Below are 57,005 nucleotides of genomic sequence, written 5' to 3' on the forward strand. Positions count from 1 at the left end.
CAAAAAACATGTTTAACATTTTCTGAACCATGATAAATTTTACCATCTGCCTTCTTGCCCTAATATGCTCCCTGCCTCTTGAGAAAAATGCAAAACCATGAATGAAGATTTGAGCCACTCTCGGACTGCCAGAGTTCAAGGCATCTATCAGCTACACCATGTACCAAAACACAACACACATGGACTACTTGCAGGCATACACTCAGTAGTCAATGCTTCTCCTGGACTATTTATAATTCCATGTCTTGCAGAGAGAAAACAACATAGAGATTAATGCAGGGTCAGGTTCTGCCACAGAAATTAATTGTCACGCCTCTAGTTTGTTCCTAAGTTAAGGTGCTGCTTGATTCAGACTGAATAACAAATAATGTACAGAAAGTTGCATGCTACTTATAAAAAGCTCGTGAGCCGAAGAAGCAGCTAAATTCACAACAAATCTCAAGCGCTGTTAGTTACTCATTCAGTTTACTTTCTCTGTGTGACAGTCATTGCAAGAGTTTCACTGGCAGTTAAATGTTCTCCTCAAACAGCTACTTGCTGAAAAATCAACACTGCACGCTCAGTTAAGATGGCTGGTACGTGTTCAGAGACTCCTGTCCGACTGCAGTCCTACGTAGACTTCAATTGGCTAACTGGCCTCGGTGAGTGCTATGCATAGGAGCTATTAAAGCTCTAATATTTATACCATCACTACCTACACTTGATTAATTCTTTCTTTGTGCTATGTTTTTACTTAAATGACCAGTCAAAAAATCAGATTTTTGCAGTTTATTTTGTTCACACTGAGGATGGTGTCTGCTGTTCTGTTGGTGCAGTCTGCTTCTTTGCCAAGACACTACAAAGTCCTTTTTTGTGAACACAGCAGAAATCAAATGAGAGAGTGTCCAAGGCCCCTTCACACTCAGTCCCAAACGCTTTTTCTCCTTACTGAGACCATCACATCTGCCCCTGTGTCCAGTAGCCTGCTTCTGCCCAGGGTGTGTGAACCCCAAAAGCACTGGACATACAGCCACTATATAGCACGTGCATCACGTGCGGGATGAACAGGGCCTGCTGCCCCGAGGCTGCACAATCAGTCAGATACATCTGTGGTGCTGTAGATGTGAGGTGGGTATCAAGGATTTCTGTGTGTAAAGCAGCCCAGGTGGAGTTACTCTTGCAGGAGCTCTGGGCAAAGCAAAGGCATTGAATCTGCTCCTCCTGAGCCCTGGGAAAGTGCCTCAAACATTAGCCCTTCTTTGCTGAGGATAATGAATTGCACTTTTATACTTCCCGCTTACTCACTGTTGGCCATTATGTAAACTATTGGTGACACTAGCAACAGGATAAAAAACAAAACCTGAAAAAACTGTCACTTAAAGCTGCCACAGCCACAGCCGTGGCTCTGAATACCCTCAGGTCACTTCAGCCTGCAGGGAAAGGATGTACAGTGATGGCTTACAGCAACATGAACCAGACAGCTGGAGCAGATCCTCCCCACACTTTTCATTACTTCTCACTGGGACCACAAAGATTGCTTCCCCATTTCTTTTTTTGCAAGCAGCTAAGAACTGTTGTATCCACGCATCACTTTTCCCTTGCCAGGCTGCTAATTGCAACTTCATCAGCCACTTCCCAAGAATCCACATGGTGGATCCATGCAATAGAAAAGCAAGGGTGTTGACAGATGAAGCCTGGCAAGTTTCCCAGAGCCGTTTCAGGATTTCTGACCTCAGCTGCTTGCTCCGTCAGAGATAACCATCCCATGGCAGAGTCAGCAAAAGAAATGTGTCCGAGCCTCAGCTTCTTCAGTCAGTGTCAATGCAGCATTGCAGGGCTCAAAGAGCTGTCAGGCCTTGAACGGGCAGACCTTAGAGACCTCCCCACAGCAAGTTTTGTTGCGATTCCTTTGCCACCTCCCTACAGAAACTGCTTTTAGTTCATTGTCTACTTGTTTGCTATTAAAATTGCCATTTTCTCACTGGATTACAAATTGCTGCTTCTTATATATGCTGTTTCCTCATGCACAAACAAACTGTATATATTGACCAACTTTTCAGTATACCCTTTCTGTTCTTGCTACTAGGCTCTCTGCCAAATAATTGCTGAACACGTGATAAAATGTAAGAGGGAAATGCAGGTGAATTCCACATTCACCTACCCTCAACAATGATGCTGTTATGAGCAATATACCATTGTCAGACATAAAAGAAGTGCTGGGCTTAACATGCGTTTGAATTAAACCTCCAGGCTTGTGTAAAAAGGCTACTAATCCCTTTTGCAATTTAAGTTCCCTGAGTCTCCCCCCACGCCCACTCTTTAACCTGTTGCTGGGGTAGTCCTAATACAAATACTAATACAAATACTGTAACAACCACACATGAATGTCTATACATCCCAACATATCAAAGTGAACCACTCTTTATCTCAGAGAGCAACAATTGGCCTCTTAAACAGAAGCCAAGAGGCTTAAACGACTAGATGTAATGTTTTGGTAATTGCCAGCTTTCTCAGCCGCATTAGGTCAAGGGAAACATTTGTGACTTGCTTCAAGAAATCCCCAGCAATCAAAGCTACTGACTGGCAGTACTTGAGAGGCTGCAGTGGAGACGGTTCTAGCAAATGACTCCTACTAATGAGGAAACGCTTGCATAAGAGAGCTGGGAAGCAGCTTTTCCAGAACACTTTCAGCCAGCCTGCTTTCTTGCCAAACATCAAAGGATTGTAGAGCTTCTTTTTAGAAAGCAGAGGAAGTTTTCCACGGAAATCTACTGAGCAGATTTGGAATTCACTAATTTAACTCAGTTAACTACTGAGTGGTGTAGTCGTCTTCTTGAACAACCTCACCCCTTCCTTCTTCCCTTTTGTTCACATAAAGCAAGCGAAGTCAGGCGAAGCAGCCAGGACCTGTGTTGTGATTCATAATTGTGGGACTGAGAATCTATTTTCATTGACTGGACAACAGACAGAAATGGTGACTCTGCAGCTGACTCCCAGGACAGTATGTAAGATATGCATGGCATGCTGTAAGCTTTGTAGTCTCGTTTGGCAGAGGAAAATTCCCTAGATAAGGACAACGGTAGGGAAGGGAAGGAGGAACCAACTGAAAAATCTTACAGCAGCAGAATTCCTCAGAGAAGGCTGAGAGGTTTGGATTAGGATCTTCTGTTTTATGGATAAGAATAATTCTCTTAAGCTAAAACAAGAGAAAGAGCAAACATTTAAACATCTGAACTTGAATAATTGTTCCTGAAGTAAACCCTCACAAGCACAAACGCAAACAACCTTACTTCACCCCCGTCTTTCCGGATCGAGGCATGTCTTGAGGCAGATCTTCTAACACTTACAGGAATAGTGACAGATAAAGAAAGGGGAGAAACTTTAACTCTTATCTGAAAGGCTTAGTTGATTTGGCAAAGATTTTTCCCATCCTGAAAGGTCAGAACAGGCCTTGTTCTCTTTTTAAAAATCAAAATGGTATTATTACTTAAGAAATATCTAAATCCCCAATGATTTACAGGTATTTTACACTATCCATCTCATGTCTAAATTGAATAAACTTTAGTAATGAGAGACACATCAACTGAAGGAAGGAATTTGTCAGTTTTCACTTTCTCTGCCAGTTTTTTACCTCCGCCACACATCAAAATGTCACTGTCCTTTTGGATCTCTAAAATTTACGGGAAAACTTACCCAGAAAATTAAACTTTATTTCAGGAGTTCATTAATTAAAAAAAAAATCAAATGTGGGCTCAATGCCCTTTGTGTAAACTAGTGTAACACACGAATTCTCTAATTCGTCACTTCATTAATCCACAAGTTCTCTAGCTCACGAGCTCTCTAGCTTGCACACCTACAGGCAAAGCAGCCGCCACCCTTCCTCCTCCCTCGTGGTGCGGGCATCCCACTGCTACACCAGGGAACACAGGGACTTCAGTGGTTCGGCTGCTGACAGAGCTGTCCCAGAGGCATTTTGGGTAAACTGGCGTGTTTCTACCTTCCAGCTTGGGAGGCTGGTCTATACATTTCCATAGGTTAGTGGATTCTGAAGAAAACAACAGACGGTTCCTCTGCAGGAGACGGGAGCTGCAGGGCACAGCTGGCTGCAGGTGACAATGGCTGCAGAGTGGCCCTTATCTCTTCTTCCCACTGTGTCCTGCCTGCGCGTTGCTCTTGCTGTGCCCCGATGGCTGCTCCAGCACACGTCAGGCTGTGGCACGAGCTGTGTGTTTGGCTAAAACTGGAGCTGAGTGAACAGTCACACTCACCCCTCGGTATAGACCAAACACGCAGCAAACCCACTACCACAACAAGTATTGCTACTCCTCTTGCCTTCGTGAGGGCAGGCGGAAGATCTGGGCACTCGCTAAGCCCAAATCAGGTAACAACTGGTGATGCATGCTTTCAACACAGCGAGATACGTGATAGACATGGATATAAAAACATATTAATAGCAAAACTAATAAAATACAGCACAATAATACAATGATCATAGGATGTAACATAAGATGCAATATGCCGCTTGCAGATGGCACATATCTCATAATAACATCATACCAATGACGTCCAGCAGTTTGTTCTATTTCTGTCTCGGTCCTGACAATCTGGCCAGTATCATGTTTGATAGCAATGGTCACCTGTTTTTGACAATAGCCTTTTCATATTTGGTGATTACAGTTTCCAGTTCCTCAATTTGAGAATACACTCTGCCCACATATTGGTCCTAAGGGACTAGTTGGGTCCAGGCTGTAGGCCAGTATTCCACCAGCATCAATAGGAGGTTAGCTTTCTGGCCTCTGTAAAGTTGTCCACAGGTCTCTAGTGACCTTACGGTGCACTAGCACTCTCAGGCAGGAGCAATAATTTTATACCAGTCATCCCATAACAAAGTTCAGAGCAGGCTGCATGTACTCTCTAGATGGACACTTTCTATGGTATGCAGATTGAACAGCTTTTGTGTATTCATCCAGGACGTCAGCAGTTCCTAGGGAGGGAGAAAAAAGAATTGGGTCTTGGATCACATCCAAACCAAAGCAATGATTAATTTCCTTCCCACAGTATCTACAATTTCCCATATTCCTTTCCCTTAAAAGTGCTGTAAAGTAACCCAATGTCTTCCAAGTGATGAATTCTCACCTGATCTCCTGGATACCACACTCACATGTTCAAAGTATCATGCTGCTGTTAGTTCAGCATGGGATTCTTCAAAACCTTCATATAATGGACTACCAGTAGGAGCCTGCTGAGATTGAGATTTCAGTGCTTGAACATTTTGCCATAAGTTTCTTTCAGAGTCAGCATTACTGTTTCTACATTTGAGTTGTTATTTAAGCAATCCATTCCATTTTTCTACTATATCGTTACTCTGAGGTCAATAGAGTAAGTGGAAAGTCCACTTAACTCCATGCTTGAGACACCATTCCTGTAGTATTTTATTTTTAAAATGTCACCCATTATCTGTCTGTAACTATTGCAGCATTTGCTGCATAGCAAACTCTTGAGTTTAATCCTGCCACAGGATTAAATCCAATCCGGATGTGGTGTGTGTAGGGTAACTATCACCCAATCTGTTATTTCAACACCAATCATAATGAATTTCCGCCCTTCAGAGGTACATGTCATGAGTTCGATATAGTCTACTTGCCAAGTACCCCAAAGGACTTTTCCTTCCCTAAGGTTTGCTGTTGACTTTGGACAACATAATCCTTTATTTCATTACAAAATCCACAGGTGATCACACTCACCCCTGTGAGTGAACTGCTGAACTGCTTCATGGCAAGTAAAGTCCTTAGGAGTGTAGGAGTACCAACAACCCTTCCTACAGAAGTACTTAGCATCTCCAGAGAGAACTGCAAAGCTGCTCTAGCAGGTAATATCTGGGCAGGGAAATCTGGACTTTAGTCTACCCTAAGGCTGTAGATTTCACTACATTCTCCTTTTTCCTTAAGCTTTCATCTGTCATCAAATATTCCATTCAAGTCAAAGCACTTTCCTTCTTTCACGTGTGTATAAACCTAAGTGAATCTTTTCATGCGCAAGTGATGGCAGAGTATTATTTTGTGGAACCACGTTTTTCAGGTTAGACTTGAATTCACATTCCACAGACTAGCCAGAAACAGGCAAAACACATTAGTAAGATATGAAATCAAAAGTCTCATCACTGCTGGCTATTAAATAGATAGGGCAATGTTCTGTAAATGAAGTACTAACCTGGTAAGTCTAGTAAGCCACCTTCTCTCTTCATTATATTTTGCTAGCATCAACACATTCATCCTTAAACATGTAACTTTTTGTCACTAACACTGCTGCACAGTATTTTCTGAACCCAGTCAAAAGACATGACTGGAGACCTAGCAGGAGAATTTATCATTTGTGGACACTTCAGCTCCAGCAGGAACATTGCCCCTCCATTCTCCTGCCACGTCCTAAAGCAGGCTTATGTTTGGCAGCCAAATGCCCAGAGTACCACAGGGTGCCTTTATCAGCAGATCTGAAGGACCACTCTCAGTCACAGCTGACCGCAGTGGCAGCAGAAAGTTATCATTCCAAGACTAAAGGCATCACTTCTGGAAAATCTCTGAGTTTTTTGGATTTTTTTCCAGAGTCTTTGAATCAACATTTAACTCTTCTCAGCACTTCAGTGAAAAATATGGAGATGTTTTCTTCTCATTGGATGAGTCACTCCACAGCTCTAATAGGTATATCCTTGAGGTCCCATACCTGCTCATTAGCAGTTACATAGCCTATTAGCAAGCAGGTGAGCATCATATTTCAAAGCTAGGAAATGAAAAGTCCTGTCACTGTAGGACTGCTATTAGAATACTTTCTGCAGAAGCATTCGTTTAGATTAATTTTTAATACTTAAAAAAAACTGTCCAAACTGCATTGTGTCAAATGGCCTTGCCAGAACTGTTGCAAAGACTTTCTGGCTCTATATGAAGTTAATGGGTTTGTATCAACTTTCACCCCATGGAATTTGTCCAACAGTTGTAAAACAATAGAAAAAGGAGTGCTTTCTTCAGTTTTGAGCAGACTAAGACAAATAAAACCAGACGCAGGAGCCAATTCTGAGAACCTCTAACATGCATGTTCAAATGCACCAGCTTCATATTATCACTGGACTTTTCGGCACTCTGAATGTTGTAATGCTTTAAGCTGTGGCTGCTTAACACCTCTTAACACAAGGTACTGCCTGCAAGGAGAAATAACTTGTGCCGATTTTCCTCAGGTGGGAGGTGTTTGGGGTTTTTTGTGTGTTTGTATTTTATAAAATTTAGAAAATGTTCAGGTAACCTTTTATCTTGATGGATGAGATCCACATCTGTACGTAAGGGAAAGGTAAAGATCTAATAAGGGTCTTTTGCGCAGAAGTGTCTTCCACCCTAATAAACTCAACATATTCATGCTGTAAGGGTGGTTGCAACCCTGATCCAAACAGGGGGAGTGAAGGGGACACATGCAGCAAGGTGATTATATCAGGCTGTGTAGAAGCTTGAACTGCATCAGCTAGTGCTAAAAAGAAGCTCCAGCCCCACTGCTATGTCTGCCGCCAAAGCTTTTATATATACATACTCATACACAAACACAATTTCTTTATTCAGCTATTTTCTTATTTCTATTCTTCTTCTAAACAAATATTTCTAGCACATGCTGATTAAAAGAACAATCATTTTTAGCCATACAGGTCATATGCAAAAGCTGTATGCACACCAATTTAGTTCATCAGTTTTAAATAAAATAAATAATAATAAAAAAGACATTTAAATAGAATAGCTGGGGCTTATCTTGAAAAGAAAAACTGAGAGAATGTATAACGGCATGTGGCTGGTATGGGGGTGGTAACTGAAGACAGAAGCAGAAGCAAGAAAAAATGTTTAAAATTAATATTAAGCCTGTAAAAAAGAATGGCAAAGCTACATTTAAAATAAATATTCATGGCCATGCCATTGCAGGATATATTCACACTAGTGTTCCAGGCAACAACAACAACAACAACAACCCACAAACAAAAATTAAAGAAAATGTGCTTCCTGTTCAATTAAATTATTCCTTAAAAATTAAAGACTTGTTTTCTGCTTTCACCAGAACAGTAGCTTTATGCCAAATGCCAACACAGGAGTCACTTTGACCTATAAAATACCTTTATTGCAGCAGCCACTGTACAATTTAATGAACTTGTTCACTTTTGCAAGACAGGCTTTGGACAGTTTTCTATTATCTCTTGCTCTTCCACAGCATAAGCACACAAGCTGGTACAAAATGTTAATCACAGTTTTTAATTTGGATTGTTATTAGTTTCTTTAATATTCAAAGCAGCCCTATGAGAGAGCGAAACAATAGCTCCAAGGCAACAGAAGCTGTTCACTTCCCTTCCACTGAATAACATTTCCCAGCCTTGCTTTCAGGCTGATGCTGAATTATGGGCAGAGGTGCTCATAGCTCTTGCTAGATCCAGATGATTCTCCATTTCCATACCGACGGATAAGACAGCCTCCTCTTCCTCTTTCAGTGCGAAGAGGGAGTAGGGGAGAAGGAGAGAGGTGTTAATGAGCGCAGACCAGAGCTGGTGGCTGCAGAAGCAGCCCAGGCGCACCTCCAGCATGCTGACGGGGCCTGCAGCACAGGAGCTCTCTGACTTGGGCGGCAGGACGCTCACCATTGCAGCCAAGCTAGTCAGCTCCCCAGAGGGCTTGGCATCAAGCTGTGGGAGTGCTCGAGCCATCACGGGCAGTTTTTGCCACAATTAGCACACAAACCAAGCACCTTTCTGTGGACAAGGGAACCTTGACCATGCACTGCTGCATGCTTCCTCAGTGACTCAGCCTCACTGCTACAGCTTTTTCTCACAATTCTGCTTGTGTCAATCACTCTCCAAGTTAATTAGTCTGGTTTCAATTAGTAGGATAATTAACACCTCATTGTAAGTAAGAAAATAGTTCTCTTCATTTCAGTCCTGTATGACTAAATCTGAACTTTGCCTCCAGCTCAACAGCAACTCCTGAATAACTTGACCTGATAGTGAATCTGTAGTAAGTGATGACTAGGCATCAGAATCCCAACAAATTATAATGTTACAAAGGCTTTCAGCTCTGTCTATTCCAAGCACCACAGGATTTTTCAGGGTGCTCAATCCATTTTTATCTCAAAGCATGCAGTGTGGCATTACAGAGAGCTGTACATAGACAACTATGCAGGGAAAAACTCTGCCTGTTGCAGCAGAAGAAACAGACATGATCGCTATGTGAACTACCGTCTTCATTTAGGTTTCTTCTCACAAGGAGTGTAAAAAGGTGCTGGTTCAGCCCATGGGCAATTGTGCAACAAAACCTACTTCAAAACTTTAGCCTGTAAATGGAGCTGAGTGAGTCTAAGTCACTTGACTGGCAGAAAACCCCTCTGTGTTGAGGGAGATTTTTACGCAGTAGGTCTTGTAGTAAGGGGAGGTGGGGAGGTGCTAATATGTGGAGAGATCTTCAGGAAACAGGAGACCTTCAGAGGGGGAGTTTCTTAGGAAAAGTAAAGGAAACAGAGCTTGTCTTTAGGAGAGATTCTTGTTCAGGTATTCATATTCTTGTTCAGACTTTCCTATGAAAATGCTAAGGGAGTATTTAGGTCTCTTGTATTTCATTTAATGACAGCAAATGATATCCCAGGAGGCAAGACCTATTTAATATATAACTAGCAATCACTAGTATTCCTAATTATATAACGGACCAATTTCCACATAGTTTAAACAGACTCCTTTCAGCTTTGGTATTTTAACTCAATCGATTTTCAGGAAAGAGGTTTTCAGTACAACTAAACTCTGATCTTGATAGTGACCGTGATGTACAGCGCCACTCAAATGTGTGCTTATTTTTGTGTTCCTTCATTTAGACCACAATAAGCTTACAGGGTGCTTAGAAGCTGAGTAAATATTTCTGTTCCTCAAAGCAAAGATTTCTGCAGATTTGGGGAAAATGCCTGCACCACACTGCTCAAAAGGTGATATGTGCTTGGGTTATTAAAGACTGAATCGTCAGGCTGTAGCAGAAAGGGGCACATTAAAAATGAGTGACAACCCTTCCCTATTTGAGTATATAACTATACATGCAGCCTTAATATTTTTCTAGCACTGCTTGGAATTTTTGCATAAAATTTCTTGCAGCAGGGACTTTTGGTTGCTTGACAGATTCAGACTGACAGTCTACAGGTGAAAGGCTTTCTGCCATGTTACTAGTCTTTTGAGTCATTCAGGAGCATAGTGACAAGTGCATATTATGTGTAGGCACTTATCTTATCAAGGGCCAAGCTGTAAAAATCCCTCTAAAAATCGGCTTCATTGACTTAAGCAAGTTTGTGTCATGCTTAAGGATGTGTAGAATTTGGTTCCAAGTACAGAGCTTCCTTTCTCATTTGATTGCTCATTTATTCAGCAAGATAATAGCCTGTCAATCGTCAACAAGGATAAGCTCTCCTAGCTCTGTAATTCAGAGAGCAGTGGTTGATTTCACAAAGTGAGGCACTAACTTGCAGCTAACCTCCTCCTTTTATTCTGGGCTTGATACCAACTTTGGAAGAGTTATTAAGAATTTAAAGCCTAAACAGAACATCTTCTTTCTTGAATATTTTAGTATTTATCTTACCTGTTTAAATAGTCAAATATTACTCCTTTTTTTTTTTTTTTCCCCAAAAGAAATGAATAGAGTAAAAACAATATAAAGCATGCAGGCAACATTGTGCCATTTGCTTTCATGCGCATCAAGATCTCCTGAAGGGAATAATGCTCTCTTGACAACTCAAAAAAGTGTACGCCGTAGGATATGGTAAGTTTCATTATTTAGCATATATGAGTTTATAAAGCATATATATCTGGCTTGTGTGAAAAACCCTGCTGCTCTGTAGTAACTAGAATGCACCCCCACTAACAGGGCAAAAACCTCACTCAATGGGGAGGCCTTCACTTCAACTCCAAGTGTGCAAATTGCTTCACAGTTTTAAGGGAAGGAGGGAAATGGGAATACTTACAACTTCATGTAAGGGGATTTAAGATCAAGAACTTGGAAAATGTGGTAGCCTAGCAAGATGAGAGTCACCTTGGGGTTTTAACCCTTTGATATTTATTTCCTCTTTGTAGAAAAACTTATCACGTGTAGAAAAACTTATCATGCGTAGAAAGTTGAGGCGACCATGCAACTGACAGATTCTGTGTTACTGTGCACATGATGAGACACTTACCATAGCGAGTTTAGGGAAATCACTTTAATTTATAAGACCAGACTACTTCAGACCCAATCCGTGGTGAAGGCTCACAGCCCTGCAGAGAAGAAGGTGCTGGGTGTTGGCTAGCAGTTGCCACCCTGCTCCACTGAGGAGTGACACTGTTGTTCTTGAGTCTACAGGGGTTCTTGTGAGTGACCTGTGAGAAACTGGAAAACCACCCAGTCCTGCCAAGAGACAGCAGACTGAAAGGTTTCCACCTGGCTACAGTAAACATTAGGGCAATGCGCCTCAAAATATATTGCTTTTTTTCTTCGTTTCTCAATCTTCAGATAGAACATACAAATAGGTCAGTGATTTGGTAAAGAGTTTGCATCAATGTTCTTCTTGTGTTAGGACCTTTTTGATAACACAACTACGTACTTCATTGTGGTCAAAACTAAGGTCGTTTAGTTTGCCTACCATCTTATATTTCACAGAACTGTGGTCAACGTGATGTTCCTTGGAAACCTGTGAGACCATTGCAAAAAAAGGCTGAATTTGATGTCAAATCCATGTAACATCAATTTAAACATTCAAACAATTCTTATGGTCAAGACCCATCACAGCTAGGCATCTGGTTCTATTTTCAGCATGGTGTTCCAGCAAAATCCTTGTGCATAGATTCTGGTATATACTTTACTATGTCATGCTATATGCTTTTCAGGCCATTAATGCTTTGAAAGATGAATTACAGTGGAAATTGCTTTGGAAAATAAGAATTACTTCTGTTTGTCTGCCACCCTCAGCAGAAAGCTGTCTTGCACTGCACCGAACCAGTCCCCTCATTGTGTAGGATTTATAGGTTGCTCTTTGGAGATGTCAGACAGTCTCACTGCAGAATTAAGGGATTCTGGGTCACTCTCTTGAGGCTAGATGATTAGTAGGTGCTTTGGATCTGGCCATGATTCACATTTCAAAGAACCCTTTAAATATTATTTTACTAATTTCATAAATATTTATACAGTATGCAGCAGGGAAGCAACAGTTCTGATTACAAGCTACTTACAGAAGGCAGCATGCAATTCAACTATTAAAAAAGCAGCTAATTATAATAGTAATTGCTGAATACCTTGAGCTTATGGTGAATTTTAGCTCTTCTCACAGAATCATGGTGTCTTAGTCATCCTTGTTGTATTGACAGATCATTTGGAGAATGTCTCCTCTTTCAAATAAACCTAATATTAGTACCTGACTCACTGATATTGCAATGTTTTGTCTATAAATATTTCCAACCTCTTGGATTTGATTGTATATTTTATGTAACTTTTTACCCCACCTATACTTTCTTCCTTATTTTCTTCCACATTTTCAAAACTGAAATTATATTTACCATATTATTGCATATTTTCTCCCCAGAACACAGTGATTTTGGAGTGAAGAAGTGGACTATCACAAGGATTGGCTGTAGCTATCAATGGAGCAGCAGTAAAACAGGGACAAGCTGTGTTTCCCCTCCCATCACAGCAGTGACAGTGACTGTGGACTTTGCAGAGCATTGCCCCTCCAGCAAGGCCAGAAGAAGGCATTCTCTCCTGTGTGGCTCCCTGTCCCACTCACAGACATCCAGGCTCAGCATCTTGAATCAAGCAACATTTGTATAAAACATTTGCAGTAGAACCAATACCAGCCTGGAAGGAAATATAGTTTCTTTATTATATCATGGACTTCTCATCTACACTTAAATAAAATTATTTGCATTATGACTGTGCTAAGATTAGGATATATGAAAATATATATTGCTGAGTGTGTCCCTCTCTCAGCTTCAGTAAGATTTGGAGACACTAAACACCTCTGGTAGAGCTTATCAGAAGTTGGCCAGTCAGGTCCAGGATGTTACTAAAATACGCTTTAACTCTTGGTCAGCCCTGAAGCGGCCAGGCAGTTGGACCAGATGATTGTTGTAGGTCCCTTCCAACTGAACTATTCTATTCTATTCTATTCTATTCTATTCTATTCTATTCTATTCTATTCTATTCTATTCTATTCTATTCTATTCTATTCTATTCTATTCTATTCTAAATTTTGTTTACCGTGGCCATATACTCCTAAAGGTGCATAAGCAGGAGGTGTACTGGTACTGGTCTGTTTATTTGTTTTATTTGTTATATCATTTGCTTTTTATAAAACCAAAAGTACTAAAAGTAAATTATAATTTACAAAGTTAAAATACATGGTTTGATCTGCTCCCCTGACATCTTGCTTCCTGTTGTACTGTTTGTAAAGTCTTAATGTTGCCCTTTACATATCAGTTCCAGAAGAAGGCATATAAAGTCATATAGAACTGGGCTGTGCCCCTGTATCCTATAGGAGAACTCAAATTGTCAAGTAGATACTAATATGAGTACAACTATCAGCTTGACTCCTGGCTTATCAGCAGAATCACAGTTTTGTGGCAAAACAGTCTTTCATTGAATAATGACAATTTGTCAAACACAAAAAGTAGAAAAATATTTCTTATTTGCTGAAGCATCTCAAAATTAAGTGAGTTGAAGCCTACTATTTTTATTTGTTCAAAATAAATACACAACATTCTGAAGTTATAAAAATTATTTATTTCACACAACCATTTCTTTTTCCTTATTACTCATCTGAGAATACTTTTTCTTTGTTTTAATATTTTGTATTGTCCTAGATAAGCAATTACTTCAGATTTTTTATTTTAGGAATGCCTTTCCTCCGTAATTAGAATATTAAAATCACCAAAACTGTTACAGGTTAGAGAAACTGTATATCTAGCAATCAAAGTCTCTGGAAGGTAGCTGGGGGAATCAGAAGGGCATATTACTGGTGACAGTCTGTTTTTCTGACAGTCATATGTGAAATTTTCATTAATGACATTCATTGTTCTATGTTATATCTATTCTATTAATGCATCTTTAATGATTTAAAGATATAAAGAAAATTCCACTGCATGCAATGTCCACTGACATAGGACAGATTCCTTCAGTGTGATATATGATTATAAAAGATAACTACCAGTCTGTTCAGCTGATATTCAGATTTGAAATAAAGTCAAGTTGTTCTAAAACAGGGTCAAATTAATTTAGGGTCGAAGTGAACAACAGCTCACTCCTGTATGCATTATGTTTTGTTTGATAATTTCCTCCTTTATGCATCTCAAGTGAAGGGCAGGTTTTTTTATTCTATTGCTTTCAAAGGACTAATGCTAACATTTTGCTTTTCTCTATCTTTACTTATGGTAGGGTTGTGGGTTTTTTTTTAAAATTTGCATTACTGAAATTGTTAATCTACACTACTATATTAAAAGACAAAAATTATGGATAATACAGTGAAAAGTTTAAATCAAATCCAGCTGAACAGAATGTATATAAGAATTAATCCACCTTCATGATCAGTATAGAGGTACTTCTTCAGGAGAGATGCCAGACCTCTTGGAGAACAAAAAACACAGTGGATATGCCCAATTAGCAGAAGTTACGATTTAAGAAAAAATTATCGTCTACTCTGTAGTGCTTAAAGGTTTTGTGCAGGGCAGGAAAATGGAGAGACGGGGACCTTAACACTCAGAATGAGTGACCGTTCCCTCCTCTGAGTGAAGAACCAGGTTTGTTATTAAAAGTTTTGCTTTCATTGCTTTCTGACTGACTGATGTAATGTGAGTAAGAAATTATGTTGGTAAGAAATCTAAATTTAAAAACACAACACCTGTAGTTAAGACAGCTGTTTAGGCTAAAGCACAAGGAAAAAAAAAAAAGCTTTTTTTTCTTTTTTCAGACAGAAGGTTTGGGAAGCTGTTATAAATTACCTGGCCAAATACAGGTATGTGTGTATATATATATGTATATATATTCGAGACGTATGTGTGTATATATAGAGAGATATATATAAGGTCTCTCTTTGCCAGAAGTAAAATGTGTCTTGAAGAAAAGAGGTTATGGACATACCCATCTACAGCAGCCATGCAGCAAGGCCCCTGTGCCTGGGATCCACAAGACAAGTACGCTTGCACAGTGACTATTTTCCAGGATTTTCAAAGTCCAGTCATTTCCAACGCCAGCAAGGAGAATTTCTAAATTTCCTTTCTCCTGTCCTCTCTCCCCTGAGCTCTGCAGGCGTGAGCTGCCCTCCCTTCCCTCCTTCCCCATGTCTTCCCGTTAGAAATGTCACTATCCCCATCTGCTGACCCTGAATTCCCTGTGCTGGCAGGAACGCACAGGCAGAAAGAAGCAGCTGAAGTCATTCAGCATTATGTGCTACGCTGACACTTAAAAGGCAATTACTAGCATTTTCCACTGAGAAAAAATTGTGCAAAAGGGATTAATGCTGCTATGTTTCTCTTTTGATGCCTATAACACAGATCAGGATATATCTCTGGCATCATCAAGTCCAACTCCTTCTTGCTTCAGGCACCATGTAGTTTATTTGTTCAGTATGGGTATGTGTGCTTTTGACCAGCTAAGCTAACTGGTGATTGAGGGATTGCTTATGCCTTCAAGTACATCCCTGGAAACAAGATATGCTATTGTAATACCTAAATTACGTGGAATTTCGTTTGTGTGTCTATCTCAAATGATGTTACAATTTCAGCCAGCAAACGTACATGTTATTGCGGTCAGCAGGACTTCTCTCATTTGAAATTATGCACACTTTACTGTTTTCATCAAATGAAACTGTAATAACACAGCTCAAAAAGTGTGTGCTCTTATTGGAAAACACATTTTACAGGAACTGCTTCTTCTGATAATTACATATTTGGCGACAGAGGGTGAGGGGGTGAAGAAAAGCTATTTTCCCATCTGCAGCAAATCCTGACAGCCACTTAAAAACAACAGTAATGAGGGAGGGAAAACAAGATATTTGTGAAGGCTTTAGATATTAGTTTCAGATAAGCATGTCACACACGAGGCCTTCCTTGATTTATTTCGGTTTGCAGGGGAAGGGGCTGCGCACAGCTCACTGGAACTCCTGGCAAAATACAGGTATCTCAGGGTGCGTAGGTCTCACTTTTAATATTTTAAGCAAGAAATAATTAGTGAATGGTTTACTTCACAGCATTCACATCATTCAAATTCTGGACAGAGCCAGGAAATGAAGAAGTGAAACATGGATCAAAGTTTACTGGCCCAATAGATTGAAGAAAAAGGAAAGATTCAGGTCAGTCTTTGCTGAGTCCAAGTAATTCACCTCATCCTAAGTAGGTGTCTGTTTGCTGTAGAGCCCTGCGTATGGGCTCAGGAAAGTTTGGAAAGGAACAAAGTCAAATGATAACTGCTGTCAACTTTGGACAACAGTAGAAGAAAGGAAAGCCTTGTAACAGCTCTAGGAACAAGACACGCAGAGCAGAGCTCTGCCTTCAGCTGTGCCCTTCACCCTACGGTATCACAGCAATTTCAGGGTAAGCTGTTTGCCTGACCTTACACCTTACAAAAACATGTCTCCCCTTGTCCATGAGGGAACGTGGCGTGGCAGTCACCAGCGCTGCAATAAGTTGAAACCTTCAGTCATGCTCAGGAGAGAGCTTGAGGCCTTTGAAAGGTCTTTGCTTTATAAAGTTGTGGCTCTTGCGTTCTGTCTCGCAATCCTATCTGCTGGCATGTGTAATCATAACCCTTCAGCTGAAGACCTACACTATAAAAGTCTGCAATGCCAGCTACTGAATACATATGTTTATCTGTAAATGTCCCTATTTAGATACAGAAGTTCTATTTCTACCTTTACATATACTGTAAATCTTCTGTATCATCTATAAGGCATTACAACGTGTACTTATGAAAAATAATGCATGCGAACGTCCTTGATTTCCAGGAGCTGTCAGTCCCTCCTATCTGTGGTACTTGCTGCTTAATAAACGAAACACGTCTTCTAACACCCTAATAATTCAGGGCAGCAAAAAACTCAGAACACTTTGTCACTAAAAACTGTTTTGAGGCTTCACCTGGTGGTTGCTGGAAAATGTGAAATGGGTACACAGGGACATCACACAGTAAGACTGTTCCCTAGACCAGTAATACTATTTGAAATGAACAAAACAGAATAAGAAAAGTAGGAATTGGTTATCAGGCTCTCTGGCTGCTTTTTGACTGGTATTTTAGACAAAGAGGAAGCTGGTTGCAACTCTAGTAACTTGGTTACAGCGGCAGGAGCCACTGTGATACTCCATCAGGGACCGTTTCTGCAGTGGTCTGTGGGCTGAATGCAAGACAGATGCTTTGCCATTGCCACTTGGATGTAATCATGGCTTCATGTCTCCACCATAATGCAGTCCTACTTCTTATATTTTTATTGCCTTCTGATGATTTTGCTTTAGGTTGCTGAACTAGCACTATTGAAACCAATTTTTAAATGGAGTATCTACATACTTGGGTGTGGGGGTTTTGTTGAGATTGGTTTTTTTTCTGATACCCAGTATGAAAAATGTCTTTGCATTTAAAGTGAGATTAAAAGCTTCACTTCTGCTTATTTTCATGCTTGGTATTTAGCAGCCTGGAAGAGGGTTGATTTGTTCTGGTTTTTCATTTTTTTCAGGCATTTGGAAGTCATCTGCTAGACACAGCATGACCTCACAGCCAGTGCACCACACACCTTCAACACCAGCCCGTTCATTAGAGAAAAGTGTCTGAACTCACTAACCAACCACTGGTTGGGGGCTGAGCATGAAAAGAGGACATGGCATCTTAACATCAAGGAGGATACCCACCTGAAGACAGGAAACTTTTGTACAGTGCGCTGGTCAGCTGTCTTTGACCATACAGGGGCACGAAATTGCCATGAAGCCTGCAAGGATGCCACCGCTCTTCCTAAGGACCAAATCTTATACTCCATCAAGATTTTACCAAAAGTCTTGGATGTAGAGGTGCAGCAGAGAGGGAAGGTGGGCACCAAGCATCAGGCTGCCCAAGAGGCAGAAGTCACAGAACAAGCTTTAGATGTGCTTTTGGTAACTGAGAAAAAGATCAATCTGTTGGGCAGTGACTGTCGTCCTTCTGAAGGAGACGGCTAGTGTAGTCTGCCCCTCGGACACTGAGCAAGAGCTAAAAACATGCTACAGGGTTGTGGTTACAGCCCTGGAGGGCTAAATTCAGCCATACCAGATCAGTGTAACTGGAAACATGTTCCACTTTGGACGTTATTCATATCAGCTAGTACCACATGTCAAATCATTACTCCTCTGCTTCAGCTCGGTGCAAACAGAGCAAAACACTAGGAAACCTTTAAAGATCATCAGAAAATAACAGGAGAATAAAAAACATGTCTCAAATTGATTGTACAAACAAGTTTTATTATGAAAAGAAACAAACAAACAAACAAACAAACAAACAAATCCACCACAGGGTTCCAAGATTCAAATGTTGTTATATGTTGAGTATTGGAGAACTTCTGATTCTTGCACTTCAAAACTTCTTGTATTAGTTCAGCACAGTCTGAAGAACTCAACTTTTTTGTAACTCAAAGCACAGCACTGAAATATAGTCCTCAGCCTGAGCCTCCAGTCAGGGTTATTCTGTGGATTAATCAGGATGCCTGATTCACAGAGATTTTGTGCACATTGACTGAGCATCTGATTACAGCAGTGCTATAAATGGATAAGACCATCCCTCATGTAGCTTTCCAGACAGTACATGGTGTATTCTACCTCAGGAAAATTAGTGTGTTTATTATTTCACAGCTTGGATTCCAGTTGCTTGTAGAAGCGACCTCCATATTCTGGAGTTATTTGAAATGTTTGTTGCATTCAGAAACTGTCTTGTTTTACTATCATGGTGAAATTCAAGCACATGATCATATTACTCTCAGGAATATCAGAGAATACATGTAAAATAATGTTATAATTGCCCTAAAACAAGCAAGAAGGAAAAAAAGAAAATTAGTGCATAATGTTGCATGCTTTTGTCCAAGTAGCTGCTTGGAATCGTTCTGGTGATTTCTGTTAGGACTGAAAAAGAAAGATCCCATCAGGGACTGTTATCATGGATATATTCAGATATATGTGTACATAAAAAATAGTGCTCAACTTTCTTCTCATGACCAGGGTACTAAGGAACAGCAGCAGGCTGTGGTCCATCTTTCACTTGTCAGGGTCCCCTCTCAAACCAGAATCCTGTGCTCCTGAGGGCGCCTGCTCCCCCTTCCAGAGCCCTTCTCTTGAGTAATATCTCTGACTCCACAAACGGGAATTAACTCAGTTGATACACCAGGCTGCGTTCTGCAGCAATGGGCTTTTTTGTCCCCACTGTGAGGCAGTAACCTTATTAGCCCTTATAGCTTACATGTAGCAAGGATTCAGTCCTATCAACACTTCTATATTCTGCCACCTTCATGCCCCATATGCAGACCGTAGGTAGCTGCAGTAACAGCCTGTGTATTTTACAGGCAGGCCTAGGGAAATCCTCCAGGCTACATACCACACAGCTTCTGACCAGTCTTGTACAGAATTTGTTGTACTGAACAGTCCATCTTTTTGTTTTCAGCTATAACCACATACTGGACATTTAACTGCTCTTTGGCCTCGGTGGTGTTTACCAAAAATCATCAACTTAGGGTGAATGTATGGTGTGAATACACCAAATGTCTGCTTGATGAAAGCTAAAGCAACCCCACTATTATTGGTGGTAAAGTTTGTCCTGATTTTGGACATGATGTTGAGATTAGGATCAAGTAGACTAGAGAGAGGAGAGTGGAAGAAAAGACCGACGTGAGAAGAGTGCTATAGTCATTCTTCAGTCCCTGATCAAAGTATAGCCAGCACTTCTAATGTGAGGTCTCAAACTGCCTACTTAAATCATGCTGTCAGGGCCTATCTCACCACCCTGCATGGAGCATCTGCTCCTGACCAGCAGGATACCGCTTGCCGGAACCTTAGCCATAAGCCCAGCTCTAAGTCAGCCACACTTTCTCACAGTGAATACTGCTGTAAGCAATACCGGTCCTTGCGTCAGCTCAGCATTCCTTCCAGACCCACTGTGCTCATCCACATCCAGCAGTCTGAGCCATAAAGCAGCATCACCCCAGGTTTAGCTGTTGTCTAACTACTCATCTTCACATCCTTGCACAGTCAGACTTTTGTAAGCACCAGGGCAGAAGATAGCTTGGTGGCCTTTACTGAACCCAAGTCTTTCTCTACCTTCTTTGACTCCTGTCACCTTCCTCTTCTAGTATGGCAAACTGGGGATGAGCACTGGGGAGCTGAAGGGCTCTCAGGACTAATCGAGAGACAGGGAAGCTTGCAAGAGTTTCTAGTATACAGCAAAGCCTGTAGTTCCTGGTGTTAGTTCCTGGTCTGGAAGGGTCCCATTGGGAAGCATCAGTTCTGCCATAAGCACCTCATCTATACGAGGACTGCTCATGGCAGAAGACATTGCTTTCTATTACCAGCTCTGGGGCTAGAAGAGATGCTGGATGGGATGGTGTTCAACAATGTTAGAGACCCATGAACTTTGAGTTAGGGGGAAGCGGGAGATTTTGTATCAGTAGGAGATCCTTAGTGACATTTGTGAGGACTAATAGGGATGGTAAGGGTCTTGGGAAGGCTCAGGCAGCTGATGAGGCAGATGTTGGATGAGAGTGGGCTAACCTGAGGACTGGTGCTTCTCCTGGTTTAATGCTGGTGCATTGCTTTTACTTTTGGATATTGTTATCCCTCTTCAAATCTTTGAAAAGTGTTTCAGGGAGGAACAGACCAGTGAGTGAAGAGAACATAAAGTAAAGAATCAAATGGGCAGAAAGAATATGGATGGATTTACTCAAACAGGTAAAAGGAAACACAATAATTTACCAAACAAAAGGGAATGATAAAGGTGACTTTAACTGATAACTTTGGTCTTCTCTTTTATAAAATAAAGGAAGAATATTAGAGAAATGATAACCTGAGGACATTTAGCATTTCAGAGATGCTACCATTCTGGAGTCATCACTTCAAGCATGAGAAAGTTTTCTGACATTTCTTTTTGTTGTTTTCTACAGTTTGGGTGAACCTCTATTTTCTTTTTCAGAAAATATATACATGTAGGTATGTGTTTTTACTATTGTATTTCTTTACATAAAATGCTGAAAATTACCTTTGGAAACTTTATTCTTGCACCTTTAATTTCAAATGATGATGCAACTGTTTCTGTAAAACATAGATAATTATAAATGGTTACGTAATCACAAAGTCATCAAACTTCCTAAATAACTTCAAAGCATATTTCTCAGCAGCAGTCCCAATGCCATTTACTCTTCCAGTAATGAAGCCCTCACCTGTTTCTTCTTCCAGAGCTCTGCCTATTTGTCTGAACCACGTTAGAAAATAGAAATGAACCACAGTGCTCCTGCAGTATCTCCTACAGGCCCATCCTACAGTGATAACTCAAAGAATTTAAGTTTTAATAGTTGTTGAGGTGAATGATAACTGAAGAGAGCAGATATTTATTTTTAAGGAAAGGACAACATGGATTGCATATTTTGACCTCCTTACAGGTCTTTTTGGTCTTTAATCTGATATCCTGCCTGAATTATCTGGATCTGAGCCTGTGTCATGTTATTGTTGGTTAGCCCCTACAACAGGATTGACTCTTCTCTAGTCAAAAAAAGCATTATACATGGGTGTAGAGAATCTCTTTAAAAACCCATCCAAACGTTTATCTAAATAAACTGCGTTCTGGATAGTAGTAGGGCCCCTAGCTGCTCTCAAGTTTTCTGTACAGTCCAGTCAAATGTACTCTTTCCATGTCAATAAATTGAATGTCAGTAAATAAAATTGTTGTGAGATGAAGGATATCAGTAATCCTAATTTATAGAGATGGAAACTACAGTACAAGGATGTTAAAGCATAGAATTTGGAAAATCTCTGGTTTAGTGGGGTTCTGGCACCGGACAACTGCCTGATCTGAAGTCTGATGCCTGCCAAGCAAGGCGAATCAGTCTAGGCTGCAGAGAGAAAAATCTGTCTGCACAGGATGATCAATCAGTCTTTTAAGAAATCTGCTTAGTGGTGGAAAAGGGCTGGCATGGTATGGCCTTGTTTTGGAGGCAACCTGCCAAGCAAGGGAAAAGCATCATATATTTTCTGCACCAACCTCCTTTTAGCATTCCGCACACTGAATATTTGTCGTCGGCTCCGCTGCAGAGGACTTCTCTCCAATGTAACGCTCTGGCACCGTCGTACCAGACATTGAAGACAGCCGTCAAAAAGGTGATGTCACTTCCTAGTTAATAAATTGCAGGTAAGAAAAATGTAACTGGTGGGGAGGAAAAACACATACGCAGGCATGCTATTCAGATAAAAACCAGTTTTCTCTGAAATACAGTATTTTTTAAAGACTAACTCCAAAACAAACAAAAATACGTATCTTGAAAACTGTTGCTTCCAGAAAAATAAGAAGCTGGTTTTCAACAAAAAAAATCAGTCTTAAAAGTAACTCAGTGAACAATTTCAAAATCTGTTTTAATTTCTTCAGCAAAGATAACAAAGTTCACTCACTTTCACAGGTAACCCAAAACAATACTCAGATGAGGGCTCTGTAGTTTTAAGCAGGTGCTGCAAACAAGCTGTCCTGAATTCCGGTAGCCATCATAAAGATATCTTTCTAGGGAAACAAACTTGCCCCAGCTCTGGAGATTTTACTCAGAAGGTAAAGTTTACGATACAGCGGTTTACATAAGTAACCCAGCCTGCCAGCTTAGAGCTGGGTTTAAAGATTAGTTTTGAGGTTGGGTTTGCATACATAGTCCAGGACCATTTCCAGCTTCTGGAACGCACATATTCTTAGCAGAAACCCTGCCATACTCGGATAGCCTAATTATATTCTCTGTCCTTAAAGAGACTTACTTCAGGCCAGAAGCACTTGTGTGCTGCAAAATCTTGTCTGCTCCTTTCAGACAAATGCACGAGCACCTAAACCATCTCAGCTTTGCAGGTACAGCGCCAGTTAGCGTGCAAAGCTCTAGTAACTGCTCCAACAAGTAAAAGAAGTCAAGCACACTTATTTTCACAGATCACCAGTTCTGTCCATTATTATCGTTTATCCATTCCATTTTTAATCACAGAAAGTGATCTAAATAATTTGACATTTAGGGTAAAGTGTCAGCTTTTTGACTGTAGTAATTTTTTTTGCATTTGTAGAATATAATTTCCCAGTCAAGAGGGACTCACTTGGAATCCAGGTAAGAGCAGCGCTCCAGTCTGATTTGTCCACGATATTGCAAGGTGTGACATTAAATGTGAAAGCATGAGCTGTAGAATCTACAGGATAAAAAAATATTTCATATTGTTAGCGTGAATAGGCTTCTCCAATAAAATTTTAAAAAATACATATAAACACACAATAAACACATTTTAAAATGTATATAATATAAGGTATATACTATAAAATTCTCTAATATAAATATGCAGAGTAAACATTAAATATGTATTTAAAATGTTATTTCTGATTATTTGTATGCTTAGAAGGCAAAAATAATATCATATTACTTTGAGATTAAGTAGTAAGGAAAGTCAGTTGGTAGGTCGATGATAGCTTGCACACAAAAGTCAGAGGCAAAAGTACCTTTATTTCTCTTTTGAAGTTACACAAACTTTTTATTAGCATTGGGCTAGTATGGTCCTGTGCTGAAAATATCCTTACATACGCTAACCATGGAATCTATATAAACTCGCTGACAACATCTAAATATGTTTTTAATGTACTAGCATATTTTCCAGGATAATGTAAATGAGCCTTTGAGTAGGCTTGCTTTGCACTCACCTAATTGCACAGCACTGTGCGCTGTACAACGCACAGTGTCAGATGCAGTGTGATAAAGCATCATACAACCTGTATCTAATCTAACTTAGACCCCAACATCTGATATTTTAATTTTTTAAAAATTAAATAATTTCCAGTCATTATTTTTACTTTCATTTTAGGAAATAATTCTATTCAGTTCAGCTTGTTTCTGCCCTCCCTCATGTGCTCTTGCTGAAGAAGTGCCCTGCTTGCCACGGGCCCAGAGGCAGGGTGGGGAAGGGGTGCTTCCCATGCTAACCCAGCTGAGTGCCAGCAGGAGCAAATGGGATGGCAGTGTGATTTACACTGAGGGGTTCAGGCTTGTGTTTCAGGGATTAAAGCAAGGGGCGTGCAGAGGGAAACTGTACGGCTGTTGGTAACTAACAATTTCTCATCTTGGATACAACTACACATGGGAAATTACGGCAGGAAAAAGGGCAATCAAAGCTCACCATGGTCTCAAAGGTTTGTTTTGCAAACTTAAGTACCACCACTTTTACCCTTGTTAATGTGTTAATGTATTAATGTAAAGCACTTTTACCTTTGTTCATGTATTAATGTATTAATGTAAAGCAAAGTACCCAAACTAAATATCCCCTCCTGTTCCTCAGTTTATATAGCTATTTTACAGGTGACATACACTAGTAATGCACACAGATTTTCAAAACGCCTTGTCTTTTCCTTGCAAAATATCTCCTCAAAAGCCCACCTTCTTGCCCCTGAGTCTGCAGGGGCACACTGAACCTGTTCAGTACGGACATCAGGGAGGTGCCAAGTTGTTGCAGAATCAACCAAAACCCTCAGTGAATGACATAGATCCAGTGGCCTATGACACAGACACAGCAAGAAAGGACACGCCATGTTGTCCCAGAGCCTAACGGATCCTCCGGCCTGGCACAATATCACATTCCCCCTTTTTTCCTGTGTACTTAAAGCTTTTCATTGTAATGTCTCGGTTAAATCAACGTGGATAATTTATACAATACAGTACTTGCAAAAAGAAGTTTAAATCTCTTGTTTTTCTAATATTTCCTGAATCACAACATACCTGCTTTACTTGGGATAAACGTCTCTCTTAGCTGCTGCAACCAGCATTGTGGTAATATTCACACTTATGCTGTATAATTCTTGTAACAGGGTAATTAGTAACAGAAATATACTCCAGCTGAACTTCTTTTTATTTTTCTGTATTCATCAAAGAAACACATTTGAAGGAAAGTTCACATTTCCCCAGACTACAGCAATTATTGTGCAAGCACCAGTACAAAAAGAATAAGCTATTTTTTACTTACCACAAAAAGTATATGACAGTTCTAGATCTGACGATGTACAAAGAAATTCGCTGACTCCAGGAGTGAATAAAATAAAAAAAAGAAGTCCAAACATAGTTACTTATTTTACTCAGTACTTGATGGAATAAAACTTCATTTTGGTGAAAGAGGAACAAAAATTCAGCGCAGTCATCCTCAGTCACATGTCTTCAGGGACTATTCGGTAATTTTGTCAAATTCTCTGCAATCTTAATTAATCCCATGGCAGCCCTATCAGTTATCATCACAATAAATTCTGTGAAGAAAAAGATTTTCTGCCTTTGTTGTTACATTTTCACCAGAAAACACAGCTCAAGCCACGAGTGAAAAATGAAAGAGAAAACTGTCTGAAATAGGGAAGTGAGAGGAAGTAAAATTATGATTACCAGAAGCACGTAAAGGGCAAGTTTTGTTGACTCATCAGACATAACATTTGTTAAGGCATGATTTCAAACGCTCACAGAGTTTCCTGTACAAAATAAAGAAGAGAAAAATCCACAAATTACGAAAAGCAAGTCCACTTTCTTATTGGTATGGTAGTCAATAACCCTCACAAGTTTTCAGAATTGATTCCTTACAAACCTCACCATGCTTTAAGAACATGTCAGCACTCAGGAGAAGTGTAATTAGATGATATATTTCCAAATGGAGGTAAGAATGGGAGCTGGATGCAGCCGTCTGACGTGTTACTGAGTAGAGCCACTGATGTCCTGCCCTACCTCAGCTATATCTATCACAGTCATACTTCTTAGTGAAAACAATCTTAGAAACCCACAGAATTAGAGTTGATGACTCCCACATCCCCCTCCCAGCCTCCCTCTGTGACCTTATCACGTACTCTTCCCCGCAGTCTCTGCTGGAGGAGCGGCCCTGCACAATTTGCCCAAGAGCACGGAGCCCAAACACTGACTGCTGTGCTGGTGCAGGGCACAGGCGTGGGTCCGGGTGGACACTAACCATGAGGCAATTAATAGGAAAAGCTTCAAATTTTGGCTGAGATGTTTCTATAGGAACAGAGAATCTACGTGTCACAACTGAAGAGAGGTTAGGAGCCTGGGTTTAACCTAGGATGCTGAAAACAGTCTAGGTTGCAGATTTTGGCACTCAAGTTGAAACACTGAAACAAAAACTCTTAAAGCACTTTTGGTATTACATATACTCCCTTATGTCTGTCTGTTAGTGCAATACACAAAAAATAACATATTTTGCCTGTATCTGCTATATCAGTTTTGCGGACTAAACTGGGTCAGCTTTTACTGCACAAACCCAGCAATACTGCTAGTCCCAACTACAGAAACAGATGAAAAAAAGAAGTCCAATAACTCATTCAAGAAAGTACAATCACCATCTAACTGACAGGAAATGCAATTCTATTTTTTTCTGAATATAATAAAATATGGAAACTTATTGAAGTTATGGAAGAATGATTTACAGAACTTAACCAGATTATTTTCCCATGAGTTACCTACTTGATTTGTATGTACGTCTGCAGGCTCCTCTTAGATCAGAAACCGTATTTGTTATGGAAAAGAAGCAGTATACACAATAGACAGGCATTTGGTTTATATTAAGAAGGAAACTCAATAAAAACTACTTATAACTAATATAACTTAATCAATAGTTCTGACTCCTTCACTCCCCATCATAGTGTCTAAAAGCTTTTATTTTCACAAATTCTGTGCACACCAGGGTAATATTTTACACATTTTAAAGATAAAGTAGCAAAATATTTTGGTTTTCAGAAGTCCAAGCATATGACACAAAAGGTAATTTAGGAACAGCGACATGCGCAATAACTTGACTGATTGCACCCAGAAGAAAGAGCAGGAGGGAGAATTCTATTAAAACTACCTAAAAGTACCAACTAATGAGTTAATGCATGTAATAATTCACAAAATAAGATAGAAATTTGAAAATTCAATATGGCTAGAGAATTCTCACCAGTATTTCCAAATCTTTCTACAGACCACAGGAAGAGTCCCACCAGCCTGACAGAGTTCAAGACTGAAACAAACTTCTAACATTTGGCTTTTTACTGGGAATTCAAACCGACACAACTTTCCTGACAGAACTCCAGAGTATATACATCGTACACAAGTTTTTGCTGTTGTTTAATAGGATGCTCTAAAACATACGCACCCTTTGTGATCATAGCAATAAGACAGTTCTGTTTCCAAATAGCCAAATTTTGATTAAATATAGTAAAATATGTAGTGAAATACAAATCAATCAGGAAGGCTTTAGTAATTGGAAAAAGAAATGGAGCAATGAAGCAGCCAGTAAAGAACAGCTGCCTTGTACAGGTACTGTTACCATGTCCAAAACAGGTTCCTCTGAACTACAAAGCCGTGGCCACTGATGCGGAGCGAGCCTAATCAGCAAGAAGCCAAGTCAGGCTTTCTGCTGACTCCTCTGTCAGTCCAGCAGATTTACCAAAAGTCACAGGTCAGTTTGAAGTAGGCATGAGATGGCACTGACCGTACCCTATTGACATATACAATTACCCAGCTGAAAGCGCATCCCTCTGCGGCCAGTCTTGTACTTGCTTCGCTGCACAGTGCGTTGAGTGGCTGATGTACTCATGGGCAGACTGGAAAGCGTGCTGCAGATTTACAAGATTTTATATAAAAGCTCTTTTGACATAAATGAAGACAAGCTCTCTGCTGAACTCCATGACTTTCTAGACCTGCTTCAAGAATAGGTGGGTTTTTTCAGATACTTGCTGCGGTAAATGATATAGATGAGGAATGAGTCCCCCCTGGTGGCTTAGACAGACAGACACATGGGGGAATCTTTGTATCCCCTCCTGCTCCTTATTGCACAAGTCAAGACTATTCCAATGCTTTAAAAAATCAGTGTAACTAGGCTCCGTTTTAAAAGGATCTGGCTGGCTAGTGGGAAAATAGGAACAATAAGTTCTATTGGTATCAGGGCTAAAATATAACTTATGCCCGTGATTATAAAGTCTACAACCTTCATCATTGTGTCTGGTCAAATTGTCCTTAAATTAAAATAACCTCAAAAATTTTAAAATCTTGCACGAAAGTTCAGTTTTAGACGCTTGTGTCTTCTGATGCCCCTATCAATGCCATTCATAGAAGTGACCTCTTGTGATCCTCACTGAAGCCCCCAACTAGTGCCCTAGAGGTATGAGTCTGTTCTGTCCCTTTCAAGTCAGTATGAAGGGCACTGGAGAGGAAGACATAGAATTCTATATATTTTATTTTCACTAAATACTCTTTCTTTACTATAATCTTTTTCTTACATAGTCAGATCCAGAAGGAAGGTGAAAAGGAGAGAGAGAGAAGTGGGAAGAGCTACACAACAGTGTTACTTCACTAGAGTTTTGCAACAATTTACTTCATTGATTTTGAAATCCTTTGCAACTACATTTAGTAGGGACCAACTCTCATACCCAGTTAACAGTACATAAAATAAATCCAAGTCTAGAGAATTTAGGATTTCATACCTATGACTTTTCATTTTGTCTACATCTGAGATGCTGAGGGTAGAAGTTTAACTCCAAGCCTCCTCACCAATTTGTTGTTAAAGTCCTTAAACTAATTTATGATATTTTTATCTTCTTTCTCAATATATCTAACAAGTGCTTAACTTACTTGTGATTGCTTTCCAAAATAATCACTTTGTATTTAGATTGCTGGCTGCAGATGAGTGCTTTGACCAGATAAGCACTTAGAAGTCACTGAAGGAAAGATTTATAATATACATTACCATAATATCTCATCACAGGAAAATAAATAACAGTATACCAATACAGCAGAGGAGAGTACTCTGTTTCAAAGTGTTAGTCAGACAGAATTAAAAATTATGTCCTAGTTCTCGGCATGTACCAAAACCTCACATTAATAGAACACTTTTAAGATGTTAAACACATTTATTCAATAAAGAAAGAGGCAATAATAATAGTTTAATTTTCCTTTTTTGCAGGACTATTTGTGACAGTATTTGAAATAGACCTTTTTGCAGCTGGAAGCAGACATGTTTATTACTAGGTTTAGGGACAGTGCTGAAGACAGTCCAGTATAAAGGGGCTATACATAAGGCATAATGCATTCACAAAACCCCCCCCCCACACTTGGCAATCAACATAAAAAGTAGAAAAACTGTAGGAAATTATGAGTAAATCTCTCTTCTCAAATCCTCCCATCCTATCTTCGACAGTGTTGACAGTGGAAGTAGAAAGTCAAGCCCAGGGATACCAGAAAGAGGTAGAGGACTCAGCTCCTCTACCTGCAGCTGACAAAGTACTTGAGGGCACCAGGGAAGTCCGACCCAAGAGCAGTGCTCCAGCACGTATCCAGTGGTGAGCTGGTAGCATTTGAGTAAGAAAGCAAATAGTTGTGGAGAGAAAGAAAAAGTGATTATTCGGAATATATATATTTTTAAGTGCTGTATGCACGTTGGCTTAGTGGTTTGATTTGAATATAACCCACTAAACCATGGGAAGCTATTAAAGCGAAGCAAATACACGCCAGGTGGTATCCTGTGGAAACAATTATGTTGGAAGTAACTCTCTGTCTGTTGCCAGTAGGCTTATGGTTTATTCTTTCTAAGCCAAGTTTAAGATTAGTTATACTCTAAAGTATACATTAAAATGTTAAAGTTGTTGAGGGGAAGAGAAGGCAGAGGGTGAAGGGACAAGGGCCGTGCCCTACCTGAGGCTGACAGAAAGCATACCACAGCAACACTGCCCACCCTGGTATTCCAGAAATGGAGACAGCTGGACATGTTTTGCAGTCATTTGCTCTTGTTCTCTGTTCCTCCCTGCTTAAAATAGCTGCTCGCTGAGGTCTGTATAGCAGTGGGATAATCTTATAGTGGGCCCAACTCCCAGCTAGCACACTTGTCCCATGTCTCAGGGGGGCTGCAGCAGGCTATGTTGTACTTGGGGGCATAAAGAAATTTGTGGTATGACCACAGAACTCCAGGGCAATCGAATTGCAGCAGCTTACCAAGCTTCCACCTAAGTTATACTGAGGCAATTGTAATAATTCACATGTGTGCTCTTAATTTTCACAGCACAAACAGAATTTCATGAAGTTTCCATCACCTAAATTAGGCTTTCACAGTACCGTGCAAAAATCTACTTAGATTTTCTTCATCTTTGCCAATGTGATGACTCTGGTTTGTATAAAGCAAGCTCCATTGAAATTAGTTACATTTTGAGAGAGTGTGGTTAAGAGTATGAAGTACCTCGGAGTTTTAAAGATTTCTCTTTAAAGTATCAAAAGGGGATAATTTTCTCATCAGAATTTTCTACATTTGCAAGAAAAGGCTGAGGGCTGTGGGATAATTTAATTTAAAAAATAACATTAAAGAATGACAAGAAGCATTGTACTTTATGATTAAGAACAGACAGGGACTAATGAATAATATTGTGGACAAAGCTAAAAACTTGAGAAAAAGGGAGAGGGACACCATCAAGAAACTAGCATGTAGTCAAAGACTGAAAAGGAAAATTTGCATGTATCCTGTTTGTTTTCCTAGGGAAAAAAGCAGTCATCTGTGACCTTTGGTGGAAGCTCTTAAGGCTGGAAAGGGATAGGAAGCAAATGTCTAGGAAAGAGGATCAAGTCATTTAATAAGTTCCTGCTCTTCACGTCAGATTGAGTGAAACTGGTACCGGGGTAAGATGTGAGACCCAGCTGCTAGGGACACGTGACTGGTTGGTACTGGAAAGGCTGCAAGAGCTGGCAACCTTCATAGTACGCGTAGCCTTACAAATAAGACAGCTTGTAAACCACATATTTTAGAAGACTTGGCTTCTACATCAGTATTTCCTTCAGAATCTCCACGTGTATGAGCATATTCTCTAGGTCTTATAAATTAATTGTTTCTTACACGTCATATACAAGTTACTTACACCCAAAGAAAAATCAGCAACTTCCAGGGATGAAAATTTTAGCAGGAAGTAATACTTCTGCAGTTAGAACAGTTTTTCACCAACTGTATAAAACTGAACAAAAATAAACTAGAAGAAAACAGTAGTTCATAAAATTCATAGGATTGTGAAGGACGTAGACCTAACATAACCAGGCTTTGGGAATTATTTGATAGCAATCTGTTTATTGAAACACCCTACAGTCAATTGTCTTGCAGGATTTGTTAGTACCAAGGGGGCCTGTTTTGGTTTACGCACATTTCCTAGCTTAGAAGCACACCAAGCATTTCGGTTTCCCACTTGGAAATGCACTCAGTACACTATGACATATCTGTATTAAGACAGGCTGTTCAAAACCCAAAGTAAAACAGAAACACATCTAGAAGTATTTTTGGATTACGTGTCCATTCATTTATTTTGCTTCTAATGTGAGGATCAAACTACAGTTGTTTGAATACTAGTCTCTGCTGCTGTTAACAGGTTCCAGGGTTCTAAATCAGTGTAAGTGTGTATCAAATGTGTAAGTGTAAGTGTATGTGTAAGTGTATCAAATACTGTGTTCAGTTTTGGGCCCCTCACTACAGAAAAGACATTGAGGTGCTGGAGCATGTCCAGAGAGGGCAACGAAGCTGGTGAAGGATTGAGAGCACAAGCCTTATGAGGAGCAGCTGAGGGAACTGGGGTTGTTTAGCCTGGAGAAAAGGGGGCTGAGGGGAGACCTTCTTGCTCTCTACAGCTACCTGAAAGGAGGTTGTAGTGAGGTGGGTGTTGGTCTCTTCTCCCAAATAACAAGTGATAGGACTAGAGGAAATGGCTCAACTTGCATCAGGGGAGGTTTAGATTGGATCTTTGGAAATATTTCTTCACGGAAAGGGTTGTCAAGCATTGGAACAGGCTGCCCAGGGAAGTAGTAGAGTTGCCATCCCTGGAGGTATTTAAAAGACGTGCAGATGGCGGTGCTTGGGGACATGCGTTAGTGGTGGACTTGGCAGTGTTTGGTTAACAGCTGGATTTGATGATCTTAAAGGTCTTTTCCAACCTAAATGATTCTAAATTCACACTGTTAGTAAAAATTGCAAAAAAACCAAATCTGAGAATCTTGGGATTATACACAAGGACAGGTAGAGGTGGAAACGCTAGCAGGGATGGGGTCAAAGCCATACTTATTTGGCAACCATAATGAGTACCATGATTTTAAGATTTACAACTTGGTTGTTTCCCAAACTGAGTTTGCCAAGTTAGCAGCAAAGAAGGTAGAAGCAGGTAGAATATTCTGCATCTCTAGTAAGTTTGGTCTTTCTTTTCTTTAAAAGTACTTTTAAAAGAAAGCTATGGAATTACCATTATTTTCAAGTTGCACGTTATTAGTATAAAATACTTTTCTGAGACTACATCATGGCCAGAATCATGATCTGTCTTCTGGTAGAAATCTGGGGGATTTTGTGGGTTTGTACGCTTGGTTGTTTGGTTTTTGTTAATTAAATCACCTATGTGTCAGAAAGTGACCTGCTAGCTTAACTTGCATTTCACTACCAGAAGACAAACAGATAAAAGAAGTAATGTTTAACTCATGTACTTTTTTTTTTTTGAGAAACTTAGCCACTGGGATGGAGCTCTCTTACTATTGCTACTTAAATCTGAATCAGCCAAGTCTCAAATTTAACAGTGAAAATTTTCTGCAATCAGAAGAAAAGGCTGAAGATTTTGATATTGCTCAAGGGGTACATAAACATAGTCTTGAGGCCTCTCTTTTACCTTCTCCTGCCAATTCTGTTTCCTCTTCTCCCTGTATTTGGCATTTAAGGATGAAGTTGACGTTACCCACAAGCACAAGAAAAGAGTGAATGCATGAGACATGGAAAGAATGGAAAGATTATTCTTAATTAGGTGTAAAATATCAGTAAGGACAAGCAGTACAACCAGGTGATCAGAATTGCTTGTTACTGACCTCACGTCTTCAATAACATTTATGGATTTTTTTTTTTATCTTATTGTTACCTATTAAGTGACACTGGCTTAATGGGGCTAGATCAGGCTTTTAAAATTACAGCTCTGCCAAGACAAAAAAACTGCCTCAAAAATATCTGAATGGGATGATCTCCTTTTCAATTACTCAGCAAGTAAATCAAGAGCAGTTTCAAAAGTCTGAAAAACAACACTTAAAAACACTGATGTTTTAATATGACCTATAGTGTCATCCTATGACAGGACACTGAAATAATAGTCTTGGAAGACATTTAGACTCGTCAATACATTTTTTTTCAGCTAGAACTTAACAAACATCCGTAAAGGTAGCTCTAATTATTTTCTCTTTATTTGCAGTATCAGGATGACTTAATTAGTAGCATCATATTTACTTATTAGAAAGGGCACTGCAAATACAAAAGGAGTAACGTGAATTTAGCTTTTTTTTTTTAATGCAGTAATTTTTAAGCCTCAAAATATTCAGGACCTCCATGATTTGAAAACAAATATCTGTCAGTTTATGTGACAAACGTTTCCTTGGGCTAAAAACATTTAAATCCAATTTCCACATACTTAAGAGTACAGAACTAACCACTCCAGTCACAGGAAGAGATCTAATCCTCTTTTTACTTAAGATAAAGGTGGCTTCCTTTGGAGCTCTAAAAATCAAGAGGTATGTTTTTTAAAGGCACAAGATCTAAACAGTACTCTACAGGAGATTCCCTTTTGCTTCCTCACCTTACATAAATGCTGACAGAGCCCATTTTAACCACCAGCTGATAGCACTTTAAGTCAGTTCAAATACAGCCCATTTTCAACAGGATAGTCACAGAGCAAATATGATGCTAAGGTGCTTCCCCCTGCCCAACAAAAGAGAGGCTTCTTGTTCTCCACCGCTGGGGACAGGGTTGCTTGGAGTGGGGCTCCAGCTTAAGAAACCATCGAGTAGCTGTGCATAGCTAGAGAATATTGCAAGGCAGCCATTCTCCCTATCTTCTCCCGAGGCCTGCAAGCCTCTAGGAGGCTGTAACGCCAACTGGCAACAACTGTCTGCTTTCTGCGGACTGGCTACCGATGCTCTCACAAAGGGAAGTCAAAGCCATCTCCATTCCTTTCATACCACCAGCAGCATTGATGAAAAAGCCCCATCTTTTTGGACTAAGGACAATTAATCTTTAAGGCTTAAAAGTTTAACTACGTTCTTGATGGGTAATGAGTATAGATGAATTTTTTTCCTATGAATGGCTCCTTTTGAAATGGAGATGGTGAGATTGCCGCACAGCCCATGCATTTCACAGTTCTCCTGCATAGTTAACAATAAAAACCAGGCCAAGAACAAACAAGCACAACACAGATCTAAGCATACTTTTTTTTTTTTACTATGTTTTGTGTCATTAACTCTGAAGAAACTCTCACAATGTTTACAAGTTTTAAAAAAATGTGTTGGTTGTTTTTTAATACATTCCAAAATGCATTTGGGGAACTCTAGCTATCTGATACTTCAGAAAACATAATAGAATCTTACATTCTTTCACATATATAGCACTGCACCATGAACAACAATGGTGACATACATGATCTTCAAATTACTTCCTTTCATCAGGTTCCTTCTCCTCCTCTAGGTTAAAATAAAAGGATTTGTCATAGCCCATGAGATGGTTATAATCCTGAGGATTCGGGAAAAGCGTCGGATTAACAAGCATTGATTTTGTTTTAGCATAAAATGTTGTAAACATCTTGGTGATGTCTGGAATCTTCACATCTTTCTGATGGAAAACAGTCGCTTTTTCTGCCAAGATTGCATTGTATGTAATGGCCGTATACGTGTCCATTTCATCTTTGTAATACAGTCGAATCACATAGCCTTTTGTAAGGACATGCAAAGTAACTGGTGTTACAAATGTAAAAAACCCGATCAACCCATAAAAGGCAGCTTGTATAAACAGGCTTTCAAATCCAATACCAGTTTTGAGCACGATGTAGGGCATCATGAACAGATTGAATATGCTGGTGGAGTAAGAAAAAAACCTCACACCTACACAGAACAAGACCAAAAGAAAATGAAGGTTAATATTTATGAGTAAAATTATCTCTATGATTAGGTATGTTTGGCTACTATATATATTGATGGCACTACTTGGACAGCTGCAGTTACTGAAAATCCACTTCCCTTTTATTTTTCAAGCTCACAAAAAAACCATTGGAAGTTCAACCCTACCTTCTTGCCACTTGTTTATATATTTGTGTTGGGTTTATCAGAGCTGGTAGCTGGCTCTATTTCTATGATGCAGTCAGCTACTAGCTGTTACGCAGACCTATGAAGCTTTTACTTCACAGATAGGAAAGTGATTTCAAAAGAAACTTTACTCCAGTTGTGGACACACATAATGGTAATCGTCACAGGTATGACTGGGAATTTCTCTTGTCATCAACAACTAATGTTGATGTTCAGTGTGCATTACAAAGAAGCTTGCTTGATCCCCCACCATATGTAACTTGAAAAGCCTAGGTTATTCAGTATTAACAAGTACTCCGCAGCCATCCTGCGTGCAGCCTGAAAGACAGCAGCCAGTGTTGTGGATCACCCACAAACCACCATGAGAACCAGCAGTCTAACATGCTGTGATAAGTATGTATGTTACGGCATAATCACTCCTTCTTTAAGACACATGTCAAAAACATGTATCAGAAAACATCCAATGGATTACTTTTCACCAGGTCTTTGTAACATTAACTAGTCGAAGAAAGATCAGCAGAGTCTCATTACAGATAGTGCATTTCATCATAGTATCTGTCTACTTCAGAAACATTTCAGTAACATTTGAAAGTGCACAGAATATAAACAGCAGTTACGGCTAATCTTTGTTCGCACTCCGAAGGCTGCAAGCGAAGCAGGACCAGGCTGAGGGGTTACAGAGATGCACAGTACCTACAGAACTCCCTGTAGACCTAAGTGTAGAAGCAGACACCACATTTTTTTTGCTGTACAGAGGATCCAGTTTTTACCAGAGTTGGAAAGGACAAGATGCTCTTTTATAACATTGCATTTTAAAGTTATTAAACACTGTTAAATTAAAAAAAAAAAAAGGGCAATACAAATCACTTCAAGTCACATACCTAACACTGCCTTTGCCAAATTTCCTTTATAAACTAGTCTTCCATGTTCTGGGTGTTCATGAGGGGAGGATGTTGAAAGGTTGCGAACAGCCACTCCTTGAAAAGATGTCACCTGAAAGATGAAAGTAGTACATGACCAAGAAACATCAGTACCAAAATACGCTTTTTAAAATATATATTTATATATATACACATGCACAAATATATACCTATATACGTATATATACGAACACAAAGTTCCTCCTTGCCCTGAACCTATTCCCAGCATCTTAAATTAGGGATTAAAGTCAGATTACACTACAACACGTGCCACAAGCAAACTCCAACTGATACGCTTCTTGACTGTTTTAATAATCTCCCATTTAGATATGCCAAATTAGCACTAAATATTTGCAGCCCCACTGACGAAGATTAAGTCTGCAGCCCTGTCACAAACGGCTCTGCAGGGAGACACTCCCACCCCCGCGCTTGCCAGGCCTCCGTCTGACCCCAGGGGTGCCTTGAGCGGAGTCTTCGTTCCTTTCTTAGAACCCCGTTTTGGCCGCGGCCCCGAGGCCTGCCGCCCTGCTCTGCCCTCCCTGTCCCCGCCACCCCCTCCCCACAACCTGCGGGGCCCCCGCGGCGGCGGGCAGGGCGGCCCGGCGGCGGCAGCCGGCCGGGAGCCGGCGGTGAGGGGCGCCCCGCAGCCAGGAGGCGGCGGCGGCGGGGGCTGGGGGGGCGGCGGGCCGGCGGGCGGCCGCCCGCAGCAGCAGCACCCACAACATGTCGGGCCGCCTCCCGCAGCGGCCGGCGGAGGGAGAGCGCCCGGCGGTGCACCAGTCGGGAGCCCCCGCCGCCTCCCGTGGCCCCGCGCTTTGGTTCCGCCGGCGGGAAGGGTCCGCCCGGTCCCGCCGCGCACCCGGCCGGCTGCTGGGGACACCCTCCGCCCGGTGGTGCGGCACCCCGGCCCTGCGGGCGGTGCGGGGCTCTGAGGCAGATATTCAGGGGCGCTCCCGCCAGCGTTGCGTTCGTGGGGGGCAGTCGGGAGGCGGCGAGACCGAGAACAATTAGGACCCGTGCAATTAGGGCCCGCGCCCAGCGAGTTTCGGACGCCGCCTGCACCGGGCGGGGCGGGGCGGGGCGGCGAGCCCTCAGGCACCTCGGCTGCCGCCAGCCCCGGGGCAGGTGCCACTACCCAGGCAGTCCCGCCTCAACACCTTCCCCCACCGCGCCGCTCCCAACATGGCGGAGCGGCACCCGCCATCCCCATGGGAACTACGCGCCCCGGCATGCCCCGCGCCCCGCCGCGCGGCATGCCGGGAGCCGGGCGCCCCCACGCCTCCCAAGGGCAGGGCGCTTGGCCCGGGCCGGAAGTGGCCTGTGACATCGCCGGAAGTGCTTGAGAGGCAGCTGGCCCGAGGCGGCGGGGGCCCTGCGAGCGGGGCGGAGGGAGCGGCGCCGACGGGTGAGGGGCGGCGGGACGTGGGGAAGGGGAACCCCGCGGCCTCCCCTCGGAGGGGACCGGGCCGCGCTCGCCCCGCTCCCAGAGGCGGGAGGGGGGTGGGGGGGAACCGGGCCGCGGGGCGGGGGGCGTGGGGGGGATGGTGCGGTGACAGGTTGGGGTGTCGTGTCAGGTCGAAGTGTCCCGTTTCTCCCACCCTCCACCCCCCACCCTCAACCTCCCCGGACGGCGGCGAAGGGCGCGTTTCTCTCCCCCGCCTGCAGGAGCAAAGCGGGTCCCCTCGAAATCCAGGCGGCGCCGGGAAAGGGGCTTTCCGGAAGGGTGTTTTAATTAAATACCGCTCTTAAACTTTTTCCGGCACAAATGACGTCCGGCCTCTTCCCACGCCAGGCCCTAGAGAGAAGGGGAAAACTTAAGGCCGAAAAGAATTTAGGATGCGCCCCCAGGGGTTGTTGTGCCAAGGTGAGAAGTGCTGGTGGAAGCGCGTTAGCGGCGAGGGTCGGCGAGGGTAAGCGAAGGGAGGGTGACGGAAAAGGGTGATGCAGTTACACGGAGTAAGAAAAACCAGCTTGTGGGTACCGTGCGTGCCTCAGAGGGAGGTTCTGCTTTGGTGCAAAGGAAGCTGAGCGCTGGTAAATTATTGAGGCCTTCAAATATTTGTGCGAAAGGAAAAGGGGTGTTAAGCAGCCAAGCTGGAGGGCCGGTTTAACCTTACAAAGTGTAATGCTGTGTGCAGGAGCTTTATTACAGATGTTTAATACTGTAGACTGTGAGTTAAGCCTTGCACTGTAGGGAGACTTAGATAGTCTCAGGCCACTTGTTTACTTGGGTTTGCTGAATATCACTTGCAAAAGTTCAGTTTGGAAGCAAGCCAGAAAAACATAGATAAATAGACAAGTGTGAGACCTTTAGGCTGAAAAACACTTTGTGCCCATGTTTCTGTATAAAGCCTTCTGTGCTCCAGTTTCCTCCCTTTGTTACACTAAGGACAGAAAATACTGTTAGGAGAGAAATAATGTTTATTAACCAAAGGGTTACTTAGAAGGACAATAAGTGTTAATTAGTATTTTGTAATATATTGGCTACCATCTTCGCACATGTAGTGTACAACTTCTACCTCGAGCTCAGCATTTTAATGTGTTTAAATTACGTCAATAAATTTTTTGCTAACATTTCCCATTAACATTGGGAGCTTTAAGATAATCTGTAGAAACTTTCTGTACTTTAGCATTTAATTTTTTTCCTTGTTGTATCAGAAAAAAAGCCATTTGAGACTTCTTTTTTTTATACTAGAATGGGTGATGAACAGATTTAGGTAGTTTCAAGTAGTCTTAATGTGAAGACTTGGTATTGGTAGAGTGGGGTGATCCAGTTGATTCTATGATTTTACCTTCTTCTATCTCCCACCCTCATATTTTTTTCTGATACATTTGTGTTCATGCTTCTGTCCCTTATGCTTTATGTGTGGACAAATGGATATCTTTCAAATGTATATTTAGCATCAGATGTCTCACCGGGTTTTTGTAATTCTCAGTGTGTATTACAAGAAACCCTCAAGTTTTGTCAGAAAAGTATGGGTTTTGTGAGATTAAAATAAAGGAATTTTGCTGTATTTTGACAAGTTCTCTTGCACCTAGAAAGGTTCAGAATTTAATTGTCGTCATTATGGGGTAGTTTGCATAACAGTAGTTTTTGATGGCTGCTTATAACAAGAGGGTGGAAATTCATGCCCTATATAATTTTGCATTACCAGTGTATTTTCCCCAATGGCAAGAGCTGTACGGTACAGGGCTTTTATTTTACATTAGGAAGAAAACAGTAACACCCCCCTACCCTTTTTTTTTTTTTTAAATATATTAAAACCTTCTGTGGAGTTACTGAAAAGGGAAGTTTCTGTAGATCAGAAAAGAACATCTTTTATGTGAGGTCTTTGATAGTCTGTGCACGGTAGCTTACTTAATCTTTTTATCTTAACTAGCATGCACCTGTAGCATACCTTCTGTCACACTTCAGTTTGCCCCCGAATGTTTGAATTATAGTGACTGTGAGTATGGAATAGCGAATCAGCTGATTCGGGAATCACACTATACCAGTTTTCTCTCATGGTTTTTCTAAATATGCTTTGATCCTTATTTACGTTAATTATTTTTTGATGTGTACTGAACAATGAATACTAAAGCGGAGAGTGGTATTTTTAAACAAGTTAGTGTGTGGGATCAAGAACAGGACTAGAATTTAGGATTAAACAGTAGGAGGCTCCTGTTTTAACATACAGCAGCTTTTGTTTATTCTTGCCAATATACAAATGACACCCAGAAAATGTCACATTTGGCTTCTAAACTAACCTAGGAATTGTGAAGGCATTTGTGTTATTTGCCCCACATTTTCCAAAAATTGATGGCGTAGAATACAGAAATGTCACCAGCTGAAGCGTACAAAAGCTGTGTGTGCGTTGCGCAGCTAATGAGTTGGAAGCCATTTGAATTTCCTTAGACCAGAATCGTTGTGGGATCAGAATCTGAGTGCTTGAAATGTTTGCACAGATCTAATTTTCCTGTGCTAACCAGAATAAAGCAATGGAGTTCTGGAATCCATACAGGGGTTGCATGTGTTCAGTTAAATTAGCGTATGTCCTTCAAGTCTATTCCAGTCTCATCAACGTACAAGATATACAAGGAAATTATATTCTGGAAACTCTGGGAAGTTTGGGAGATGAGCAGGCAGCTTTGGGAATGAGGTGGGACGTTCATGGACATGTTTTGGTTTTTTTCCTTGCATTTGATGCTCAAGAGAAGCAGAAGCAGGAAAGAGGTCAAACTAAACTCACTATACCATGCTATTTCTTCTTAGGGTTGTAAGGAGGAGAATAAGATGTTTAAGTACGCTAACAAGAACGCTTGCCTTGTGTAGGTTGATCACCATGTTTTACAATACTTTGCTCTATTCTACCTTGTAGGTGTAAATATTCCAGCAACTTCTGAAAATTTTCAGTTCTCTAATATCTAATGAGAATCTTATGTTTTCTGCAGCAAGAGCTTCCTTTTTAGACTGGTTGGAAAGTTTCTGTGCCAAATACACTGGTTTTAGTCGTATTGTATTCTCCCTCATTGACTAAGAAGTGGCATAACCTTTTTATGTAATCATTCTTTTAACAAATGCAGGTTTTGCTCATCTTTTCCTTTTTTTTAAGGAGGCAAGGCAGGAGAACAATAATACCTAATATACGTGCTTTTTTGAGATTAAAGGCAGGGAGCTGAACTACCTAATTGGTAATGCCACATTAGCTTCTTGAAGGGGAAATGGAATTGCGAATGTAATTCGACAAAAAAGAGCAGCTCTTTGCAGGAGTCTGAAATAGTCAGGTCAGGAATATATAATAAAAAAGGCAAACGTTTGAGTGTTCAGAAAACTTGGATTGTTCTCTTCCCTACCACTGCATTGGTGTGGTCTTGGCGAAATCAGACAGGGGCAGCTATAAGATACAGAAAAGTTGTTAAAATATAGGTAGTTACCAGGCATCTTCAGAAATCTCACTGAGTCTCTCTCTTCATGTTGTCTTGGCAAATGTTGTAATTTATATTTTTTTTGTTATACAGAACAAAAATATAGTGACATGTTTTGCAATAAATACTGTATTGGAAAATACACTGTAAGAAAATAATTTCTGGTAGGACAACATGCCAGGTCACTTGACTTTCCTGTTTGTAACCTATTATTTAATACTTAAGGGCGCACTGTTGTCAATTGAAGAAAAAAATTTTTGTGCAGAAAACTTCCCTCCGCAGTCATTTTACTGTCTACACAAGAGATAACTTATGTGTGGCAGGGATTTCTACATCCTTCATCTGTCTAATTTCTTTTCTGTGTGCATTTTTTAATGTTTTTTGGGGATGTTAAACAAATCAAGATTTCTATCAAAAATAAATATTATGTTTTCTGTGCCAATTTTTCAGTTATTTCTTTTGCTGTTCTCATTTATTTTTCTATAGATTTATGAACCGGTAAGATAGTTGGCTGAAAAAATAGGCTGCAGCTTGAGAAAGATTGTCTTAATATTGTCTCAGGTAACTTGAGTGTAGTTGTTAGGAAGCAAATGCTTTTCAAAAAAAATATTTTTAGAACTGCAATATGTTCAAATCTTCATAAAGTGTCATGACACACTGAACACTTCTTGATCCAGAGGAGAAACCAATAGATGCTAACAGGTTATTATTGCTTTTTTAGGTTTTTCAGGTTTCCCAGCTTTCTTGGTTTTCTTCCCTTTTCTCCTGTTTTGTTGCATTGGCTCTATGATTTTTCTGTGCTCTCTGCTATCCATATTTTGTCAGGAGTAAATCTATGCTTCTAAGAGTATTCACGATTACTGTTTTAGACTTTTTTGTCACAACAAATGACGCGGTGTTATATCAGAATAGACCCTGGGTGAAACCAAACTGTATCCCTTGCTTAGATGTGGAACATGTCATATCATGGAATGTATGATGTCTTTTTGTTAAAAGCAGCTAGGCTTTCTGCATCTTCTACTTTTGGCAATAGAATGTTAGTTTTGTTCTATGTTCAGGCCAAACTTGGATTCTGGAATAGCAGTATAAATTTTACTCTCTTTTTTTGTTGTTGTTGTATGTTCATTTGTTGGACTTAAACTGAGGAATAGTGTTGGCACGCATCTTCCTCTTTGATGCTTATCCTTTTGATGAATTGTTGTATTTATCTTCAGTCAACTTTTATTTTGCTAAGCTGAGTAAGCAAGTCTAATTTTTCTTTTATACAACAGGCTCGTCATATCAGTAGCTCCTGTCTGTAGTTCTTGTAATTAGAACTTCTTTTTCTTGAAAATAGGAATTCAGAATTGTGTGTGGTATTCCAGACAAGTTGTTGCTTATGTGCAACAATGTTTATATTTCCCTACCTCTGTTGCAAAGAAATCCTTGATGTGCATTTGCCTCTTCTTTCCCCGCCTTTTTTTACCCCCAACAGAGCTGCATCAGTTTGTAGTTGATCACAGAACAAATATACTCCCAAATAACAAGCCCTGACTACATGAAAGAAGCTTGAATCGGTCCCTGTGTGCAGGGATCTTGTGTTTCATATGGTTTTATTTCATGTGGCTTCTACTATGCTGTTTTTTTAAGACCAGTCCCGTGTGTGTGTGATACTATGTTCCTGTTTTGCTGCAGAGCTTTCCACTTCTGTCTTATCCAAATCTACCTATTCTTTTATGGCAGCACAGTTAAAAAAAGAAAAGTTTGATATAACTTCTCTAGTCCAATTGTTCCATGTTTGCAACGTAATATTGTATTCTTATAGAAAGTTTCTTTCCCATTTTAAGATTACCCTCTTATCACATTCTGTTTAAGCTCACATGATTTACTGAGTCCAGATTGCATCTTGTTTGAGTTTCCTTTTTTCAAGGAAATGACTGATTCATTTTTTAGGTATTGGTTTAGTCCAGCGTGTCCTAAATCTGCTAACGCTTACTGCATTTTTTAATCCTTTTTTCCTTTTTAATGCAATTGCATTCAGACCACTGAGCCTGATAGTTTTTTTCTTCTTTAAGTGTTAACTACTGTATTTTTTTGTCCTCTCTAATCATATGATAGCACATCTCATTTGATTTAATTAAAATACTCATTGTGATTTTTTGGGACAGCGTTAATATTTTGGTGTAGGCATTTTTTTCAGTTCTGCAACTTCAATGTATTGGCTCCCTCGAGTTGTGCTTTTACCTTGGAAGGTATTAATATATTTGCATTCCTACTAATTAGCCTGTCTTCATTCCTGTTTCTAGTGATTGGAAATCAAGGCACATTTTTTTTGTCACCAGTACCTCCACAAAATGATATCACTTCTGGGTTTTTTTTTTTTTGCATTATTGTTATTTATAAATCATAAGCAGTTTCACTACTCTTTTGGAGTGTAGGGAAGGTTTTTGTGGCTAGAGAAAGAGGCAGCACAAGCAATCCTCTTCTGTGAAGTAGAAGTAATAATGTAAAGTATCCCTTCAGTTCTGAGCAACTGATACTCTCTAATATGAGGCTTGATTCCCATGTACAAAAACTGTTGAAACAGGGTGAAAGATCCCATCGGTTTTGTGCCACAGCTGTTGCAGGACCCAAATGTAATTTACTTGGATGAGTTCCTGGAATTATTGAAAATGGCAAAGGCATTTAACACTCGATGTTAAGGTATCTCTATGACAGCGTACAAAAAGTAACTCTCAAAGGGCATTCCTGAATGTGTCTTGTATTTAAGAACTTTTCACCTGCAAAAGTACAGGTGAAGGTGTTCCTTATACCAGTGGGGAAGGAAAATCTTTTATAAGATATTTCTATAAAGTCAAGGTAACTTTCAAAGACAAAACCAGTGTAATTGGAGGATGCCTTTTGCTCAGTTCTCCACAGACAGCTAAAAAATATTGGTGTTGTGTGTGTAGTTTGATTAGGTGTATGTAATAAAGTGCCTTGTGAAAGCTTGAGGAAACATTGAGACTATTTCATATTAGTACTTGTGAAAAAAGGGAGGTGGAACAATTCAGCACCAAAGTGCTGGTGAGAAGTGGAGCTATCTCAGCAGTAGCAAAGAACTGCATCTTCCGAAGAGATGCAGAGATCTCTGTAAAACTTCCTCCAAATCTTGCACCTCCCTCCTCAACTTGCTTACATTTTTTGCTAAGCTTTTACCAGAAACATAGGAGGGGAGGGGACAGGAGGACTGGTCTCTGTTCTGTTTTTTTCACACTTCCCGCTCTGGGTTCTGTCTCTAGTGAGTAATTGCAGTTCGTGACTCTGCTGTTGCTCATTGCTTTTCGAAGCAACAACATGGATTGTCAGAATTCTTTAGTCTCTTTGCTGCCTCCAACCCTGGATATTGGCTGGGAAGCCACCCAGAATCACTGGTGCTGTTTTCCTGAACCTGTGGGCACACAACAGTAGTTCATTGACTTGTGCTGGGTTAATGTTTGGAGAGTAGCTGTTGATGGGAAAGGAATTTTAGGACAGCAGGTGGGTGGGTGAAATTTCTCTTCCAAAGTTTTCTTTTCCACAGCAGAGATGCAGTTCAGCATAAAGCAATACATGTTGTATGTGACCATACTGGATTTGTTTTGCAAATAAGTGCTTCCATTTCCCTAACTCTTTGGATTCATTTACATGGCAAAATACATATGCATCAAGCTGGATGTCAGTTTATAAGCCATGGAAGCTCCTGGTTACCTTACCGTGTGAATACTTACATTAAATGTCTGAAGTAGATTATCTAGGTGACATTGGTGGCTGTATCAGGAACTGTCAGTCTTCTGGGAAGGACAGGTTGGAGGCCAGGTATTTAGTGCACACTGATTAGACTGATGCCTGAGCCTTCTCTTCTCCCACCTAAACAACCCCAGTTTTCTCAGCCTCTCCTCATATGGCAGGTGCTCCAATCCCTCGGTCATCTTTGTGGCCCTTTGCAGGACTCAGTAGAGTCTGGCATGTGCTGGGGAGCCCAGAGCTAGACCTGGCACTCCAGACTTGTCCTACTAGAGCTGAGTGGAGGGGCAGGATCACCTGCCTCAACCTGCTGGCAACAGTCCTCCTAATACAGCCCAGGGTGCTGTTGGCCACCTTTTTTGCAAGGGCACGTTGGTGGCTCATGTTCAACTTGGTGTCCACCAGCATGCCCAGGTCTTTTTTTGCAAAGCTGCTTTCCAGATGACCAGCCCCCAGCTGGTAGAGGTGCCTGGGGTAATTCTGCCCAACGTACACGGTTTTACCGTTCCCTTTGACGAGCTTCATAGGTTTCCGGTTGGCACCTTTCTCCAGCTTGTCAAGGTCCCTCTGAATGTCAGGACAACCACCGCATCTTGAACTGCTCTCTGACTTTTTTTTTTACCTCTGTAGACAAGCCATTCAGTCTCTAAAGTTCTTTTTGTGTTGTGGCAAAACTTGATTTCTTTACCTCCACAATACCATTGCATGGATGTTGTCCATAGTGATAAAAGTCCTAAGGCTCCTCAAATAACTAGCTTTATAGTCACAGGTCTTCGAAAAGTTTAGGGGAACAACTTCTTTACAAAGTAAGCTGAACTTCAGAGATTCTTGAATATGGTAGCAATCTCTGGACAGCAAAGGTAAGTTTCAAAACGTAACGATGCTCATCAACGTTTCATGCTGTGTATCATCGTATTCTTTTCTGAAGAATATTTCTGATAACATAAAGGCTAATAACTAAATTTGACTTAAGAAATTGTACCACTGACTGAAAATATTGCCACTTGTGTTTTTTCAGACGCTCCTATTGCAAAAGCTGCTGTTGAAAAGAAAAAAATTTTTATAAGAAGAGAATGGGTAAGTTAATCTTAGAGGGTTTTTTTGTTTCCTATAATGTGAAGCATTTTCTCTCTTGCATCAGTAGAGGAGGAGGATTTTAAGACTTTAAATGTAAATGTTGATCTTGTCACTGTTTTTCTTGTAGCCTCAAAAGTTAATGGAACTTTCTACAGATGTTTTTTAGGAGGATTTTCTCAAGTGACTGTTCATTTGTTGAAAGAATTGTTCAGAGTGTATTATTCTAACAATAAATTTCACTTGCTTAATACGTGTAGTGCTGAAAATGTACATGCTCAAATAGGATGCCTTTAGACTTTTATAGCACTAAACTTTTAGATAGTGGACAAGAAAATTTCACTATATACTACGGTCAGCCTGTTGAGTTCTGGCTAAGAGATCATAATAAGGACTGATTTCTGTAAAATTACATCAGTGTGTGATCTGACTGAATGTCTGAAACTCGTATCTGCCTCTACAAATGACTGGTTAATGAAGAAAAATTGGACAGATTCTGGTTTTATTTATACTTTTTGTGAATATATTTTAGCATGTTTGGCACTGGCAGTACTTTATTTAAATTGGCAGTAACTACATGGTAATTAAATTTTAACTTCCAATTCACAAAGCAACTTAATTGATTGGGGGAATGTTATATTTGCTGTAACGCTAGCTACAATGCAAGGTACTTATTCCAATAAATATAATTTCTATCCTTTGTTTTGTCAGAAGGAGAAACAACAATCACATAAATCGTCAAGTTTGTAGTCTGTATCTGTTTTATCTTCTGTACTTCTGCATGTAATTATGAAGTAGTGGCTGTATATTACTTTTCTAGAAGCATAGAGATCTCTTCTGTTATACTTTTCCAAGGTGGAAAAGCTTCCAGGACTTTCATTTTTAACTTTCTGTCAAGATTAATACTGTTCTGAAAATCAAATTTTATGTACAGTGTCAAATTCAAGTATTTTTAAATGGTATTCTAGCAATACTTGCTATATTAGTCCCTTAGAAAATACAATATTTAAAAGAAGGCATTAACCTTCCAGTTTGAATTTGATAGGATTTGTATATTTAGTGGGGTGGGGCTTTTTACACTCATTTTTTCCAAAATATTTTAATATTACTGCAGTCTTAAGTAATAAAGAGTTTATAGGAACGTAGAAAGACCTACTACAGAGAGCCATGGTGCACTGTACAGGCACCAAGCAGTCAGTGGTTCCTGCCCCAGAGAGCCTGAATAGACAAGACAGGTGCAAGATGGGGAAACTGTTAAGACTGCACAGCATGAACAGTACAGTGGTGGCAACAGTAACGTTTTTTTCAACTTCTAAAGATAGCGCTGTTAGGAGAGAATAAATGAACAAACAAAATGAGAAGGGGGATAAGGGCGTCTAGAGAAATGAAGTACAGAGGAGGGATATAGTGAGACAGAACGGAGAAGGGAAATGGAAAAAGCACAGTCAAAACTGCTGTGGGGGGAATTTCCAAATTTCCTTGGTTGTAGCGCTTCCGTACTTTCACGGTTTTGCACCAAAAGTCACAACAAAGGCTGTGCACTAACGCTGTGTGGTTCCAGGTCTGGCTGGACAGTGAGGGAGGATGAATCTTATTTCATGTCATTTTTCAGTACAGGAATACCGACTGGTTTTATTCTTACCTGTGCTTCAAAAAATGCTTTTTTTCCTTGTAGTCTGTATTTTTAAACATTGAGTATGTATTTAGGTAACTTTTAGTAAGTACTAGTATGATAAATGTGGCTGTAGCCTTATGGAGGGAAGAAGTAGCATGTTCAATTCACTTGAGAGTGTCTAAAATAAAATTTCATCCCTACGTAGATTTTAAAGATCATGTCAGAATTTGGTGATGGAGAAATGAGAGATGTTAATAAAAAAATTCCTACTTCTGCAAAAATTCTTGCTTTAAAACAGATTGCTGGGCGCTTCAGAGAAGCTGTCTTCAAACATGTGAAATGCTTCTCTCATTTCTGGTTCTGTCGGGTTCTTCAGTTTGCAAACGTAGTCATAGAAAAGACTGCAGTTTGCATTCTTAGTGATGTGAACCAGTCATTGTGTTCTGAAACTGTTAACCTGTTTTCCATTATAGATGGAGAAGAGAAAACATACGGTGGGTGTGAGGGCCCAGATGCTATGTATGTGAAGTTAATATCTTCTGATGGCCATGAGTTCATTGTAAAAAGAGAGCATGCATTAACATCAGGAACAATAAAAGCTATGTTGAGTGGACCAGGTAGGTACAAAACAGTTCGTTCCTTCACGCCCTTTGTTTTTGCCTTTGGACAGTTTGAATTCATGACATGCAGCGAGTGAAAGTTGGAATAAATTATAACTTTTCCAGATCCTGCCTAGTTCCTCTTTCCGGTGGAACAGTCCAGCTCTGTGGGGTGTTGTGCTCCCAGACATAAAATCGGACTCTGTCTCCTTTGGTCAGTTAGCAGTCTTACAGTGCCGTTACTCCAGTTTCCCATGGTACGAGAACTTGAAATGTGTGGATATCAAGTTCAAAACAAACAAGATCTGGTAGTTCTTCATGGCCACCTCCATGGCGAAACTTTTAGTGTTCTGTACTGGGTCTGGCTGGTATGGAGTTAATTTTCTCCATAGCAGGTTGTGTGGTTCTGTGGTTTACATTTGTGACCAAAACAATGCCGATAACACACCAGTGTTTTAGCTGTTGCTGAACAGTGTTTGCGCAATGTCCAGGCCTTCTCTATTTCTCACTCTTCCCCCCACCCAGTGAATACAGAGGGGAGTGTGCAAGAGGTTGGGAGGCAGATGACCCAAACTAACACAACAAGGCAGACAACCCAAACTAACCAAAGAGACATTGCATGCCATATAATGTCATGCTCAGAAGCAGAAAGGGAGAGGAGGGGGCTAGGGATCCATCTTTTGTCTTGGAACTGGCTGCCATCAGTCTGCCTGTGGGAGGTGGTGGGTGGTTACCTTTGCATCAGTTGTTTTGTCCCTTTCTATTCTTCCACTTGTGTTTCGCTTATTAACAATATTTTTTATCTCAACCCATGAGTTTTCTTGCTTTTAGTCTTCTGTTCCTCTTCCCTTGTCCACTCTAGGGGGAGGTGAGGAAGTGGCTGTGTGGTGCTTAGCTCCCTACTGGGGCTTGGGCCACAACGTGTTCACGAGATCCTATGGCAAGGAGTTCCTGACCTTAATGACAAAAGTTAGCTTAAGTTATAGAAGAGAAGGATCTCCTCTGTTGCTGAATATGTGAGACTACCTCTGGTTTAAGAAGTGTCTGAACTAATTCTTGAGGACCAAAAGGGTGGAGGAGAGAACAGGGAGAAGTTAACCTATGTGCTTTCCCTCTTCTGTACCTTCATCCTGTATGTGTAGCTCTGGCCACTTGAGGGGTGGGCAGTAGGTGACATGGGGCTTTGGTCATTCTTATATTCTCTTTTAGATTCTGGTGAGAAGGATTACGGGAGAGATCTGTTTGCTTAATATATTTTCAATTAATTAATAGTAGTTGGGCAAACAGCAATTAAAATCCTCAGCTTAATGTTCTGCTAAATGTCACTGTAAGCATTGCATTTGAAAATATGTAGGAGGTCTGTTGTGTCTGATCCACTCCATGTCAGCCTCCCAGACATGTGAGAGGAAGAGCAGTTATAAGACCTGCTTTGAATTTGTTCCACAAACAATGTGAAGGAATAAAAGGTGAAGTAGCCTGCTTAGAGGGCTAGAAAACTGACTGCAAAGGAGTCAGCATTCAAGAATGTTTTGTATAAAAATTAGCAAGATAAATGGGTTCACAAGGAAAAGTACTCTTGCTGTCTAGTTCAGTAGGTCATAATTTCACTGATGTGTAAGTGTTCCCTATTTCAGTACCGTGAGATTGCCAATACACTAACTTTTCTTCCAATGCTTCCTACTGTTCCTGTGCTAGAATTCAAGCTGAATTGGCTTCAGTGCATGCAGATATTTCTACACAAATATGTGTAGGCATTAGTAAATTGAATTAAATAAATTTGCTTTGTAGTTAGAACAGGATTCCTATAGAAATAGTGGGAGCCAAACATTGCTAGGTCTCCCATAAATGTGGAGTACATGTTAGTGTTTTTTGTATCATTTTTCAGTTTAATGAGTTGAAAGTCCAGAGAGATGAGGAAAAGAGGGACAAAGATAACAGTAGGAAGGCTGTGGGGCTAACCACAGGATGACTTCATATCATCCAAGCTCCATGCTTAAAGGCACTATAGAAAGCTAATTTCAAATGCACTTGGGTTTTGAGATTTGAGCTTTAGATAAATTTCAACCCTCTGTCAAATTTGAGAAATTCAAAACCAGTGGGATCACAGAGGAGACTACTGATAAGTGTGCATATACAGATACAGAACATCTATAAACTTTCTTTTTTTCCCTTGGGTAAGACAGCTAGAAATTTGGATTGATACTTTTTTTTTTTTAAAATGTTGTTACTGTGACCTTTAGAGCTGAGCACACTACAGTTTCAGAGTACCTATCAAGGAAGCATCAGAATTAAACATAAATTTCTGGTGTAGTTGTTCAGAATATTGTTAGTAGGCTCTAGCCAAAATAAGCATTTTGTAATGCAGGGGATCTTAATATTCTTGAGGGTTGTGCATGTGTCATCCAGCTTTACACTGAAGAATCTAATACCCAGTGATATGGGACTTATGTGAGTCTCTCTAGAATGTGTTGTATTAGATGGTAAAGCGTTTCATTTTGCAGTGAATTGAGATTCTGACTTTTGGTTTGGTGTTTTGTTTTTGTTTGGTTTGTTTGTTTTTGTTTTCTCTACAGGACAGTTTGCAGAAAATGAAACAAATGAGGTGAATTTCAGAGAGATCCCATCCCATGTCCTATCCAAAGTATGCATGTATTTCACCTACAAGGTCCGCTATACTAACAGCTCTACGGAGATTCCTGAATTCCCAATTGCACCTGAAATTGCACTGGAACTTCTGATGGCTGCAAACTTCTTAGATTGTTAAATAAAATAAATTATAATAAAAAAATGTAAAACTTTTTTCAGTATTTAATACATGTAGTTCAGTTAGTAACTTTTTTCAGATAGCATGTTGCGTGTGTGCTGTTGAGAACGGTAAAGTTCACTGCAGAGGCAATTGCCTTCAGTCCTTTTGCATATAGCAATCATTCAGTTGAAGTTTGTTTTGCTGCTTACACAAATAAGGACCTTTTCACAAACTGAGACAAATAAACAAATATGCCAATTAGTAGATGGCTATGCCTTATCCTTTAGGTGTGGTAGAACTTTCTTTTAATACGACGACCATAGAAAATACCGGAGTTTAGTCAAATGCTCTCTAAAAGGTAATTATAGTTAAATACGAGTAGCTGTTTAGGGTTTCTAACTTTCTCTTATTGTTAAGGTTTCTAAACATCTGAACTTAATCTCCTTTGTAAGATAGCTGTCCTTTAGCGTACTTATACTAACTAGACTAGAAGTGCCCTCCCTAAGGTTTGTATACCGACAGCGATATTCCATTTAGGTTGAAAGTGGAGTATGTAGGAGAATGCTTAAGGCTTTTAATTTAAATCATAGTGTAGACATGCGTAAAGGTGTGCTTGATACATTTTTCTTTTATAACCTAAATTTTCCCCATCAGTAATTACAAATATTTAAGTCACTTGTCTGTATGTAAGACTGTGATCCTACTGACAGTGGCTTTTAAGGGGAAAAAATAACTGTTACAATCTGTGTATATTATCTTCTGTATAACATATAAGGTTATTCTTAATGTACTGTCACTTGACCTGATACGGATTTTATATGGTTTCAGTTATGGTTTATTTCCATTGTTGTGATTGGTTATGTAAAGCCTGTATTTAATCTTTAGAGTAGTAGTCATTTAAATTTTGTAACACAGCAACTGACAAGATAGCAGTTACCCTATCTCTTACCTCTTCTTCGACCTCTCCCTTGTATCCACAGAAAAAGACCCTGAAATGTGGAGGTCTTCTATATTTGAAGGAAAGGGCATTAAGCAGATGTTTAAGGAGCTGTTTTATAAATTTCATAGGTATTTCCAATGTTTTTACAAATACTTTAGGGGAAAAGGATTGGCAAGCCACTGACATCATACTAGAATGGAGCACATCATCTCTTGGTAGTTCTTGCTGGTAGTTGCCTATACTACTATCAGTTCTTTCTTCAAAACAAGTTTCTATCAAGAAAAAAGAAATAAACTTGAGGCAAGAAGTTGCTTTTTGTTCAGCCGCAGCCTGAAGAACCCTTCTGCCAAAATCATCTGTGAATGAGAATAAATCTAATGCATCATAAAAAATGATGCGAGGAAAATGTAGTTAGCGTTTCCATCAGCTGCCACTGCTTCAGCTTTGTTTTGATCAAGAGGTGGTTGTGGTTTTCATGGAAAAATCCCACTGACAGGTGGTGGGACCGTTTTATCTATGTATTAAATCATGGTGAATTTAGAGGGCTGAAACTCACCTCTAAACCTGTTTGCCAACGTAAATACAACTTTGAAGAGATTTTTTTTCTGGACAAAAGCTAGTAACTTACATAGACTATGCAGCCTGCCCATGGAGGAGTCGAGTCCTGACAAATGAAATTTTACTCTGGGCTTGAACGATGCTTGATAGACAAGCTGACGTTTGTCAGTGTGTTGATAGGTTAGCTGACGTTTATTCACATCACAGACTTCGGCACAATTTATTGTGTTTAATGTGGGGATGTTTATGTCTAGATTGGTTTTGCACGATAAAGCTGAAGTGCATTGCAAGGCAATTGTCTGAAATCCTATGTTTAAAGCACTCTGGTCAGTGCTGTTAGTAACTCATTTTCAAGAGAACTAAAAAGATAAACACAAACCAGAGATTCCCTGTTATGCTGCTTTTGTTAGAGCCACTAGGGATTCCCTAAAAGGTCAAGGAATACCGACATGGATGTTTTAGTCCCAACTACATTTCAGTCTGAGTCAAGTGCTTCGGCCATTTTTAATAGTCTTGAGGTTAATGACTTGACATCAAAAATTATTTCGTTTAAAATTGAAGTAAAAAGGATGTCATTTTTTTAAAAAAGGTGTTTTTTCCTTTTTTCCCCCCTCCCTTTTTAAGCATTCCAAAACAATCTCCTGTTAAAATACATCACATTTTATGATTCTGTACTTCAGCAGTAAGGTAAAATGGATGGTTTAGTTCTGAATAATAATAATTTCATTGTTTTTCCTTCAGCTTAATGTATCATACAGTAGCTTTGAACACTCAGGAAATGCAGTAGTGTCCTAGAGCGCACTATTTGCAAAACCACGGGCTGTTAAAACTAACCTGCAGATTTCTAAGGGGGAGGGGGGCAGAGGGAATTAGTGCAATTTCCGTGATAGTGACGTGGGTATGCTATTATCAGACAATTGGAAACTTACCACGCTTAACCCCTGAGTTCTAAATAAATTTCAAAATTGAAAATTTTTAAACCTGTGTTTCTGTTGATTTATGACTTCTCAGAGCAAGTATTCATATGTAGAATCATAATTTTCATGGCTATTTGTTGAGTAAATTGCTAATAGCATTTGGGTAATAGGTTGTGAAACGGCATGTATAAAATCAAAACAGTTTTTTTCATAGTTCTGAAGAGTTTCATAGATGTAAAGTCTTTAGATATCTTTGTGCTCCTCTGAATTACAAGTATGCGCAATTCTCAGAAACAACCAAGTACTAAAAAAGGATGGTATTCCGGAACAGCCTTGAAGAGGATATTTTGAAGACTTCAGGTACCCCATAATACTCCTTTTCACTTAGTAAGCTAGTCATGTATCTGATGGTTCAAATTTTACATGGAACCACTGATTTAGCCATAAAAACTTCCAGATTCTTTACTAACTGTAAGCAATGAGAAAGGTCCTGCAGGTTTATGGTTTTTCATCATTTGAGTATGTATAAGCTGCTGAAGAAGTCTCTGATGGCCTCCAACATGAAATAGTCTGCGCATCTCGAACGACCAGAACTCCATTCCACGAGACATGAAATTCTGTTTTGGTTTTGAGGTTGAGGAAAGAAGGATTCACCATCAAGGTTCACCATGCCATTATATTCAAGAGCTGTGTTGAACACGATGTCTAGAAAGCATTTCTTAATTATCAGTAGTAAGTGTGGAAAACTGGTTGCTTCTGTCTGCGTTCTATCACTGTGTATCGTATTTCACAGGCGTAAGTTGCAGCAGTGGCTATTTGGTTCTTTCACTCTTGTTTTTTACTCTTCCCATTGAAAGGGGTTTCCCAACACCTGCTGACATCTGTTGGTTTATGTGATAGATAAAGCGGACAAAGAAATTAATGGGGCAGGGAAGTTTGACTTTTCAGTCCATGTTTTGTGCCTCTAGTTTCATTTATTTTGTTAAGTCTCAAATGTCGCAGTATAACTTAAAAGGGTAACAGCTACTGCAGAGTCAACAAAAGCAGGATGTTAGTGTGTAGGTACTAATGAGAAGTAGCAGGTTTTCTAGCTGGAAACTAAGGGTGGAAGCTGTGGCATAAACTTAATTTGAACAATTGAATAAGAGAAATAGCAGGAACTAATTTTTTTTAAGATTGTGTGGATTTGGAATTTAAATTATTATGTTGGTTGTAAAAGACAGGTCAAAGCTTTGCAATTAGCAAAAAAGGCATTGGGTAGTTTTTCCCGTGGAAAAAGGTCAATACTGTAGGATTTTTTTGACAAATAACAAACTGGATTGGAGTTGGATTTTGTTTTAAACATAGCTTATTAGATGGCAGTTTTTATGAGAAGATACCAATGCTGTGAACCCGATGTGTTGCACAACGAATGGAAGAGCTGGAAAAGAGCACATAGTAGATTTTGTGATTATTATCAGTCACCTGTGAAGCTTGTTTGAGTGTCGTCACAAGGGCAGCACAGAGAAAAGGACGGTGAGTTTTTATCAGTTCAAGTTTTAACAAGCGTTATGTGTCATGAAATAAAGCTTTGAGTATGTTACATCTGAAATGTAGGTTGTGGTGCAATTTCTCTTCTATGGGAGAAAGGTCACTGAGATAAAAAAAGGAAAAAAAGGAGATATTTCTCTCTGTCATTGCCACGGTACTGTTTTATGTTTACAGAACACAGGATTTTCCTCCCACGCTATGTGGGAAGGGAATTAGAGATGCAAGATGGTGATTGTTGTTTGACAAATTGAGCACTTCAGCATTTTATCCTATTGAACTTAATGTACTCAGTTTTCAAGGTGTTAATAGTGTAATGGTTTGTAGTCTCACTTGCTGAGGGTAGAATTGGAAAATTAAGTTAAAATTGCCCCTGAAACATGTACTGTGTTTTAGATTGGTGAAAGGAACAACGTAAGAGAGTTTTTAAATAAATTTAAATTGTACTGCACTGTGGTAAAGTTACTGGTTTTCAGGATAGTTTTGTGAGATGAGTTTTTTTGCAATACAGGCATGGATTAATGCTCCTTGTTTAATTCTTGCCAATTTGCTTCCTCAGTCAGAGTTATTTTGAAGTTAAAAACAAATACTGTTGACTCCTTTAATATTAATTCAAATTTAAAACTGCCTTTTCAGGTGAGAATTCATAGCTGAGGCTTTTCTTCCCATGACAAATACACTACTGGTAACATACTCTGCACAAAACCATAAGTAACACATAATTCGTGTCTTAGGTTGCTATACATTCTTGTTATTCTCTCTAGTTAAACAATGGGATGCTTGTTATGCAGGTTAATTCACTCTCACATAAATAGTTCTCAGTTTTGGTTGGTGTCACCAAACCTGAAAAATATCTAGAATCTAAATGCATTTGGCACAAAGGATTTAATTTCCTTTTTATACAGAGAAAACTTCCTGCATTACCATACTACATTTTCCAGAAGTGACGCTCCATTTCAGTCAGAATTATTTGTAGCAAACTACTTGAAACATGTAAAAAATATATCAATATTGCACTAACATTTAAGCTGCTTTCAGATTTGTCATAGAGCACTTAAATTAAAAAAAAAAAAAAAGTTGACTTGTAATAAACAACTATGCCTTAACAAGAGAACTGCCTGAAAATATTTAGTGGAAATACTTGAGCAACTGCTCATCCTTTGTGTTTTCATAACAGAGCTCCATTTCACGGCAGACGTATCCCATATGAAGTCTTGTCTTTCCTGAGGGACATGAAATAAACAAACGCAAACCAACAGGCTGGACCAGTGTCACCTAGGTGTACCGGCCTGCAAAATTAAATTCTGCAAGGTCTGTAAGTGGCGTGCAGGGTCCGGTGACGGCGGCATGCAGTCTGATACACGCATTTGGAGGACTTGCTTCTCATCCCTCAGGAGCTGTGGTAGCTTATGGCACAGGTATATAAGTTACTTGAGAAGCCTCTTCTGCAATTTTATCTTGCTTCTAGACTAGCAAGGCACCAAACAGGTACTTAATTTTGAAAATTCCTTTTCAGTATCTTCTTCATTGGTTATGAAGTCAGAGTCACTTCTCTGTATTCCTAATAACAAAACCAGCTCAGTATTCATATACCTCTTGGGCTTACCTGAGAAGCCTTCAGTTCACAGGTTAAAAAAATTACTAAATTATTATTATTATATTTCAATTTTAAAGGTATTTATTATCACTGAGCAGAGTCTGAACCCTTATATTTGGTAGACACAGTACTCAGCCTGCTCACGTGGGCTCTGGAAACGGATCCTTTTGATGCGGAAGAACTTTTAATAATTGCATAACCTTGCACTTTTTATTGTATTAATCTGTTTCATTGAGTATAGGTCCTACACAGTCCTCATTATTTTAACCTTTTTATATTTTTTTAATGTTTTTTTAAATCTTTATAGGTATTTATCTTTACAGCATTTGTAAGAGTTAGATGATTACTGGTGCCAAAAAACATGGCTTGACATTTACTACAACTGGGTAATTATGGCATATTTCCAAAACAGGCAATTCCACCCCGTTCCCTGGCCACATGTCCTCCTCCTTCCCCTGCAGTAATTATAACAATGGTGTGTCCACAGAAGAGGAGAGATCCTTTTTCTGATCTGATGGAAAATTAT

The 57,005-nt window shown here is 40.0% G+C and overlaps 3 protein-coding genes across 4 annotated transcripts; 1 reads left to right on the forward strand and 2 right to left on the reverse strand.

Annotated features, from left to right (window-relative positions):
• Positions 1–18,439: 18,439 nt before the first annotated feature.
• On the reverse strand, positions 18,440–25,591 carry LY96 (lymphocyte antigen 96). Its single transcript, XM_009514843.2, has 5 exons — positions 25,217–25,591; positions 23,312–23,401; positions 22,236–22,364; positions 21,237–21,289; positions 18,440–19,015 (listed from the first exon to the last, which is right to left on the reverse strand). Exons 1-5 carry the CDS (start codon positions 25,308–25,310, stop codon positions 18,914–18,916), a joined length of 468 nt encoding a protein of 155 aa, XP_009513138.1. The 5' UTR covers positions 25,311–25,591; the 3' UTR covers positions 18,440–18,913.
• An 8,867-nt stretch (positions 25,592–34,458) lies between these two features.
• On the reverse strand, positions 34,459–37,036 carry TMEM70 (transmembrane protein 70). The gene is made up of 3 exons (XM_064442529.1): positions 36,824–37,036; positions 36,219–36,330; positions 34,459–35,136 (listed from the first exon to the last, which is right to left on the reverse strand). Exons 1-3 carry the CDS (start codon positions 36,980–36,982, stop codon positions 34,688–34,690), a joined length of 720 nt encoding a protein of 239 aa, XP_064298599.1. The 5' UTR covers positions 36,983–37,036; the 3' UTR covers positions 34,459–34,687.
• A 511-nt stretch (positions 37,037–37,547) lies between these two features.
• ELOC (elongin C) lies at positions 37,548–50,993 on the forward strand. 2 transcript variants are annotated; one of them, XM_064442530.1, is made up of 4 exons: positions 37,548–37,662; positions 45,925–45,983; positions 48,069–48,212; positions 50,768–50,993. In XM_064442530.1, the coding sequence occupies exons 2-4, from the start codon at positions 45,980–45,982 to the stop codon at positions 50,956–50,958; spliced, it is 339 nt and encodes a 112-aa protein (XP_064298600.1). In that variant the 5' UTR covers positions 37,548–37,662; positions 45,925–45,979; the 3' UTR covers positions 50,959–50,993. The 2 variants fall into 2 exon arrangements, with proteins under 2 accessions (XP_064298600.1, XP_064298601.1); XM_064442531.1 differs by lacking the exon at positions 37,548–37,662 and adding an exon at positions 38,051–38,121.
• Positions 50,994–57,005: the final 6,012 nt, after the last annotated feature.

This window comes from Phalacrocorax carbo, chromosome 2, assembly GCF_963921805.1.
Source record: "Phalacrocorax carbo chromosome 2, bPhaCar2.1, whole genome shotgun sequence".
NCBI lineage: Eukaryota > Metazoa > Chordata > Aves > Suliformes > Phalacrocoracidae > Phalacrocorax > Phalacrocorax carbo.

Excerpts from the sequence above, each read along its gene's own strand:
- LY96 (XM_009514843.2), bottom strand. The coding sequence starts at position 25,310 with ATGTTTGGACTTCTTTTTTTTATTTTATTCACTCCTGGAGTCAGCGAA. Across the intron at positions 23,402-25,216 it reads ACTGTCATATACTTTTTGTG|ATTCTACAGCTCATGCTTTC; the intron begins GTAAGTAAAAAA and ends TTTATCCTGTAG. Across the intron at positions 21,290-22,235 it reads GTGCGGAATGCTAAAAGGAG|AAACAGTTGCATCATCATTT; the intron begins GTTGGTGCAGAA and ends TATGTTTTACAG.
- TMEM70 (XM_064442529.1), bottom strand. The coding sequence starts at position 36,982 with ATGTTGTGGGTGCTGCTGCTGCGGGCGGCCGCCCGCCGGCCCGCCGCC. Across the intron at positions 36,331-36,823 it reads CCGCCGCGGGGGCCCCGCAG|GTGACATCTTTTCAAGGAGT; the intron begins GTTGTGGGGAGG and ends TTCATCTTTCAG. Across the intron at positions 35,137-36,218 it reads TTTGGCAAAGGCAGTGTTAG|GTGTGAGGTTTTTTTCTTAC; the intron begins GTATGTGACTTG and ends TGTTCTGTGTAG.
- ELOC (XM_064442530.1), top strand. Across the intron at positions 48,213-50,767 it reads AGCTATGTTGAGTGGACCAG|GACAGTTTGCAGAAAATGAA; the intron begins GTAGGTACAAAA and ends TTTTCTCTACAG.